At 46.3% G+C, this 71437-nt stretch overlaps 2 protein-coding genes across 2 annotated transcripts; one reads left to right on the forward strand and one right to left on the reverse strand.

The window, feature by feature from the left end:
- The first annotated feature begins 21288 nt into the window (after nucleotides 1–21288).
- On the forward strand, nucleotides 21289–45850 carry MAL (mal, T cell differentiation protein). Its single transcript, XM_053589749.1, has 4 exons — nucleotides 21289–21975; nucleotides 40431–40598; nucleotides 41517–41642; nucleotides 45297–45850. Exons 1-4 carry the CDS (start codon nucleotides 21883–21885, stop codon nucleotides 45369–45371), a joined length of 462 nt encoding a protein of 153 aa, XP_053445724.1. The 5' UTR covers nucleotides 21289–21882; the 3' UTR covers nucleotides 45372–45850.
- Nucleotides 45851–55780: 9930 nt separating this feature from the next.
- Nucleotides 55781–57335, reverse strand: LOC128583687 (26S proteasome regulatory subunit 4-like). Its single transcript, XM_053588139.1, has one exon. It carries the CDS (start codon nucleotides 57318–57320, stop codon nucleotides 55998–56000), a length of 1323 nt encoding a protein of 440 aa, XP_053444114.1. The 5' UTR covers nucleotides 57321–57335; the 3' UTR covers nucleotides 55781–55997.
- Nucleotides 57336–71437: the final 14102 nt, after the last annotated feature.

Genomic DNA, 71437 nt, shown 5'->3' on the forward strand with positions numbered 1-71437 from the left:
AAAGTTAAAAGTGCCCCTGAGAAATCACCAATGTTTTTCTCTCCTGCAATCCTTTTACCCTTTTCTTGTATCATCTCGGGTGAAGTAGAGATCCCAGTTTGATGCGGCTCCAGGATCCAGGTCTTCATCTCCTGCTCCACCTCTGGCCACTTTGGAGGTTTCCCTTGCATTGCCTTCTGTCTTGGCATCTGAAGAAGCTTTATAAGATGCCTCCACAACCTGATGACACTTTGTGTGGGAGGGGTCCACAGTGTCTGTCGGCAGCTCTGTTCTCTTTAGCATATTTAATAATTGTTCGCTTAAAGCTTGCAGTACCCGAAAACCATTTGACATTTTCCAAGGGATTGTCCAACAACTTTTGTAAAAATATCAGCTAGATTGCTAGATCCCACCTAGCAAATAGAAGAGAAATAGGTCAGTCTTTTTGTTGTTGTTGGCTATTTATTTATTTATTTTTGAAACAGAGTCTCAAGCTGTTGCCCTGGGTAGAGTGCTGTGGCATCATTGCTCACAGCAACCTCCAACTCTTGGGCACAAGTGATCCTCTCACCTCAGTTTTTCTATTTTTAGTAGAGACAAGGTCTCACTTTTTGCTCAGGCTGGTCTCAAACTCGTGAGCTCAAGCAATCTAACTGCCTCAGCCTCCCAGAGTGCTAGGATTACAAGCATGAGCCCTCTCGCCTGGCCAAAATAGGTCACTCTTCATTGACTAAAATTACATTTATTACAAGTCGGTGGTAAGTTCAGCAAAACCAGTTACCATATTCTAGGGTATTAGTTTGCATATGGATGTCACTATTGCTTTCTAGAGTTACACTTTTAATGTGCAAGCACAAATAAAAGAATTATAAACTTTTATACAGATACAGAATTAGCACTACGCATGTATAATGCACATCCTTATTTGTCCCTCAAAAATCTGGACAAAAGGTGTGTATTATACATTGCAAAACACTGTATATTTAAAGGCCAGTATATTAAAGGCTGCTGTGTTTAGAAGACTCATTGTATGAGGCCCTTTAATAACGTCTCCTCCATCTTTATGGATTTTTTATTCTTCCCCCATATGATAAAGGCTAGAGTCCTGACCAAAGTGCCATGGAGCTGAAGGGGGGCCCAGGACCTGACCAAAATCTGGGTCTTGACCAAGAAAGAAGGCAAGGTAGGCATGGATGTCTGCAAGGTCAGCCAAATGGGGCTGGCAGCTCACATCTGTCCTGGGACCCATTAGCACAGATTATCTGATGAGCCAAACAGCTGGCCATTTGGAATGGGACTTATCTGAGCCTAGATTGCAAACCACACAAAAACTTTTTCTCAATATTTGAATTATAAAGGATAGATAAATCATCCAGACTCTCCCTCTGATGCCCTCCAGGGAATTAGAATTAGTTCTCCAGGGCCATTTCCATAGACAGGTGCACTAGAAACAGATGTTACAATCTCCCCTTAGTAAATAAAACTCACATTCTGAGATAAAACCATATCCCATAATGATGAAACCAGACAACCCCTCCTTGGTCATAATGTATGCCAGACCCACAGAAGCTGCACATTAGTGATGACTATTGGTCTTGCTCCTAAGACCATCAGCCTGGAGACACCTACCGGCTGTCTCTCTTGTGTCCTGTGACAAGCTGAACACAGGACATTCATTGCTGTTCTTCCTCTGTTATTAGGGATTCTGTTATGTTTCCTAAGCTTGATGCTTGCTTAGCCCATGACCTTGTTGTATTCTGTGCTCTCTGCTGACACGCACATTTCTACACTCCTTGGGCGAAAGAGAAACCTTGTAGATGTTACCACTGTCTATGAGTCTGTGACCGTGACCACCACTACAAGCCCCATTTCCCTCGTGACAAAGATCACTAGACCTCACTAACCCATCAGGTGTTACTCTCTGACAACATCACTGTTAGACCTGTCACCTTGACCTAAGAAATATACCCAGGCATTATTGTCATAAAAACATAACTCATACTATTAAAACATTTTATGTTTCTACCCAGATACTATTAGAGACCACAAAAGTTTCAGATCTATTTTCTTGGCTAATCCCACATAAATGGGAAACTTGGTTATGGGCTAGCCCTGCAAGGACTGCTTATATTCAACTTGCTTTCTTCCTCTTTAACTCTTATAATAAAATGTTTTTGATAAAATTTTTCTCCAAAAGTCTCCTCTACTGTTCAGTTTACTCAAATGATCAAGCTCAAAACTGATATCAGGACATCTGGGGATTAATTGTAATAAAGGCTGTTTTGTTTTGCTTTATTTTAACACTGTCATGATCTAGTTTTGAGGCCCTACATAGAGCTGTAAGTTTACCTTTTTGAGCAGTTAATGAAGTCCCTACTGGGGCTCTCACACTCTGGACTACTATGCACCGGCCCTAATCACTCAGGGCCAGGTACCAGACAACTGGGGACAATCCTATGCCCCAGGCTTTATAGTGCAAAATTATTCAAGTTATCCAACCCACAGGGAGCCTGTGAAACCTCTGCTAAGCCCAGAACTTGGGGTAGAAACGCTGCTGACAGCCCCAGTGTGCTGGTATGTTGTCCTCAGGTACAACTCCCAGTGTGGCCCCGCCTGGCAGTCTGCTCCCCTTTGGAGCTGTAAGTGACAGAGTTCTGCCTTTCATCTCCATGAGTGTCTGTGTGTCCACCTTTAAATCTTATAGAAGAGCACCTTCTGACTCAGGCCGGGAAGCACTGGGCCTGGGAAGGAAGGTGCTATGGAGCTGATAGGGGCCCAGGACCTGACCAAAATCTGGGTCTTGACCAAGAAAGAAGGCAAGGTAGGCAAGGATGTCTGCAAGGTCAGCCAACGTGGCTGCCAGCTCACATCTGTCCCCTGCGTGTCCTGTGCCAGAACCACTGAATAGGCACCACAGCAGCCAGGAAAGATGGTGGTTCACTCACACCCTCCCTCGTTCACACACTCCCCTTCACTAGCCCATTCACTCCCTCACTCATTCATTCCCTGACTCATTCACACATTCCCTCACTCATTCACTCACTATTTTCTTACTCATTTATTCATTCATTCACTTATCCCTTCAACTCCTTCATTTATTCACACCATCATTCACTACTCATCCATGCATCCACTCACTCATGCACTTGCTCACTCATTCATTCTCTCACCCACACACTCATAAGGCCCACAGTGAATGAGGAGATTGGCCTAGGTATGACTGATAGAAAAACAGCTGATTTCACCAGACAAGTTTGGTACCAGAGTTTTCTGAGGCCTGAATTCAGTATTTCCCTGAGAAATGTCACAAGCAGTGTTTAGCTGTTGGGCCTGCACACCACACACGTAGATAGTTACAATTTCTGTAATTTTGAGAAAGGCCCTTTTAATACAAGTGGTATCACTGTGACTTTCAGCTGCTACTAAACTCATATGAATAAATTCAGCCTCAGAGCGGTTTACTGCTTTCTTTTGTTGATTGCTTTGTTCTCATATTTTCTCACAGAAATAGCCTGGGAAATTTTTGAGGAAAGAACAATCTTAGTCAGCTTTTTATCCTTAAGGCCTAGAGCATACATGTCTGATAAATAAGTGAATGAGTAAGTGACTGTGTGAATGAGTGAGGGAGTCAAGGAAGGAGTGAATGGATGAGTAAATGAGTGAGAGAAGAAGTGAGTGAATGAGTGAGCGAGTTCAAGAATGAGTGAATGAGTCAGTGAGTGAATGAATGAGCTATGAATGAGCTTGGTAGCAATTGCTGCTACCAAGTCCCTGTGCCCATGTCCAAAATATCTCAGACGTCTAGAAGCAGGTGCCAGGACAGCAGGGGTTAGGGAAGTGGGGGAAGGGGAGAGACTGGACAATTCTGTGACTGTTGCTAGGAAAATTGGCCAAGCATATAAAAGATAAGACTGGCTCAGCGCCCATAGCACAGTGGTTATGGTGCCAGCCACATACACCGAGGGTGGTGGGTTCGAACTCAGCCTGGGCCAACTAAACAACAGCTAAACAACTGCAACAAAAAAATAGCTGGGCGTTGTGGTGGGCGCCTGTAGTCCCAGCTACTTGGGAGGCTGAAGCAAGAGAATCACTTAAGCCCAAGAATTTGAGGTTACTGTGAGCTGTGATGCCACAGCACTCTACTGAGGGCAACATGGTAAGAGTCTGTCTCAAAAATAAATAAATAAATAAATAAATAAGACTGTACCTCTAATACCTTCTCCATATACAAGCATCAATTCTAAGGTTAAGTCCTAAGTGAGAAAAGAAAGCACATGATCTTAGGATAGGGTGAATTTCTTAAAAAGTCTGTGTTTAACACATACTATAAGGAAGAAGCCTGATAAATTCTACCATTATCCCTTGGTATCCTGGGGTTTGGTTCCAGGATCCCCCAAGGGTACCTAAATCCAAGGATGCTTGAATCCCTCAGTTGGCCCCTTGTATCCAAGGGTTCCCCATCCACAGATATGGAGAGCCAAGTGTACTTTAAAAAAGGAAAGCAAATAAACCCTAATACTTCTGTTTCTCCAAAGATAAGTCACAAAGTGAGAAAAAAATTTGCAAAGGATAAAACTATTACAGGACTAGTACATAAAAATATAAAGAACACCCATAAATACCACTTCAGATCCCTCAGATTGGCAAAAAGGTAAAGAGCTTGATGAGATCAGATATTAGAGACATAGAGAGTGGCAGCTCCCCCCCTCCAGGGAGAGTCACTCCCCACACCTCCTGGAACAGCAGACTAGACTGCAGCTGCCCCACCCTAAGGGCTACCAGGCTTCATCCTCTTCCTGCTGTTCTTGGGGCATGTCTGGAATGTAACCCTACTGTTTGGTTTTCATGGTATCTATTTTCAGAGCTCTTTTCTGTATATGACAAATGATGCTGCTTTTCTGTTTAGAATGGTGACAATGTCTCCACTTAAAAAGGGCAGCTGTCACATAATTGAGTGAGATAACCTGTAAAACAGTGAGCAGATGGAAACACTCAAACAAAAGGGAGTTGTGATTCAGGTCATTAGTAGCCAGCATTCCCACCCAAACTGGGAGAGCAGAAGACAGATGGAAGGCCATTTTGTGTACTCCAAGAGATTGGAAGAGGGAAAGAGAGTTTGTGTCGGAGCTGGTCGGGGACTAACAGCAGAGCAGGCATGTGGCAGTGAGGTGTGGGCAGGATTTGGGGAGCAAAGAGGTGAGGAGCAGTTTATCACCCCACCTCCCAGGGCCGGGGCGCAGTGGGCAAAAGCACACAGCCCCTCTGAGCTGGTGGTACCAGGGCAGGAGCTGGAGATAACCACAGATGGACCTTCCAGACCTTAAGCCAGCTGCACAGGACCCCTGAGCCAGGCCTGACCTGAGGGGCTGCTGTGTGAATGGTCAGCCTGCTCTGTCCGGTACTTCTGAGCTGGGTGGGCCCATCCACCCTCACAGGCCCAAGAGGCCACTTGGAGGGGAAACCCCAGCTCGGGGGGTAGGGGAAAATGAGGCCTGGGGAGGCAGGGGAGGATGCCTCTGGCTGCCACCCTGGGTGTGGCCTGGTCTGTGCATGCCCTGACAAGGTGACGGCAGCTGGTCAGTGGGAGCCACCAGGAGAGGCGTGGAAGCAGCGTATCCACCAAGGGCTGGTTTCCACAGGGCCTGATTCACTGGAGCATCTGTGACTTTTATGTGCTGATGAAAAATCTAGGATCCTTTTAATGTGTTTTCCTTCCTAGCACAGCAGGGCTATGACCCTCATAAGAGTTCAAAGTTAGGCAACAGGAACACTCACAGCGTCACCCTTTGGTTTCATTGCAGGCTGGGCCTCTGACTGTGGGCTGGTTGGCTCACGTGGTCTTCTTGTCTACTTTACAAGAGTTTGAGGTGTGGTGGCCCATGGGGCAACCAGAACCAGAACTTCCACTTGCTGGAAGGGGCAGGGACAAAAATAGCCTCAGGGAGGTACCACCTGGCAAGGAGGTGAGGACACAAAGGTGCCTGCCTGTCGAGAACCAGAATGTTCTCTAAGAGAAGCTGCATCCAAACAAGGAAGAAAACTTTCCTCTGAGAGTAAAGGTGCAACAAGGCTCATAGGCATGTGACAGTGAACAGCCCTGGGGACTCTGTGAGCCTCAATCCCTGCTGATACCAACTTCCACATCTCAACATTTACCTCATGTTGGCACTGCAAGGGCTACTCAACACACGCCATCTCCTTCCCTCCACAGATAGCTCTGTGTGAGAGAGAGACTACTATTGCCATTGTATAGACAAGGCAACCGAGGCACCAAGAGGTCTAGTGATTTTACTGAAGTGGAACAGCATGGAAATAACAGCAGGGAGATGTTAAATCCAGGCCCAAACTCCCTCTGTAATCTGAGGGCTCTCTGAGGGCTCATGGAATGAATAAACATCTGTTGTATATTCGATATGGGACAAGAAGGAGGGTGATGGTTGTGAGAAAACAGTGGTATAGTCTGGACCCCAGAGTTGGCCATTTCCAGGGAAGGTGACATGCAGAAGAGAAAGCCAGAGGCCAAAGTCAGAACTTCCAGGTGCCTAAGTGGTCAATTACTTCTTGTGGGAAGGAAAGCTAAGGCACAGGGTGGGAACAACTCCAAGGCCTGAGGCAGCTCAAGCAGGCAGAGAATGTGGAGTGGTCACTAACAGTGGCCTCCCGGGGAAGTAGGCATGCCTCCTGGTCCCAGCCTCAGATGTGCAGCCATCTCTATCCAGCCAAGCTTCTACCCTGCCTCTTAGAGGTTGGAGTCAGGTGAAGGTGAGGAAAAGACAAAGGATGTCCCCAGAAATGGGAAGCTCTGATGTCTAAGGTCTCCTTCCCCAGTTGCTGTTTCTGCAGCAGGCAGGACTTCCGGCCAGGCAGAGTGAAGGGACCATGCAGGGCAGAGTGAAGGGACCAAGCAGGGCAGAGTGAAGGGACAGTGCAGGGCAGAGTGAAGGGACTGTGCAGAGCAGAGGGAAGAAACAGTGCAGGGCAGAGCGAAGGGACCGTGCAGGGCAGAACGAAGGGACCGTGCAGGGTAGAGCGAAGGGACAGTGCAGGGCAGAACGAAGGGACCGTGCAGGGCAGAGTGAAGGGACAGTGCAGGGCAGAACGAAGGGACCGTGCAGGGTAGAGCGAAGGGACAGTGCAGGGCAGAACGAAGGGACCGTGCAGGGCAGAGCGAAGGGACAGTGCAGGGCAGAACGAAGGGACAGTGCAGGGCAGAGTGAAGGGACAGTGCAGGGCAGAACGAAGGGACAGTGCAGGGCAGAGCGAAGGGACAGTGCAGGGCAGAGCGAAGGGACAGTGCAGGGCAGAGCGAAGGGACCGTGCAGGGCAGAGCGAAGGGACAGTGCAGGCCAGGGTGAAGGGACCCTGCAGGGCAGTGTGAAGGGACCCTGCAGTGAAAAGGGAAGGGACAGTGCAGGACAGTGTGAAGGGACTGTGCAGGGCAGAGCAAAGGGACTTTCCAGGGCAGTGGTCGGAGCCCAGGCCTGCTTTCCCTTAATTGGTTTGCAGTTCCAAGGTCTATGTCCTATGCCCACAGTTTAAGGAAAAAGTGACATCCCTTTCCTTCCCTCAGCCACCTCTTCCCCACCCACAAATCCTACCCCCAGAGTGAGCCGCTGGGAAGAGTGCCGCTACTGTCCTTCCAGGGGCTACTTATCTCTTATCTGTGCACTCACAAACATAGATTTTCTTACAAGAAAAAACAGGTATTATGCTTTACGTATGAGTCTGTGACTTCCTTTTTTCACCTCCAGAGGATACTCTCCTGGCCATCCAGAGTCAGCAGACAGATGTCTACTGACTTACTTCCATCTCTGGGGTGGTGTCATCCAGCCCCCCTGTGGTAAGTGGACTGGACACAAGGCCTTGGTGAGAGTGTCTGTCTTTTCCTACATAAGGAGCAACCAGAAGGGATGCGAGCAAGTGGGAAGAGACTGTTGTATCTCAGAGGACCTGGTAGTGCCAAGATTCAGGGCTGTCTGATTTTTTTGTTTTGTTTTGTTTTTTGAGACAGGATCTTGCTGTCATCAGGTTGGAGTTACATCCTAACTCACTCCAACCACAGATTCCTGGGCTCAAGTGATCCTCCTGCTTCAGCCTCCTGAGTAACTGGGACTATGGGAGTGTGCCACCATACCTGGTTAACTTTTTTTTTAATGGTAGAAATGGGGTCTTGCTATGTTGCTCAATCTCCTGGCCTCAAGCAATCCCCTTTCCTTAGCCTCCCAAAGTGCTAGGATTACAAGCATGAGCCACCACACCCAGCTCATCTTTCTGATTTTTTAAGGGGTTTAGAGGAGGTAATGGATCTGAGAAGTGGATCTGGAAGATGGTAGGCCATGGAAGAGATGAGTCCAGCAGGTGATGCAGAAGTAACAGGTCTGAATCACCCCCACAATGCAATGGCGAATTCTGCACAGTTAGGACTGCTCCCCAAACAAGCCAAACTGGTCAGATGAGGGCCAGCCCTCCTCTCCACAGGCTGTGGCCAACACCTGCCCTCTTTGGATTCTCACTTCCTACACATCTCTGGGGTGCCCCTCCCTGGAAACTCCTCCTCTGTCGTTCAGGTGGGGCAGTGGTGAGTCCCTTCCCTCCCTTTCTAGACTTGCCTACTCTGAATCATAGACCTGGGGCATCCAAGAGCTTTTCCTTCCTCTCCCTTTAGGCCCTACAGCTGGAAAAAATGGTCTCTTTGTCATGATAGGAACCAATTTACCCAAAAGATACACATTGTGTCACAGGCTGCTAGTTTAGGAAACCAGTTGAACACAGGCCTGTGAGGCCAGAGGGTTCCTCAGCTTTCTAGAAGCCTGTGTGTGTTTTTGTTTTGTCTCTTTCTCCTTCCCGCCCTTTTTTCCACTCTCTCCCTGCCTTTCAATAAGCACTCACAACCTATCCCCTGGGCCAGTACTGGGCACTGAGAGGTGAATCAGCAAGTTCCTACTATGTGCTGCATAAGAACATTCCATCCTTGTAAGTTTTTTAATTCTACTTGGTTGAAGTTTTATTGTTTTGATGTAAATCTTAAGCTGTTCCTGATCCCCAAAGTCCCTAGGCCAACTCAAAGACATCTGGCCTGGTCCTCTTTGCATCCAGTCTCATCTTTGAGACTGGATGAATGGACAAGTCACTACATGGAAATAGCAGCTCAGAGTGAGTTAGCCTCTCCCTGAGTTTTCAAGGATAATACACGGAGATGAAAAGAGTTGCCTTGATTTGGAAGAATCAGGGGGCAGTAATACAATGATCTTTTTCTATATTTTCTAAGGGTGGGTGTATTTTTTCCAACAGGAAATAGAAATGCTAAGAGTCTGTAACAGGAGAGTGCCTGCTGCCATGGTGGAGAGGGGTCACAGGGCTTCCTAACACCCTCTCTGACTCAAAGGCCAAGCAGCTTCTCTAGAAGGTGGGTTCTTGGTCATCCTTGAGAGAGAATCCACTGTCATGGGGAAGACTTTGGAGGAAACCCCAAGTAGAAGTAGAAGTTTGAGAGTCAAAGGCCTGGGGCCAAGGTCATTCCGGGATGCATCTGCTAGATTTTGATATTTATTCAACAACTGCTACAGGGCCTAAGAAGACCAGCAAAGGAGCTCTAAGGGGTGTTGTAAGTGAAACCTTGAAGAAAGGCGCTTGGCACTGGAATAAGCTGGTCTGGCCTCAAACCTGCTAAGACTGCATTCCGGGAACCCACTAGCCCAACCTGCTCTGTGTGTCTGATGTCTCAGGAGACTTGGGCTAAATTTCTGGTGCAACTTGCTGGGCAGGTTGTGTGAAGGTTCAGGATCTGGTCCCCATCTAGGGTAGAGAAAATGGACTCCAAGCAAGGAGCAGCAGGGACCACTGCTCTTGGGGATGAATAGGGAGCTTTGAATGGCTAAATTCAATGTGGCTTTTATACCCTTTGGATTTTGCCTGTTTTTCCTGAGCCCAGCTCACCTGTGGCCTTTCAGCTCTGCCCAGGAGCCACCCTAGCCCCCACACAGATGGAAGGCCTTCCCGCCCCCAGGACCCATCTGCTCCATTCCCTTGGCCTGGCACCCTTCTTTTCTCTTCCCTGCACATCTGAGTTCCACTCAGCCCCACAGGACCTCATCACACCACCCTGCCAGCATCAGTCCCATCCTCCTCTACTTCCAGAACTTGCTGCCCTATGGCTGTTTATATCCGGCTCCCCACCCCCCACTGCCTGCCCCTGCCTCTTCCTGTGTGCTCCCGGCTCTTCAGTGTGTGGTGTGGTCCCCTGGGAGATAGCTAGGGCCTGTGCTGCGCCTATGTCAGAAGGATTCTCTCCCTTCATCTGGTAACCATTCTCTCCCTTCATCTGGTAACCAGAGTGTCCTTGGGCTGGGCTAGGCTGTGCTGGTGGCTGCTCTTGGGCTCTCTGCATGGACCTTTCAGACCAAACATCACGGCACGTTCATCATGCTGTGTCTGATTGAGAGCTGTCTCCTGTACCTCGTGATAAACTTCAAAAAGGCAGGGATCGCATCCCCCTGCTCCAGGGCACCCACATTGCCCAGCACTTACTGAACTTTGGCTAACGGCTGGGGGCTCTATTCAGTTTACTGTTACATCTGCAGGGCAAGCACAGAGCTGGTGCTCAGAAATGGGGCCTCACTATGGGGCCTACTGCACTCCAACCTTATAGAACAACTTGTCCATGAGCCACCTGTTATGGTCTGAATATTTGTGCCACTCCAAATTCATATGCTGAAATCCTAACCCCCAAGGCAGTGGTACCAGGATGAGAGGTCTTCAGGAGGTAATTTGGTCATAAGGGTGGAGCCTCATGAATGGTATTAGTGCCCTAGTAAAAACAGGCCAGAAAGACCCCTCACTTCTGCCATGTGAGGACACACGGACAAGGTGTCATATAGGGTCCATAACGTGGGTCCTCACCAGGTACCAAATCTTCAGGCACCTCGATCTTGGACTTCTCAGCCTCCATAACTGTGAGAAATAAATTTCTGTTGTTTGTAAGCCACACAGTCTATGGGAATTTGTTACAGCAGCTGCACAGACTAAAACCCACCCCTCAGTGTTTGGCCTGCAGTCTCAGGGAAAGTGCCCCATGCAGGCCCAGCTCACAGAAGGCCCTGGCCAGATGTCTATTAACTTGAGTGTGAAGTCCCTTTTGGATGGAACTCTCCTAGGGAGCAGGGACTGTACTTTCCTGACTCACACACCTTCCACCCTCCATCCCTGCCCTGAAGGTTTGTGCTCAGAATCTCCAAGCTTGGTGATGACTTTTTCAGATAGTGGCAGAGTGACTTATCTCTCTTGTTCTAGAAAAAACAATCCTAGAAGAGGCTGGGGAGGCAGGGGCCTTCCCAGCAGGGGCCTTCCACTCACTGTTACTGGAGGCAGTGGGTGCACAGTGCTCCCAGGCCCATCAAAGGAACACGGTCTAGCAAGCAATTCCCACTCCTGGCTTTCAAGTTTGTGGGTTTTGTGCAGTACACACAGAGGCAGTGGAAACAGAGTCTACTTTCTAGAATCAAGAGGCGTGATCACCCACCATGTGGGCCGAGCTGATTATCCCCCATTGTGAGCCTTTTGGGTGGGTTACACCTATCACAAAAACCCTGTGAGGTTAAATGAAGTCATATGAACAAATGCCTGTGGCAGTTCTGGGTACTTCATAGGTCCTCAGTGATGCTGGCTCCCCTCTGTCCTGAAGCCCAGACAGCAGTGACTGCCTTTCCTCTATCCACCAGTAGGTGCCATCGCTGCTTTATGTCACCTATGGATGTCACAGCTGGGGTGACTGGTGGACAAATAAAATCTCTAGGGGTAGGGGCAGGCCCAGGGTAGTCCTCTGACCCAAGTCTTCACTCAGCCTCCCCATCCAAAAATAGGGATGATAACCCCAATTTCCTTCTGTCCCAGTCACAGGATGAGAGACCCAGAGTCCTGTTCATCTGGCAGAGAAGCCCCAGGGAGCAAGTGCCTAGGGCCACACCTAATATGACCACAAAGACTGGGAGGCTGCAGTGGTCTGCGTGAAGCATGGCATTTCCTGGCAACTGTCCATCTTGAATGCAGTCTTTATCAAGTAATTGCAGCTGTGGAAGTGCAGCACCGCTCAGGTTCAAGGCTAAGCTCCACTACTCAGCACTGTGTGGTCTTGGATAGCTAATTAACCTCTCTGAGCCTTTGTTATCTCATCAGTAAAATGAGAGTCATCTTACCAACCAATAGTAGATGAAAATTTTTTTTTCATCTACTATTATTTGTAGGTGACCACTGCCCTAAGAATCTTTCCCCAAACACAACCCATTCCCTCATTTTCCTGCCTCCCCCTTGAATACACACAAGCTGAAGATCACCTCTTCCTCTCTTGGGCTGGCACAGCCACCATGACTTTCCAATTTCTACTTTGTAGACACCCAAGGCCACGTTATTAATTTGACAGAAGCCCCAGATCTACAGCAGAACAACCCCCTCATTGACACCCACTACACTGCTAGGAAGACTAAAGACATGGCAATGAATTATTATTGGCTGAGTTATTTTTTTATATCCTGCTGGAAACTAAAATATGCCTAGGCTTCTGATAAATATGAACCACCTAAACCATCAGCAAGTGTTCCAGAGTACCTTGGTGAAGCTCTACTGGGAAATGAAGATAGGTGCATCTCTACTCATCAATGCTCTTGATCTTCAGAGTCATTCCACTTCCTCCTCAGGGGTCAGGCACACACAAGGCTGTGGTGTTTACTGAGCACTCATGACAAACTGGTCCGCAGTTAGGTGCTGAGGCTGTGCTATGGTGGGGAAGGAGATTGGCAGATGGGGGTGGGGGAAGGGGATGCCCTACAGAGGATAGAATCTAGTCAGGGAGGTGAACACCAAGCAAAGAAACTCAAGTGAGATGAGGAGGTCACAGAGATAGGGACGAGACCTTTGGACTTGGTCAACTGCCTTCCTAATCCTCTAAAGCCTCTTTAGAGATTGTTTCCACTTACACCTTACTGCAGGAGAGCCAGAACTGTTGGGCTTCACTGAGGCACACCAGGGAGATGAGCCTTTACCCCAAATCTGAGGCCAAATGCTTGAAATAGGTAGCAAAACCCAAACCAAACCAAACCAACAAAACCCCTCAAGGCCAGGCAAATATATATGTATATATGTATAGAGAGAGAGAGAGCATTCAAATAGAATTTATTAATGGTTTAAATCCCAGCTATATTACAAACATGCTTTGTGACCTGGGGCAAGTTATTTAACCTCTGCCACTTTCAGTTGCCTTATATTGAAAATGGAAATTGTTTTTAATTTAATATTGCCATTAAATGTTTTGAAATCTCAAATTCAAAGGAGCGAGTTAATCATGTTTTTTGATTTATGATATCTCACCAACATCCATCTATGCCAGGCCTCTCTCTTATTTTATTGATTTATTTCCTTTCATTCCCATTTCCTTTAGCCTCTACCCCTAGGCAAATATTCTATGTTTAATATGTTTTTTTTTAATTTGAAAGTGTTTTTTGCAAAATGCATGCAGTTGTTTGCTGAGTTACTTAAATGGTCTTATGTCATAAATCTCATTCTATATCCTACTTTTTTCACAAAGAGCAGTGTATTTCAGATCTTTTCACGTTCCTGCTGTGTAGACCTGGCATCCTGGGCCTCTGAATGCTGCATATCATCCTCGAGTATGAACTTTTCCCAGGAAGAGACACTCAGGTTTTCTTCCACTCCTTGTCACCACATACTGCACTGGCACCTTCATACATGTCCCTTTATAGGCTTGTGTGAAAATTCTTTGAGATCTGCACCCTGGAGCAGAACAGCTAGATCATAAGGTGTATATATACTTTATTAGACCAAGCAATGCCAGACTTTTCTCCAGAATGTCTGCACAGGCTTTGCACCCCCACCCCCAGCCATTTAGAAGGTGCCCCACATCCCCTAAACTTGGAATTATCCAATTTTCTCATTTTTGCCAGCCTATCAGATATGTTATATCTCCTTGTCATTTCCATTTTAACTTTTTTAACTGGCCAGGCAAATATATTATTAAGAATTGATCGTGGGAGACAGAGCAAGATGGCAGAGGAGAAGATCATTCATCTGCCCTCTCTTAGAATGACTGGGAGAATCCAGACATACCTGGCACAGGGATCTTACACAGAGTCATAGCTCAGGGAGCAAAACAAGGAGGTGGTGAGCTGGATACAGTGTATGATCCACAGCAGTGGAAATATGATGAATTAGGCACATAATTGCAACTGGTTGGGATTGGTTGGCCCCCCACAGAGGTCCAGGATGAGGTCCAAGAGTGGGTGGACTGGAACAATATATAGCAACCAGCTTTGAATGCCAGTTGGAGTAGATTTATCATAGGTTTGGTGGCTGGCAAGGCAGCCATAATGAGAAGGCCTCACCAGCCAGGGGCCTGCCACTGTGGGAAGGTTGAGAAAAGGTCTTAGCAGGAGCCTAAAGCATGGCCATCTTAATTCTGCCTGCTGGAATCAGAACTCTACTCTTGGGAAAGTCTAAGGAACTCTTGCACCCCAGGGAACTGGAGCCAGTGGTCACTGTGAGACCTACTTCTGAAGGATTCTTGTGAGCTTTTAGATCCCAACACAGTGGGGTCTGAATGCGGAGGAAATAATCCCACAATCACCAAAGGCAACTAAGTTTGGAATAAGGACCATAGAGGTTGCTGGCTGTGCTATCTCCTAATAAAACCCACAGTGCCACCTGGTGTCATGGTGACACATTGCAACATACTGTCACTGAGAGCAGGGACTTCTGTTTGAAGCAAAGGAGGCAGTGAGAAGGAAAAATTAGGACAAGGAGGTGAATAAGAAGAAAGAACACATGAGGAGGAACAAACAGAAAAATTTGGGCAACATGAAAAACCAAAACAGAGGCACTCCCCCAAGGGACCATGAGGCAGCTACTGCAGAAGACTCCACCTATACAGAATTAATGGACTTGTCAGAAATGGAATTTAAAGTATAGATGATAAAGACAATAAAATGAATGGACAAGAAAATGGAAAGACAGAACTAAAAGTTGGAGAAGAGATATGTAGAATATAGAAAGGATATGGCAGAGCTCAAGGAAATGAAGAAGACAATCAGAGAATGTAAAGATGCAGTAAAAAGTATCAATAATAGGTTAGACTATGGAGAAGAATGAACCTCAGAGCTAACGATAAACCCAGAGCTAAACGATAAACGAAAAAAAAGAGAGAGAGAAAGCAGAACAGGCACTTAAAAAGCTACAAGACTCCATAAAATGTTCAAACACATGAATAACAGATCCCTGATAGAGGAAGAAGATTGTTCCAAAGGAAGGGAAGCCCTACTGGAGACCAACATAAATGAAAACTTCACAAGTTTTACTAAAGACCCCAACACACTTATTTCAGATGGATATCGAACCATGAGTCATCTCAACTCAAACAGAGCCCCTCCAAGACACATTATAATGAACCTGTCCAAAGTCAAGATGAAAGAAAAAATTCTGCAAGCAGCCAAGAGTAAGCACCAACTGACCTACAGAGGCAGAGCCATTGGGATGACAGCAGACTTTTCAACTGAAACCTTCCAAGCCAGAAGAGCATGGTCATCCACCTTCAACATTCTTAAACAACACAATTTTTAGCCCAGAATTCTGTATCGTGCTAAACTATGCTTTGCAATTGATAGAGAAATCAATTCTCTTGCAGATATACAAGAACTGAGGAAATTTGCCACAAGACCATCTCTACAGGAAATACTTAGACCTATTCTCAACACTGACCACCACAATGGACCACCAGCAAAGTAAACACCCAGATGCTAAAGGTCAAAAACCTAGCTCCCACAATGGCAAAAAGGATAAAACAACACATCAGATTTTCACAAAATAAGATAAATAGATCTCCACCACACTTATCAATTCTCTCAATAATGTCAATGAACTGAATTCATCACTGAAGAGGCACAGGGTGTCTGACTGGATAAAAAAGTATAAGCCATGCATATGCTGTCTCCAGGTGACACACCTAGCCTTGAAGGACTCAGGGTTAAAGGATGGAAAACAGTGTTTCAAGCAAATGGAAATGAGAAGAAAGGAAGGGTTGCAATCTTGTTTTTAGATACTAGCAGATTTAAAGCAACTAAAGTTAAGAAAGACAAAGATGTACATTTTGTACTGGTCCCCAGAACAATACAACAAGAAGACATTTCAATTTTAAATATTTAATGCACCCAACTTAAATGATCCCAGATTTATGAAACAGACCTTAATGGGACTGAGCAATATGATATCCCATAACACCATAATAGCCAGAGACTATAACACTGCTCTGACAGATTTGGACACATCCAGTAAACAGAAACTAAACAAAGATGCGAACAACTTAAATGTGATCATAGAACAAATGGCATTAATAGACATATATAGAAAGCTAAGAAACCCCAAAACTAAGGAATATACACTTTTCTCATCAGCCCATGGGACATATTCCAAAATGGACCACATTCTAGGAGACAAATCAAACCTCAGCAAAAGTAAAAGAATAGAAATTATACCTTGTATCTTCTCAGACCACGAGGCAATAAATGTGGAACTCAACTCAAACAAAAAGGTTCATCCCAACACAAAGATTTGGAAATTAAACAACCTTGTGCTGAATGATACTTGGGTTCAGAAAGAGATAAAAGAGGAAATCATTAAATTCCTCAAATATAACAACAATGAAGATATAAGTTACCAAAACCTGTGGGATACAGCAAAAGCAGTCTGAAGAGAAAAATTTATCACTTTAGATGCCTACATTCGAAAAACAGAAAGAAAGAACATCAACAAACTCATGAGCCACCTTATGGAACTGGAAAAAGAATGATTTAATCCCAAACCTAGCAGAAGAAAAGAAATAGCTAAAATTAAATCAGAGATTAATGAAATTAAAAACAAAAGAATCATTCAGAAAATTAACTAAACAAAAAGTTGGTTTTTCAAAAAAAAATAAAATTGATAAAACTTTGGCCAGATTAACTAGAAACAGAAAAGTAAAATCTCTAATAACCTCAACTAGAATCGATAAAGGGGAAATAACAACAGACACCACAGAGATACAAGAGATCATCTCTGAGCACTACAAGAAACCCTATGCCCAGAAATTTGACAATATGGAGGAAATGGTGCAATACCTGGAATCACATCCTCTCCCTAGACTTAATCAAAAAGAAATAGATCTCTTGAACAGACCAATTTCAAGAACTAAGATCGAAGAAACAATAAGAAAATCTCCCAACAAAAACAACAAAAAATGCCCCAGTCCAGATGGCTTCACACCAGAGTTCTATCAAAACTTCAAAGAGAAGCCTATACTTATACTGCAGAAATTACTTCAAAAAATAGAGAAGAACACATTCTATGAAGCAAACATGATTCTGATACCAAAACCAGGAAAAGACCCAACCAAAAAGAATTTCAGACCAATTTCACTAATGAATATAGATGCAAAAATTCTCAATAAAATCTTAGCCAATAGATTACAGCTACAAATTAAAAATATAATTCATCATGATCAAGTAGGTTTCATTCTAGGGATGCAAGGCTGGTTTAACATATACAAATCCATAAACATAATTCACCATATCAACAGAAGCAAAAACAAAGACCATATGATCCTCTCAATAGAATTAGAAAAAGCAGCTGATAAAATTCAGCATCCTGGCTCAGCACCTGTAGCTCAAGCAACTAAGGCGCCAGCCACATACGCCAGAGCTGGCGGGTTTGAATCCACCCCGGGCCTGCCAGACAACAATGACAACTACAACCAAAGAATGGCTGGAGCTTGTGGCAGGCACCTGTAGTCCTGGCTACTTGAGAAGGTGAGGCAAGAGAATTTCTTAAGCCCAGGAGTTGGAGGTTGCTGTGAGCTATGATGCCACAACACTCTACCCAGGGCAACATCTTGAGGCTCCATCTCAAAAAAAAAAAAAAAATCCAGCATCCTTTTCTAATTAGAACACTTAAGAATATAGGCATAGGTGGTGGCACATTTCTGAATCTGATCTAAGCCATCTACAACAAACCCACAGCTAACATTATACTGAATGAATAAAAACTGAAAGCTTTTCCACTTAGAACTGGAACCAGACAAGGTTGTCCTCTATTGCCACTACTACTCAACATAGTGCTGGAAGTTCTAGCCAATACAATCAGACAAGAGAAGGAAATAAAGGGCATCCAAATGGGGGCAGAGGAGGTCAAACTCTCGCTCTTTGCCAACAATATGATCTTATCCTTAGAAAACTCCAAACACTCAACCATAAGACTTCTGGAAGTGATCAAAAAATATAGCAATGTCTCAGGATATAAAATCAACGTTCACAAATCAGTAGCCTTTGTATATGACAATAACAGCCAACATGAGAAGCTAATCAAGGACACATTTCCTTTTAGTAGCTTCAAAAAAAAAAAAAAAAGAAAGAAATACCTAGGAATATACATAACAAAAGAAATGAAGGACCTCTACAGAGAAAATTATTAAACCCTAAGAAAAGAAATAGCAGAAGACATTAACAAATGGAAGAACATACCATGCTCATGGCTGGGAAGGATCAATATTGTGAAAATGTCTATGCTACCCAAACCAATCTGCAGATTCAACGCAATCCCCATTATAATAAAATCATCATACTTTCAAGATTTGGAAAAAAATAATTCTTCATTTTGTATGGAACCAGAAATAACCTCGTATAGCCAAGGCAATTCTTAATAATAGAAACAAAGCCAGAGGCATCACCCAATCAGACTTTAGGTATACTACAAAGCCATAGTGATCAAAACAGCATAGTATTGGCACAAAAATGGAGACATAGACATTTGGAACTGAATAGAAAACCATGAGATGAAACTTACTTCTTACAGCCACTTGATCTTTGATAAACCAAACAAGAACATACTCTGGGGGAAAGAATCCCTGTTCAATTAATGGTGTTGGGAGAACTGGATCACCACATGTAAATGACTGAAACTGGACACGCACCTCTCACCACTTCCAAAAGTTGATTCAAGATTGATAAAAGATTTAAATATAAGGCATGAAACAATAAAAATCCTTGAAGAAAGTAAAGTGTAGGGAAAACACTTCAAGATATCAGCCTGGGGAAAGATTTTATGAAGAAGACTTCTGTAGCAATCACAACAACAACAAAAATAAATAGGTGGGACTTAATTAAACTAAAAATCTTCTGTACAGCTAAGGAGATGACAACTAAAGCAAACAGACAACCTTCAGAATGGGAAAAGATATTTGCATACTATGAATCGGACAAAAGCTTGATAAATAGAATCTATAGAGAACTCAAATTAATCAACAAAAAAGACCCAACAATCCCATATATCACTGGTCAAGAGAGAGGCATAGAACCTTCTCTAAAGAAGACAGACAAATGGCTAACTAACATATGAAAAAATGCTCATCACCCCTAATTATCAGAGAAATGCAAATCAAAACTACCCTGAGATAATAATATACCCAGAGAAAATAGCCCACATCACAAAGTTTCAAAGCTGTAGATCATCTCAAAGCTGTATGTGGAGAGAAAGGAATACTTTTATACTGCTGGTGGGACTGCAAACTAATACAACCTTTTTGGAAGAAAGTATAGAGAATCCTCAAAGAACTCAAATTAGACCTCCCATTTGATCCTACAATCACATTTCTAAGCATTTACCCAGAAGAAAAAAAAATCCTTTTAATTATAGGACATTTGCACTAGACTGTTTATCTCAGCTCAATTTACAATTGCCAAAGTGTGGAAACAGCCTAAATGCCCACCAACCCAGGAATATACCCAAGCTGTGGTATATGTATACCATGGAATACTATTCAGCCACTAAAAAGATGGAGACTTTACATCTTTTTTATTAATCTGGATGGAAATGGAAAACATTCTTACTAGTAAAGCATCACAAGAATGGAGAAGCAAGAATCCAATGTACTCAAATCCAATGTACTCAATTCTAATGTACAATTCTAATGGCAGGTAGGGGAACGAGCAAGTGGGGAGGGGGGAGGAGCAAGACGGTGAGGGGGGGGTCATGGTGTATGCCACACCTCTTGAGGGCCATTCACAATTATAAGAAGGACATTATCTAACAAATGCAATCAGTATTATCTAATTCTTTGTACCCTCAATGAATTACAAACAAACAAACAAACAAAAAAAGATGATTTAGGAAAATACAAAAAAATTTAAAAATAAAAAGGTAAAATAAATTTTTTTAAAAAGACTTGATAGAAACTTCATGTTTTCTAACTAATATATACCACTAGAAAAATTGCCAAGCAGTTTTGGCTGGATTTGCTTGAGGCCACCTCAGCCTCTGTTAACTGTGGTTTTCTGTGGCCACCTTGCTTTCAGCACTGTTACTACCACTGTCTCCTCAAGAGGAAGAAGATGTCCTCTCAGCGGCCACTGGGTCCAGCTGTAAGATGCTCAAGGTGGATAAGGATCTAGGGGAGGGCCCCTGACAATCACACACAGCCCACTGTGTCCAAGAGGTCCTGCTCTGGGGGCCGAGGGGAAGGTGCTTACACAAAGGCATTGCAATGGCAGGCCACGAGGGCTCGCACCTCACCCAGGCCCAGTGCAATTTTCTCACTTGAAATGCCTGGTCCCTTCCCATAAGCAGTTAGAATGGGAAGCTCATGGAAGTGGATTTTTGCTTTTAAAAATTATGTCCGGGAACATACTTCTCTCCACAGTGCCTGGGAAGGAAGAGTTGCTGTGCAGAGGGAAGGGGTGAGGGCGCCACAGGAGCGAGGGGAGCCCCTTGCCCTGGTAGTAGCATCTGGGGGGTGAAGCCAGACTCCCTGGGGAGTCTGAGCTGGAGGCTGAGGGGCCATTTTCTTTCTCGGCATGACAGAATCTGAACTGGGGCAGATTTTAGGCTTTTGTAAACATAGGAGAAAACTTGGCAATAATGCTATTAATACTAAACTAAAATAAACAAGCAACTACTGGAGTGTGACATTTATTTTAAGACAAAGGCAAACAGAATAAAGAAATAATGGTATAGAAACAAACGAAGAAACAGGCAGTCAAAAGACATGGGGGGATGGGGTCGTCCCATCCACGGAAGTGTCAGAATTCTCGCTGGTACAGAAAGAGATAAGTCTCTGGTAAAGCCCCTTCCTTCCCCATGGATGCAATGCAGACCCACCCTAGCATCGCCATCACATGAGGCTGTCACTGCTGCCTAACATCAGGCACGCACGCAGCACCCGCCCCTCCCCGACCCGCACCAAACAGCGCTCTCCACTCCCACCCCAGACGCGTTGTGCCCAGATCATAGTTGGAAGAAGGTGGGGAGAAAAGTGTCGGTGGCCAGAGCTCGGCTCAGTTCAGCCTGTGGTGGCGGTCAGGACTAAAAGCCTGGACGCAGAAGTCATGCACATTAACGCACCCAGCAGAAAGTGAGGGAGACCCAACCTAAAGGTTAAAGCAATGGTGACTCGAGGGTGCCACAGTGGGAGGGTTGGGGCCAGCTACTGATGGCTATCTTTCTTAAGGGATGACGATCACCCGCGAAGCGTGCAAAGCAGAAGCACCTCGCCCAAGCCTTTGCCCTGCTTCCCGAAGAAGGTGGTACCCTGGGGTCGGACGCAGGAGTCAGCCCCTGTGAGCAGCTCTGGACGCCCCCAGTGCACCCTCAGTAGGGTTCAGTTGGCGCCAGCGGCTCTCGCTCGGTCCCCTGGGGCTGCCTGCGGCCGGGGCGGGGCGGCCTGCGGCCGGGGCTCCTCCCTCTTCTGCCCCCAGCTCCCCTGCTCTTAACCCGCGCGCGGGGGCACCCAGGCCACTGGGCTCCGCGGAGCAATCCAGGGGTCAGCGCCGATTCCGAGCCGCGTGCGTCCCGTACCCAGGCCGACGCCAGCACGCCGCCATGGCCCCGGCAGCGGCGTCGGGTGGCAGCTCCCTGCCCAGTGGCTTCTCGGTCTTCTCCACCTTCCCCGACCTGCTCTTCGTCTTTGAGTTTGTGAGTGGCTTGTGCGCCTCGCGCCCAGGCTGGGGAAGGGATGGGATGGGCTTAGCAGCGCTCGCTGTCGAGGGACTCCGCACGCTGTCCCGGCTGGATCTGCAAGCCGCGCAAGTCCCGGGAGGGTCGGGGTAGCGGGGACAGGGTGAGGGGGCTGCAACTAGAAAGTCCCCTCCTACCTCCTGGACGGTTGTCCCCTTCTAGACCAACAAAATGGGGGAACAGTCTCTAGAACTGCGATAGAAAACCAAATTCTCAACCTGGGTCAGATGATGGAAGTGGGCCAGGCAGGGTCCATTCTTTGTGCGCTGGTTCCGAAGCAGCGTGCAGGACCCGCTTCGCACCCGCGGGGCGGAGGAAGCTCGTCGCCGCGCGCTCTGCACCTGTCAGAGAGCAATGTCCTTATAGAAGTGCCTCCGCTTTTCTGCGGAGAGAACTTCGTTTTAGAAAAAAAAAAAAAAAACCCAAAAATCAGCAAGAGAAGCCTTAGTTTTTGACAGCCGAGGTTTGGAGACTGAACGGAAACCGGATTAGTCTCTTCTGGCCTTTTAATGTTTCTAAACAGTGAACCTATTTGTGACAAATTTGATCTGGAAATAAGGAAATAGAGGCCCTAGTTTGCTCCACCGCAGTAATTCTGTCCTGTATGGGGAGCGGGGCATGGCGGGGACTGACGAGAGCCGTGGGCGTCCCTTGGCTGACCTTGAGCTGTCCGGAGGCCTCTGCACCTGCAGTCGCGCCTTGCGCCCCTGCCTGTTGCTGTGGGAAAGCGCTACCTACTGTGGGTTTTTGATAAAGTGCTCACTGTGTCCTCAGGCTTCGGACCTTCCTCTGCCGCAACTCCCCAGAGGCCTGGGAGGAGTGTGCTTTATTTTATTTACTCTGTGGGTGTGGTGCGTGCAGTCCCAGGAATATCTTTTCCTGTGCTCCCACCGCAGAAACATAGAGAGTTGGTTTGGAAAGAAAATGCTGGACCTGAATGTTTAAAAACTAGACCCCAGGTTCCTATCACCTGATTGGAGGGGGAAGGGTGTGAACAAAAAAGGGAGCAGGCTCTACCATCCATGAAGGACTTGGGGGAAGGTGCAAAAAGAACCAAGGTACCTGGTAACAGGAGTGTCATTGAACTTGGGGTGAGAGTTGGGTTGAGCCCAATTCAGGGTGTATCCAGTGACTTGGTGATGGCCACAGTCCAAGAAATGACTTTTAGAAAAACCCCTATACACCGCTGAGCCCAGATCCACCATGTATAGACAGGCACCCAGGCCCAGGGTGGGAGGGGTCTTTCCCAAGGGCAGCCTGCTTTCCAGTCTCTCCAGGTTCCTTCCATGTTCCAGGTTACCAGGCAAAAAGGTGGAACTGTGACCAGCTAAGTGCATGTGACACATGTACATGGCAGATGCAGGACCCTTCCCGGGGCTGGCTCATACCCTACAGCACTCACTGGATTGTTCTTTCCGCCAAAGTTTCATCATGGTGCTTCTCTTTATCATCTATTAGCCCATGTTTGTCCAAGGCTGCATTTCCAAAAATGATTATAGAGCGTCCACTACCTGGGAATGAGTAATGGCTTGGCTCCTTCAGAGCTTTACAAAGAGGTATTTCCAAAGGCAGTTTCGTGAACACAGAGATGATGTCTTACTCAGAGATGTGATGGGGCAGAGAGGTTTTGAAGCAAAAAAAGTTCTTAGTGTCTCTTAAATTGTCCTGACTTACCCTGACTTTGTAACTGTTTGGGGAGCATTATAACAAGAGCATAACACACAAGAGAGTGTGTTAGTTGGGCTTTGTGCTTCTGCAGAAGACTCTCATACACCCTTGCTCTGGCCCTCAAGAGAGCTGGGCTCAAGTGGTGCAGGTGGGTGGGCCTGGCTTCACAGAAGGGACAGCCACTCAGGCTCTGTCTGCCTCCTGTTAGTGGTTTAGGCTAGGGGGAGGAGTCCCCTGGAGGGTAGGAACAGCCCAACCAAGCAGGGGACGGAACAGGAAGCTCCTACCTAACCCACCAACCCCATGGAGAGAGGTGGGGTGTGGGAAACCTCCGAAACACCAATTAGTGAAAACTTATTCTTTCAGTGTGGTTTTGTGACCTTCAGTATTAGAGGCTTCCTAAAGAAATAATTCTCCCTTGCACAGAACACTACCCTCTCAGCTGTCTTAGAAGTTGTTTCTCCTCCATCTCAGTTCTGTTCCTGCATCCTGTTTCCCCACTCCCTGACAGGCCCAAATGCAAACAGATTGTCTCCTCTGGATCTCTTCCTTGTCCCCCAGATAGGTGTGGGCTCACAGGGCACCTGGGAGAAAAGAGGAGAAAGCTGACCCAAGCCTTCAAGTTTTCCTCTGCCTGGATTATAAATACAAAGCTGAGATTTGATATATGGAGGGAGTAGAGAATAAAAGGGCTGGAGGAGGCCCTGGCCATCCTAGGAGGGTTTTCTTTTTTGCCTGAGAAGTTGATAGGTACATTATTTTATTTTATTTTAATTACAGATGCATATGAGGGTACCAATAATTAGGTTGCACTGTTTGCATTTGTTAGGTGAAGTCCAAGATGTAGTGGAGTCCTTCACCCAGGAGGTGTGCCATATACACCCCTTACATTGTGCTCCTTAGGTGAGAGCTTAGCAATCTCCCTCCTTCACCCCGTCTCCTCTAGGCCCCTCCCCCTCTTGAATTTAACTGTGTTTTTCCCTCGTGTGGGTGGGTAGTTGTTCAGCTACTGGTTTCATATTAGTATTGAGTACATGGGGTATTTGCTTTTTCTTGTGATATACTTTACTAAGGAGAATGTTCTTCAACTCCATTCAGGTTAATACAAAAGATGTAAAGTCTTCATCTTTTTATGGCTGAATAGTGTTCCACGGTATACAATATCACAGCTTATTAATCTATTCATGTGTTGATTCCACATCTTGCCGATTGTGAATTGACCTGCGATAAACATTCTAGTGAAAATGTCCTTATGGTAAAATGATATATTTTTCTTCTGAGTAGATACCTAGTAATGGGATTTCGGGATCAAATTGAAGGTCTACTTACAGCTCTTTGAGGAGTGTCCCCTGGGAGGATTTTTTTTAAATTAAGGAATATTATAGCTCAGTAACAAAAAGACAACCCAATTAGAAAATGGACAAAGGACTTGAACAGACCGTTCTCCGATGAAGATATACAAATGGCCAACAAGCACGTGAAAAGATGCTCAACATCAGTCATTAGAAAAAGGAAAATAAAACCAAAAAAGATACCACTTACCACCCATTAGGAAGGTTACCATTTAAAAAAGAAAAAAAAAACAGAAAATAACAGGTTTTGTTCAGGATGTGGAGAAATTGGAATGGAACCCTCATATGTTACTAGGGAGAATGGATAGTTACTCAAAGAATTACCCTATGAGCCAGCAATTCCACTCCTAGGAATATAATCAAAGGATTTAAAGCAGGGATTCAAGTACATGAACATACATGTTCAGAGCAGCAATAAGCAACCAAAGGAAATAGCCCAAAAGTCCTTCAACATTGAACTAAACAATGAAGTACTGATATATGCCACAAAGTTGATAAACCTTGAAAACACTATGTTACGTGAAAGAAGCCAGGCACAAAATTTATTTACATAAAATATCCAGAATACATAAATCTGTGGAGACAGAACACAAACTGGTGGTTTTCCAAGGTTTGGGGGTGTGGGGAAATGAGGAGTAATTGCTTAGTTGATATGGGGTTTCCTTTTGAGGTAATGAAAATGAAATTAGATAGAGGTGGTGGTCGCACAACACCGTGAATGTACTAAATGTCACTGATTTCGTTAATTTAAAAGTGGTTGGGTTTATAATTTGTAAATTTTCCCTCAATTTAAAAAAACCTAAGAAATATTGCAATTACTTTAGAAGACCATATAATACTTTAATAGGCATCCACATAATTATTGCCCAACTTTGTCCAACCTTAATATTTTACCTTATTTGCTTTTTAGTAAGGAATCAGGCCTTGTCAGTTGACAATTGAAGCCCCCTGGACATCATTCTTTTATTTTATTCTCCTCCCCACTCCATCCTCAGGCTGAGTGTGGTGTCCATCACTCCCAAGCACAATTTGGGCTTTTCAGGCACGCATCACTCTGAAATCCATATGGTGTTATTTTACATGGTTTTGCACTTTCTGAAAATAGTGTCATACTGGTCACATCCTTTTGCAACATGCTTTCCAGGCACCCCTATGTTTTGAGATTTATACATGCTGACATTGTTTATCCATTCTCTGTTAATAGACATTTTGGCTATTTCCAATTTTTTACCTTTAGATATTACAGATGGCATTTCCCAGAACATTCTCCTATTTGTCTCTGTAGTTAACATGTTGGAATTTTCTTCCAGAAATGCATAGAGAATTTGACTTGATGGGTCAGAGGGATATATACTTTCATTTTCCCAGAAGTTACCACATTGCTGTCCAATTTTCTCACCCCAGGAGTGGATTAACTAAGAAGCTGAGGAAGTTTAATTAAATTCAAGACCTCTCACTTGGTCCCATCCAGGACCCTGCCCAATTTATATTCTTTTGTAAAGAAGGTCCCCAAATTATATAAGCTTCAGGCTAACTCGGACCTTCCCTGGCTCCCATCAGCAGCTTATGAAAGTCCCCATTGTTCCTCTTCACTTGGTAGCGTCAGACTTTATAATTTTCTCCTAGTCCAGTGGGTGTGAAAAGCGTGACTATTTTTTAAATCAGTAGCCCAACAAGTTGTTGATGACTCACAGGTCAGATTCTCATGCCTGACCTCCCAATAGCCGGGGGGGTACACATGTGCTAGGCTAACAGGGTGGAACCCCCTGCACTTCTCTGGTAGAGGGACTGCTCACTGGAGCAGGTAAGGGTAGCAGCTCAGGGTGGGGCATGGTAACCTCACTTTGGGCCAGCACCCCTATCCCGGAGCTCCTGACCTCTGAAAGCTGCAGGGTCCTCACGGGAAGAGGAACACAGGCCCAAGTAAGCATGCACCTACACCTTTCCGTGAAGCTGTGCTGCACCCTTACATAGGGTGCACCCCTAGGTAAGCCTGGGCTAAAATATCCAATGCCATCCTTTCCCGCAATAACTCAACCAGGGCTTTGCTTCTGACCTGTTCCTCTGCAAAAAGTACCCACCCAGTGAGGGGCTTTCCTTTCAGATCCAGTCTCTGTCTCCTGCTCCTCCTCCTCTCTTCTAAGCCAGGGGCTTCATGACACTCGGCCACCGTGCAAGGAATAGGAGAGTCACAGTGAATGTTTTCTGTCTCAGCTGTGGCCATGGCCAGCAGGACTACTTTTCTCCCCTTATCAGAACTTGTGAAGGAAGTACCTGAAGACAAGTGATGAGATTAAGGACTCCCTCCTCCCAGCCTGTAAAGGAGGTGGCGGGGGCCCTTTGGAGATAGTCTACTCTGCTGCCCAGGCTAAAGTACAGTGGTATTAGCCTAGCTCACGGCAACCTCAAACTCCTGGGTTCAAACACTCGTCCTGTCTCAGCCATTACAGGTGGCTATCACAATGCCTGATTAATTTTTTTTCTGTTTTTAGTAGAGACAGGGTCTTATTCTTGCTCAGGCTGGTCTCAAACTCCTGAGCTCAAGGCATCTGCCCACCTCAGCCTACCAGAGGGCTAGGATTACAAGCCTGAGACACCACAGCCAGCCAAGAGATAATTTCTTAGACAAGTGTGTGCTAGGAATGCCATCCACTCTCCAGGAGCAGACTCCTCCTCTGTGCCTCAGGAGCATTGGGCGGGGGGGTTGGGGGGAGACAAAGAAGAGTAGTGTCATATTTGGGGTGAAGTGGGCTAGGGGACCCACCTGAAATTGGTTTGCATTTTTGACTCTTACAGTAAACTGGACATAGTAATCATTAAAAGGGCATCTCTTCTGTGACCCAAAGTGACTATACTTCTTATTATTTAAGAATAACCAGACAGGAAGAAGAAAGAGGGATGGAGGGAGGAGGGTGGGGCCTTAGTGTGTGTCACACTTTATGGGGGCAAGACATGATTGCAAGAGGGACTTTACCCAACAATTGCAATCAGTGTAACTGGCTTATTGTACCCTCAATGAATCCCCAACAATAAAAAAAAAAAAAAAAGAAGAATAACCAGACAAATCCTGGGACCTGCCCTAGGATTTTACCTGGCCAGGGAAGGGCTGGCCCCACAGAGCTAGGATTGAGCTGAAGGATGATAAAGCACTTTTGTGTTGAGTGGTCTACATTCTGGCTACATTGAGAAGGGAGTGTGAGAACGCCTAGGAAACAAGAGATGTGGAATCACGGAAACCTGATTTTCAGAGGTGGGAGGAAACTGAGGCTCAGAGAGGGTGTGCCTTGCCCAGTTGTCTGGGTCTCTAGGGGCCCAGGAGCACTTCTTGAGGTGATAGCAGGTCACATCTGCACTCTTGCATTCACCCAAACTCCTCACTGAACATGTGCTTGTAACAGAAGTGATCCTGAGCAGACAGTCCTGCCCACCTGGCAGCCCTGAATGAGGCTTGGGGCCTTCCCTTCCCCTCACAGAACCAAGGGGCCACTGAGAGCCACTGGGGAGCTCCCTCTCCCTGGGCCTTCTTGTCAAAAACACATCCTGCACGTTCTGAGTCACTAGGGCCAGGGAAAGGCCAAGAATCTGCATTTGATAAGCACTGTACACCCTCCGTTGATCAGTGAGAGCTGGAGTGGTCATCTGCAGGTCCGGCCATTCCCTTGACGTTTTTATAGGGGGCAGAAGAGTGGGAATAGATCTCACTAAGAGGCTGGGACAAGGAGCCAGGTGCTCTGAGATTCTCATGGGTTCAAGCTAGAGACCTCTGCTGTCCTTGGGAAAATTTCTCTGCTGCCCCAGCCAGGAGCTTCCCCAGCAGTTGCCAGAAGAGTGAGGCTGGTCCTCCTCAGCCAGCGTTGGACAGTGACTGCTGTCCCCTCTCTGTAGCTATTTAGAGCAGAGTATTGCCTGGTACTTCTGGGTTTTTCTCCTTTCCTCCTCTCCTAAGGGAGGAGAAGTGTTTCAGATAGAGGTCTTTCAGGGGATTGGTGAAGTTGAGAAGTGACTTTTCCAGTTTTTCAAGCACTAGAGGCAGCTTTGATCAGGAGGCAATGACTTGGAGCTGTCTTCTGGAAACTGCAAAGTGTGGTGATGGGGCTCAGCTCCACAGGGTCAAACATGTGTCATCACAACCAAGCAGTACTTTAAAAAAATGCCTTTTAGCTTCTCCTGAGTCACTCACCCATCTACTTGATAGGAATGGGAGAATGCCCGCATCCTTTCAGGAGCGAGGAGGTGGACCGAAATGCTACTGCCAGGGAGAACTCACACTCAGGGTGCCAGGGACAGATGCTGACTGTTTGCACCTGCACTGGCCAGGCCAGCCAGCCAGTGAGAGAGCACATTGTGCCACTGGCCCAGGCCAGTTGTGTGCAGACTTATGAGTGGCTGCCTTTGCTCTGAGGCCAGGGCACAGTCCCTGAGAGAAAAGGCTGGAGGAGGGGACTGGGCCATCTGAGGTCTGCCTTGCCCTGGGATGGGACCAGGCAGTCTGGAACTAGATGGGGCAAGGGGCTGATTCCTCAGATTCAGCATTGAGTCCCAGCTTTCTAGCACAGGGATCTGGTTCCAGGGTGGTCCAGTCTCAGTCCCTGGATATGGTGCTTTGGACTACTAGTCACCAGGGGTAGGTACTGATAGGCTATCCCAGCAAGTGTTCCCTTCTGGTGCTGATGGATGTAAGGTCAGTGGGTATCAGCCCCCTTCATCCTTGAAGTGGGAACATGGGGTGTGTGGCCAACTCCTTCTCACAGGGTTCAGATCGTTCCAGGGAGCATGGAACATGGAGCAGGTCCCTGCTGGCCTCTAATCCTGGGGGTTCCAAATTGCTTTCTACACTCTGGCAGGAAGGTTTGGCTTCCATTTGGCTCCTGGCTGGGCACCAGCAACCTAACTATTTCCTAGGGTAATGAATGTACCTGCATTCTGCCGCTTCTCTGCCACACTTCACCCCAGGCTATCTGCCACTCCGCCTCTTTCATAGCTAATGTTCTACCTGGCTGAGTCAAAACAACCCCAGTGTGGAATCATTTTAATGCCCCAAGGCCCTGGGGCCTGAGAAAAATATGTCAGAAATTTAAACGAAAGCCTTATTGATACAGGATTCTCCCCCACCTCCCATTCAAGGCTGGACAGGAGACCCTAGTTTTCCTAGGTTTGGGCAAGTTCATGATGCAAACACCCTGACCTTTTGCCCTGAGCTGGAGGGACTGCATTCAGTCCTTTGTCAATAACACTCATTAACATTGAAAAGTGTTTCTATTTGCCAACTCCTGGCCAAATGTAATTCTCAAGACCTAATACCCCTAAATAAAAGACCCCACATAGAGACTCCCCAGTTAGTTCAGTTCTTTCCCCTTTCCAGAAGCTCTGGTGCTTTTTACTTCTTCTCTATTCCTTTCTAACTTATAATAAAAATCCTGTCTTACCATAACATATCGGTGTGCATCAGTGGAAGGAGGCAGGCCCAGGGTTCCCCAGCCAGTTTCAGCTGCCTGAAATTCTAGGCCCCAGATTCCTGTGAGAATGCAGGGAGGGGAAAAGGGCCCGGGAAGAGGAGTGAAATCCTAGATCCCACTTCCAAAGGGGTGGGCACTCGAGGGGCAGGGCAAATGGGGAAGGACAGGAGATGACATCCCCCAGCCTGCTAGTGAGGGGCAGGGTCACAGTGGGGCAGAGGGGGGCAGGAACCGCAGGCCTGTGTACATGGAAGAGGGAGCGACATCCTTCCATGTCCGTTTGATCTTTGGCTTGTGTATGGGTTGTGATCACAAACACTGCCATTCTTTTCCTTGGAAGGAACAGAGCCTGTTGAGACTCTGGCCCTGTGGAGGCAGGGCAGGGAGAAGCCTCCTCCAAGTCACCTCCTTTGCAGCTGTCTTCTTGTCCAGAACCACAGGCTCCCATCTCAGCATGAAGACCCATGGGCCGTCCCCCCCTCTTCCCCATTTTAATATTCTCATGCCCGTTTCCAAAGCCCATGCTTGGCACAGGGGTGCAGGGGGGATTTCATGGTAAACTGCTGGTGGGACACCACGGGTAACTGCCACACCCATGGAAGCCCAGACCTGGCCTCTGGAGTCAAGCTGGCTTGTCAGAGCCGGCACCCAGCAGCCGAGGGAATGTGGGCAGGTGATGGTGCCTCAGTAAAATGGAAATGTAATAGCACCTACCTCAAGGATTGCTGTGAGGATTGATTAAGTGCAATACACAAAAGTTCTTAAAACGACACTGTCCACACAGGTATTGTTCAATAGCTGTTAGATGCAGTTTTTATTAATTAACCGGTTCTGAGATCAATTGGCTCGTCTGTGCCAATGGAGGGCAAACACAGGAGGGAGTTCTAAGACCCATCTGTTACCACCTTCTCCTTAGGTGCCCTATGTACCATCCTCAGGACAGGGGGTGCTACACAGGAGGTGAGCGATGTTTGAGATTGGGTGTGCTGTTGAGGGCACAGCTGGCTTGTCCCTACCACCACTGAGTCCTGCATAGACACCCCCGTCTTGGGGCCTTACCTGAGGGGCGGAAGTCAGTGTGTCCTCTGCTAGGAGCTGCCACTGGCCAGAGGGTGTGGTGGCAGCCCTGCCCTGCCTTCTATCCCGGGCGCAGGGTGGTTCTCACCCAGCCAGGATAGTGCCAGGACAGGTGGGGAAAGGTTTTTGGATTCTTAATGTGACACACATTGTTGCATCTGCCTGCAGGCATAGACACCAATTACTGTGAGTCTGGATTTAACCTTTCAAAACTGATTTGTTGTCTGTGTTGGTATATCTACTGTCTGGAAGGGCATTGGTTCAGGGTGGGGTCAGCCTCTGGCACAAAAGTGTTCCCTCACCTCCCCCAGCCTCTATCCTGCCCAGCAGTTGTGTGGTGGGCTGGGCACAGCTGGATTTAAGGGGCCTGGTAGAAAGGGAACCACCCAGCTTGCAGGGCTTAGGACTCTTTCTAAGACCAGCCACAGACCTTTTTCATTTCATTTGTAGTGATGTGCATGGGAATGCTGCTTTCCTGGAGATGTCCCCGTGGGCTGGGGTTTCCTCATCACCTCTACTTGGAAGGCCACCCTGATAGCACCCTTTCTGGCACCGAGCACACGTCTTGCAGACCCTTGCTTCTTGTTTGTGTCATGCCTACAGCCCGAGTCTACCCATGTCCCTGGCATAGACCAGGTACTCTGGAACATTTGCTCTCAGAAAAAGAGCTAGTGTCACATCTCCCACCTGGGTGACATTTATGAAACACAAGATGAATCCTTGACCTCAATGACAGACAGAGGCTGAACCTGACAATGACCACTGAGTCCCAAGAGACCCTGGGGATTCCCTAAGAGACACACCGGGCCCTGGCTGGGTGGCTTCTTCCACCTTTTGCAGGCATACACCTGTTTTGTTTGTTCACTCACATTACTAACCTACTTGGTGACTCCCATCAATACTTTTTGTCTTTCTTGCATTTCAGCCACTCCTGCCTGGTCTGGCATTTCCACATATTATGTCTTTTACAGGTGGCTTACCTGGCATTTTTCTCAGAACCTCCTGGTTTCTGTTTATCTTGCTGAGTAAGGCCAGTGGGTACAGGTGTGGTAGGTGAAACTTTCCATTCAAATGAGGACATACCTGTCAGAAAGCCCCAGATCTGTGGACCTGAGAGGAGCTTTCATTAATTTAGGAACTAGGAGCTGTCCTCTATTTAGTGAGGGGGTGTGTATTAAGTCAGCAGTCACATCATCGTGCTGGTGGCAGGTGCGGTGGGAGAGAAACCCCGAGCGGGGGACTCTTCCCACTCCATATCACCTTGTGACTATCAATAAGGTCCTGAACTCAGCTCTCATCTCTTTGAATCCCAAATCTTTACCCTCTCTTCACAGAGAGAACTCAGGCCCCCTGAGTCCTGGTTTTGCCTTCAGATTAGATCAGGGGACACTGTATAAGCCTACCTGGGGAGGATTGATGGCCTGATAGGTCCAGCTGGGAGTAAGAAGCCTGCTGAAGAAAGAGTCAGGAGGGGATCACAACTGGCATGGGTAAACTGAGTCAGGTAGTAGGTCCCACACCACTCCTGTGTTCGCCCAGGGAGTAGCCCCAAAGTTCTGACTCCCAATAAGCTACCTTTTCAGTTGGCAGAGGGGGAGACTCTCCATACAGATACTTCTCACCGCTTCCCCTGACCTCTCTCCATGGGATCAGATGGGGATCCTGTGCAAATTACTGCACACTTTCCCTGTACTGTGTGACATTTTTAGCTGGTCACCTTGCTGATACTATCTCCAGGGCCTGAATCCTCCCTTGGTGGACCCAAAACTGCTCCAGTGGGGTTTGGCTGTAGGATGGCAGATGGGAGGAGAGGCAGGGGTGGCTCTGTGCACTGGGGTATGTCTTTGAATGAGATCTGTCCAGCTCTGAGCAGTTGCCTGTTACAAGCATGAATAAATGAGTGAGCCATGGAGCCAGTGAAAGAAGCCTGCCCTCTGGCCTGCTGGAGCTGGGCTCCCAAGTACAAGAACTGGAGAAACCCCCCTTATGTCTGCTTCCTCACTTCTCAGACCCATTCTCTGAAAGGAAGAGCCAGGGGACCTTGGGGAAGATTGTTGTATTTAGGGTCTTAGGTCTTCATCTTCCCCATTCCCTCTCTGTGCATATTCATTCTACCAACACCGGGTGCTTGGCATCCTCTTGAATTCACTCTGGTGCCAAAGCCTGTTGTCCTACAGTGCTATTTCCCTTCCCTGCTGTAGCTCGCCCTTAGCCCACACAGAGGCGCACACAGAGGCACACATACACACATCCGTGCATATATACACATGCATACAGACACATGCACACACAGGAAAATGCCCCCCACCTCTATCTAACTCAGAATCGTTACTTTTTTAGTCCTTCAGCCCTTTCCTGGGAACACAGTGACTGGTCAGGTCACCTACACAGAATGTCCTTTTGGCATGAAATAACACTTAACTATTAAAATTGTAGTCCAGCAAGTGAGTATATTGCCAGCAACACAAAGGAGTTGGTGTTCTTTATGGCCTTGAGAATACCAAAGGGCTCATAGCCCCTGGCACCCCTCCCAGCACATGCCCCTCATCTGGTGAGTTCATCTTTTCCTTCCTGGAGAGGTGATTTTTGCCACTTGACCTACATGGCAGGATGTCTCAGCGTTTGGGCACAGCCTATGTTCTGTGGCCAGTTTCCTTTACTTCTCAAGAATTTAAGGCACAAGCTCCTGGGCACATATACCTTCCAGGGTGCAGCAAGCACACACTCAGAGCTGTTGGGAATTCTGACACTGACCTCCAGAGGCTACACCCACCAAATGGGTAGGTGGAAAAGTCCAAGGAGGAAGACCTCTATGGTTCATGTCTTGGTGTGTCATTGGAAGAATTCCTGCTGGTGGGTACCCTCACCGAATAGAATGGAGCTCCAGGAAAACATCCAGAGAATTTGAGCAAGCCATCTGCCTTGACCTCGGGTGCCAAAGTCCTGGAGCAGAAACACTGGGGATTGTGGATGAAGAGTTGTTCTTTCAGCCACATGCAATGGAAACTCCAGATGAATCTCAAGAATGTGCCAGAGAATTCTTTCCCTCTCTTTTATGACCAAGGCTCATTGTTGGAAGGGAGGCTTTCTCAAATCTTTATTCTTTGTGCATTTTGTGTTTCCTTCTGCAGAGGCAGACACATTTTTCTCAACTTTTGGTTTCCAGGAAACCAAGGTGTTTCTCTTTTTGATGCTTTTGAGGTTATTTTTAAATTCCGCTTCTCAACAAGTTTTGGCATGGATAATTGTGCATATTGAGATGTAGACCACTGGAATTTTCACATGATTACAGGTGAGACTTTGCTTCATCTTATGGTGGTTGTGACAGAAGACCCTCAAGTGGTGGCCATAAGACAGCACTCCGCAGATGTAACTCATTTCATGATTTCTGTTACTGTTACCATTCAAGTGAAGGGATAGAGATAGTTAAATAACTTGCCCAGGGACAGCAGGTCACCCAGCTAGTAAGTGACAGAGCTTCAAACTTGTTAATTCTGGCTTTACACCCTTAACCCACCTAGCCTGTCTTTCATGGATTAATTCAGAAAGAAAAATGAGAACCTTCTCTGAGCTCATGCAACAGCGCCTCAGAAAATTATCTCCTGTGGGATTTTTTTCTACAAAAATCATTTGAATGGATGTGAGCACTATGGAAACCTTTTGTCCAGTTTTATACAGTATCCCTGGTTCTTACAGAACCTCAGCTCTGCTCAGCACCCCAAACTGGACTGAGTGAAACATGGTGGTCTCCAACCTGGAGCACCAGAGGGGCAGGGGCCTCAGATTGCTCATTCACAAAACGAGGCTGCATCCTGGCATTTAGAGGACACTTAAGGACCAGATGAACTTGGGGAGAGGCGAGGAAAGGAAAGGAAACTTTAGAGTGACACTGCATACTAAGAGGCCAGGTGCGAGCAGGAGACCAGTGCCCAGCTAGCATTGCAGAGAAGCCGGGCATTGAAGACAGGAGCCATTTCCTCTTCTGTTTGACATGCATGCATTACCCAGAGACTGTGTACAGTCTTGTGTTATGAAAATACATTAAAAGGCCTTTGGCAAAAAGCCTGGAATGTCCATTGCTTGTCCTGTAACTCTAGCTCTCCCCAGTTGAGTCAGACTCTGGAGTGAGTCTTGGGTATTGATGTTTTCTTTAAAGGTGTCCCAGGTGACTTAACGCACATCAGGGTTGAAGACAATAGTGTTGACTCAGGCTCCACTCCCATCTCCAACTTAGGACTCTGGGACTTAGAGAGAGAGCTCGGCCTATGTGGCTCTCAGGTCACCCAACCTAGAAACCTTTGTCTGACACCACCCTGCCAGGTGCACCATCTCTGTTGTGATGGACAGTGCCAGGGTGCCAGTGGGGATGGTGGGGAGCCTGGTCTGTTGCAGAGAGGCACGGACAAGAGTAACGTTTTCAGAGTAACTGCCTCAGAGCATGTGCTGCCTGGCTGCTGGAAACCACCTTGAGTTTTCTTGATGAAGGGAAGTGCTTGAACCCTCACCTACCCCCTTGCTCTTGACAAATATTTGGCCAGTGGGGTGCTGAGGCCAGGCTGGAGTGATTGATGGCTGCCCAGGAGTGCCTTATCTCACAGGGTGCCGGGTGCTGGGCTGCTCTCTGTTTGCTCTCTGTACGCTTAGTAGGTGGAGTGGGCTGGGAACTGGCTCTGGTGCCTGTGATTCATGCTGAGTCTCGGCTCTCCAGCTCTCCACAGGGCAGGGCATGGAGACCCCCCCTCCCGCATGTCCCATCTCCTGCCACTCCTTGCCCCCACCTCATGCCTGGCTCCCTGGCCTTCCGAAGTCCTTGTGGTTGCTTCAGCATCCTCTGGGGTTGGCACAGGCCCTTTCCTCCCCCTGGGGGGCCACTCCCTGACCCTTTGGCCTGGTTACCCACTAAGCCCATGGCTCCCTTTGAGACTTAACTGATGCCATGCAGAATCCGGGCTGCTTTGCCCCTGGGGGATGCTCGTCAGCCTGCATTGGAGCAGACTACTTGTACATCTGTTTCCACTGGGCTATTGGCCTCCTGCATAAGAAAGATCCTATCCCCACGTGTTAGGTAGTGCTGGGTGCAATGCCAGATCCTTCACACTCACATCCACAGTTTCAGAGAGTTCACACCTGCCCACAACCTGAGGAGACAGCTGCACATTTACAGGTGGGGAACCAGGCCCCAGAGGCTGAGTCCCTTGCTGCAGCCAATTTGGTCCTCTGAGGACTCCCTACAGGAATCTGCTCCTGCTGAGAGGAGGGAGCCTCCACCCATCGCTGCTGTCACAGCTGCCACCGTGTCCTGTGTTAGAATTCTCACAGCAGCCCACAGGTCTTCTGCAGAGCAGACTGGAGCAAAGGGCTGTGCTCAAAGGGACATGCATGACTCTGTGGCAAAGCTGGAACAGGAAGCCGTTTCTGCTTCGCAGGCATCTGGCTGGGGATAAAATCGTTCCTTGCTCAGACTTGCCTTTTTCTCCTACTCTTCCTGGTCCTCTCAGGGTGGCTCTGCACCTCCCCACTGCCCTCCCTGATGGCCCCCCAGCTCCTTCCTGCAGCAGCTGCCACCCCGCATTCCTCCCTGGGCACCTCCTGGGCAGGGCTGTAAGGGGGAGGCCCACCGCCCCCTCCGGGGACTAACCCCCCTATGCTAACAGAATGTTACTGTCACATGACTTAGAACCAAGAATACATTTCTGGGCCGGATGAGGACCAAAGGCCTCCTTCCTGCAAGAATGTCCCTGGTACATGTGAAACTTAGTAAATGTAGAATATAAATGTCTTAACACAATAACTAAGAAAATGCCAGGAAGGCTATGTTAACCAGTTTGATGAAAATATGTGAAATGGTCTATAAAACCAGTGTATGGTGCCCCATGATTGCATTAATGTACACAGCTATGATTTAATAATAAAAATAAATAAATAAAAGAATGTCCCTGGGAGCTGAGGTTTCCTCAGCTCTTTCTGGGCTGGAGGCTCAAGAGAGATGAGACACACTCTCCAGTTATTATGCTAAAGGAAAGAAGTTAATCACAAAGCCTGGACATTACATGGTTCCATGAGCGTGAAAGTTCAAATAGGGAAATCTATAGACAGAAAGATTAGTGGCCTGGGGAGGGGCAGGGGAGCATTAGCTGATGGGACTTCCTTTTAAGGTGATGAAAATGTTCTAAAATTGACTATGGTGATGGTCCCACAGATCTGTGACTATACTAAAAACTACTCAATTGTCACCTTCGCTTGTCACCAAGTGAATTGTACAGTCTTTGAATTAGCTTTCATTCAAGCTGTTTAAAAAAAGAAAAGGAGAGAATTCCTCCCTGCCATCTCACCGTGAAACCTACTGCTGTAGAGAAACCATGAAAGAAAAAAAGTCAGCCTGTTTTTCAAAGGACCCATTTGCAAAGTGATGCCCCCAGAGGCAGGGTGGGACACCTGCAGACAGAGATTCCTAGCACAGACTGCAGGAATCTGCATGAACACATGTGTGTGTGAGAGGCGAGGGAGAAAGAACACATTTTCCAGGGAGCTGAAACACAGAAAAGCACATGCCCAAAATAGGTCAGAGTCTGGCTTAACCTTGAGGCCCTCCGCACGGCTGCCAGGAGCTCAGAGCTCAGGCAGTAGCTGTGTCCAGCAGGTAGCACACGAGACTCTATCATAGGCCTCAGAATAATAGCTGCACCTTGACTTTCCTGCTCTCAATCCCTGGCAATAGTCCCATTTCAGGCCACGAGTGAAGAATGGAGCTGAAAAAGGTTCAGTGAGCTGACTCTGCACTGAAGAGAGTGAAGGAGGGAATCATTTCCTCACTGTGGCATTCAGTGGTCCTCAATGCCATGGCTGTTGGTCACTGACAAGCACCTCTGGCCCACCAGGTCCCACTGGGATTCTATAACAGAGTTCTTTCCCCACGATGTGCTACCAGGAGAGGAAGGCCAGCCAGCTAACTCAGGCACCGATGCATGTCTGGATAGGTTCTCCCTGTGTCCCACACAGGGAGGCAGCTGTGTACAAGGCAGACCTCACTCCCACCACCATCTGCCCAGAGAAAGCAGCATTTTATCTCTAACCAAAGACACCTGTGTTGGGGCTGCATGCTGCAGAGAAGCACAGGACTCCCTGGGAGCAAATGAACAAGGGACCCTCTCAGATTGGTCCTCCTCAGAGGGTCAGAAGGGGACAAGACAAAAGATGCTTAGGAGAAGAGTGTCCCTCCTTCTGCCTGCTGGATGGACATACCCAATCTATCCTCCTATTTCTCCATGCCACACACCCAAGTCCTGCATTGCCTTAGATGTGCTCATGTCACTTTCTAAGTGCCCAAAAGGCCAAGGAATTTCTTTGATCTTAAATGCAACTGTGCATGAAATCTACACACACATCTTATTCTATGGTGTTCTAAGGATTTTTAGGTAATCAATCAATTTTGCTCCAGTTCTGATAAGGTGTACAGTGTGTCCCATGGCTCTGTTACATTCCTCAGGCAACCTGTGATCCACTAATCAGCAGAAGAAGTGCTCTGGCCAGAGATGCCCATCTCCCATTCACTTGCCATGATTTGGTTTTGATAAATCCAGATTTCTTCGTGATCTGATTTTTCTACCCAGCTGTGATTCCCTCCTGCTGCTCCTCAGTCAAGAGAACACCTGTGGAGACAGTGGTGTTTTTTTACTTAGAAAGTAGGCAGCAGCAGGCCCAAAAAACTAGGGTCAAGTAGTCACGTGAGTTCATGTGAGGGCAGCCCTGTCCTCAGCCCCAGAGGCTCAGAAGATGGTGCCAATCTCTTCAGTACCTCAGAGGCCTTTGGCTTCTGCAAAGCCACCTCCACACATGCCCAGCACACTCCAAACCCAGCCCTCATCTGAGTGGGAACAGTTGGAAGAAACTGAGCCCATTTCCCTCTGGAGTGAAGAGGAGAGGGGAAGAGAAGTACAGAAAGTCTCTAGCAGGGTTTGTGTATGTGTGTCCACAGCGAGGAACATGACTGTGCCACTGAGGGGTGTCACTGGCCCCTGCATCTGTCCTTGTGCTTATCTTTGAAACATGGGGCTCACTGACTCTGGAACAGACATCAACTGGGATGTCTTCTGGATATTGGCAGGAGGAGTGAATTTCTCTCCCACCTGCCCATGGCTGTCTGAGGAGACAGGGCTGACCTGGGCTCTCTCTACCCCAACCCCAACTCTGATAGAGCGTTTCTTGGTCTTAAAGATATAAGGAGTCAAATTTCAAATTTTTTTATGTGTGTGTGTGTGTGTGTGTGTGTGTGTGTGTGTGTGTGTGTGGAGAGAGAGAGAGACAGAGAGAACAAAGAATGAAAGAAAAGAAAGAAAATATTAGTGCTAATAACACAGTGTGAGTAATTTGTTCAGGCAAGTTGAGACCAAAAGAATCTGCTGTTTGCTGCCACTGCATAAAATAAATGGTATTTCAGTATCAAAGCAGGTAGGAAGGGTAGAATCTCAGAAGTCTTTCCGATACTGGGTGACATTAAGTCCTTTTCTGAAATGAGCTAGTTGACTTCATGTGCCTCAGTTTCCTCATCTGACAAATGGGTCAGTATTTGGTATATAGGGTTGTTCTGAGAATTAACTGAGTTAATATTAGTAAAGTGCTTAGGATAGTGCCTTGGCATATAGGTGTTTGTTAAATTAAAAAATTAAAACTGTATTTAAAATCCATATGACATCAAGGGGATCGGAGAGGATGAGATTGAAGATCCAGCCTAGGGCCTTGGTGGGGATAAAGAGTCATTTTTGATGGTGAAGATACCTCTCTTCTGCACCCGAGAGTCCAGTGTGGCCGCTGGGTCTGGGCCCCTCCAGCCTGAAACTCACCTTTGCCTTCTCCCCTGCAGGTCTTCGGGGGCCTGGTGTGGATCCTGATCGCCTCCTCCCACGTGCCCATTCCCCTGATCCAGGGCTGGGTGATGTTTGTGTCTGTGTTCTGCTTTGTGGCCTCCACCACCCTGCTCATCTTGTACATAATTGGTACCCATGGTGGAGAGACTTCCTGGATCACCCTGGTGAGGCCCAGCCCAGGGTATCTGTGGAGGGTAGGCCAGCATGACCCTTGCCCTGGGAGGCTGGGTGAAGCTGCCATGTTCCCAGGCAGAAGCTGGCTTGGAGAGGTAGAGGCAGAGGCAGAGGCAGAGGCTGAGACGTCCACTGCAGGTTCTCACTGGGCCTGCTCTGCGTGCTCCTGCTGGACTGTCTTTTCCATAGATGATCAGCTGCCCACCCCTCCCTGTACCACCTGCACCTGCCGGGTGCCTATTGGCCCATTTCATCATCTAGGAGGCTGTTTCAGCCGGGGTCAGCAGCAGGGTCCTGGCGGCTGACCAAGGTTTCCACTCCCGGTGGTCAGACCATGATTACTGGCAGGCTTCTCAGCCACTGCTGTCTGTATAAATTCTTCCATGTGAAAAGGATAAAACTTACATGTGAGACAGCTGCCCACTGCCTATGGTAGAGAGCTGGGGGCCCTTTGGCTGGGCCTCTCACTCTCACAAGGCCTCCCACTGAGACTTTTGAAGTCACTTCCAAATCTCAACTATACAAAACCCTGCTTTAGTACTTTTTTGTTTCTAAATATACCAGGAGCCTATAAAAACAAAAATCAACAAAACAAAACAAACAAGACTGGAAATGGCCTGGGCCTCTCCCACCCAGCCCTAGTCAGTGAGGGCACATATGACGCTTCCCGGGGACATAACCAGCTTCTGCCTGTGTGACATCCCTCGCTGCTGGGCTGTGCTGGGTAAAGAAGATCTGTGAGGAGAGGGGCTGGGGGAGGCATGAGATTCCAGGGGAGTGGCAGGAGACAAGGAAGGGGCATAGCCATGGAGGGGTTGGTTGTTGAGGGCCACAACTTCTCGCATCCCCACATCTGAGTCAGGGCACCTCTCTCTCCCCACCTCACTGACACCCTGTGTGACCTGCAGGACACAGCCTACCACTGCATCGCTGCCCTGTTTTACCTCAGTGCCTCAGTCCTGGAAGCCCTGGCCACCATCTACATGCAAGATGGCTTCACCTACAAATACTACCATGAAAACATCTCTGCTGTGGTGAGTCTCACTTCCCGAGGCGGCGGCTCTGGGCACAAGGCTGCCCAAGCCCTCCTCCTTTCTTCAGTACACTAACTTTTGAATGAAATCTAGCCTTCCCTTCCTTTCTGAAGCAACAAAGACCCCAAGAAGGGAAGCGATGTGCCCAAGACCCCCTGAATCTGGGCAGGGCTGTGCCACCCAGGCCAGGTGCCTGAGCACTCTGTGAACAATCCTATTTAACTCTCGTGACGACCCTGTCACATGGGGTCATTAGACCCATTCACAAAATTGAGAAGCAGGGTACAGCGAATGTGTGTAACTGGCCCACCGTCCATCATCACCAGTCATCAGAGGCATCAGATATCAATACCAGAGGATGTGCCCCCCATCCTAACACCAGTTTAGAGCCATGAGTCCGGCCTCTTGGACCCCCAAGTCCCCCTGAGTGTACTTCCACTGAGGCATCCACACAGGGGCAGGTGCCCTGAGGCTGCGGTGGATTTTCTTTTTAATGGAATGGATCAGAATGACAGGGAGTAAGAAGAGACTGTCTTATTTCAGAAAATGTTTTTTCAGAGTTGTGTGTGTGGGCCTGCCCTTGCACCAGGATCCTAACTCACAATATCAAGTGTGTTTCTAACCATTGATATCGTTTCAAAGATGTGAAAAAGTTTCATAAATTGCACCCCTCAGATTTCTAGAAATTGCCCTTTGATTTATATAAATCCTGAGGTGGGATATGGTGGTAGGTCCTCAAAGCCTTGTCTGCTGGTCCTTGTGCATCCGTCCCTGCCCTGGGAAGCCACGCACTGCTGCCTACAACCATTTCCCTAAACACAGCCCTTCAGGCTCTCTGGCACCCTCCTCAGGTGCCCCACAGTGTGGGAACATTTCCCACAGGGCGGGGCTGGTTTCTAAACAGTAACCTGGCCTTGTAGAATCTTGGGCTCCTCCCTCCCTGGGATGCTGGCAACCTAGCTCTGTGAGCATCCTTCATCCTGCGTGAGCTCCTCTCCCAAAAGTGCCTCCTATCCTTCCCACCCCAACCCAAAGCCTTCTCTCTTAAGAGAAGTCAGAAAAGCATTTGAAAACAGTTGCCATAAAATTGCTGTGGACGACAATAGTGAAATGTAGACGGGATGTGGTTAGTGGATCAGCTCTTGATAGAAAAACCCAGATGGGGTGAATCGCTGCCCCTGTCCACTGGGCAGATCTCTAGTTGAGAACCACCAGCCTCTAGATACTGCACTCAGATTTTTAATTTTTATCAAAATGCAGCATACAGCCAGAGATGTGTGCAGGTTTGGACAGCTTGCTGAATTTTCATAAAGTTAATACCATAGTGTAGCCAGCATCTGGTCTAAGAATCATGACAACAGCTCCCAGAAACCCCACACTTGTCCTGTCCTGTCAGTGCACACCCCTGCCACCACCCGACTTCTGATTTCTAGCCCCCCAGTTCAGTTTTTCCTGCCTTTGAACTTCATCTGAAGGAATCACACAGTGAGTATTCTTTTACATCTGGCTTGTTTCTCTCAACCTTATGTTTGTGAGAGTCATCCGTGAGGCTTGGTGTACATATAGGATTTTTATTCTCATTGCTGTAGAGTAATTCATTGTAGGCGAGAATATACCAACAATTTATCTATCCTGTAATTGATTATGTTCCCACATTTTTGTTCATTGAGTTGGACAGATAGGAACATGCCCAGGTCAGAAGTGCTAGAATTAAGAATTGGAGAGTTTTCAACAGGCAGATTCACCGGGCCAGAACTACCAGGATGAAATACGAACCAGGTTCAATGTAAAGTCTGCCTTTCCATTCAAAATAGCAACTTCATCAGTACGTCATTACTCAGGATTTAGCCCCTCGCCCTGCCCAACCACAACATGCCCTTCAGATAGTTTTGAAGGTAGCCAGTCCAGGGTGGGCGGGGATACAGGAAGGCACCTCAAAACCTCTCTCACATATCCTGGCCTTTGGAAGCAGCTGGCTTGTCTTAGGCCTTGTGGTTCCTAATCAGGACTGAGCTCAAAAGCTGAGCTTCTCCCCCTCTCCTTTACTGGGGGCAGAGCTTCTTGCCAAAGGGATCCCTGGGATTGGCAGAAGTTGACTGAGGAGAACTAGAGATTTCTGGAAAAATCTGGAAGTTTCTCCTTAACTATGGTGGGCAATCATGGCAGCAGTTTGGGGAGTTTTCTGAGGGGCTAATATATAATCCATTCAAGGTGAGGCACGGTGCTCACACATGTAATCCTACCTTTCTGGGCCGTTGAGGCGGGTGGATCACCAGGAGTTGGAGACCAGCCTGAGCAAGAGCAAGGCCCGATTTCTACTAACATACAAAAACTAGCTGGGCTTTGTGGCAGGTGCCTCCCAGCTACTGGGGAAGCTGAAGCAAGAGGCTGGATGGCTTGAGCCCAAGTTTGAGGTTGCTATGAGCTGTGACACCATGGCACCTGCCACAATGCCAAGACTACAGAGTGAGATTGTCTCTAGAAAAAAAAAAAAGAAAAAGAAAAAAAATATATATATATCTCCATCCATTCTCATCCCTAGCAATCAGTGTCCCCACTAGGACAATGAGCCTCTATTTCCTGCTCCTGCTAGGGAACTGCTCAGATGTTTCCTCTACCAAAGGTTCTCACTGGGCCTGGAATTCCCACCTGATGAGGAGAGGTGCTTTCTGGGGGGCTGCTCACCTGTGTATTACTGCTCCTTTCGGATGGGGTACTCAGGAGTTCCCAGATGAGTTCACTTCAGTTTGTTACTAAATAACTTGGCTTACTCATCACCCCTGGCCAATGAGGGTAAAGAGTTCACCTGTGTGTGGGTGCAGGGGGAGCAGACGCAGTGATGGCTGGTGTTTATGGGCATTTTTAAGAGTCACAGAAGCATGGCTACCCTACATGTTGTGCCTGAATAGAACTCTTGACCCCAACTCAAGTCACAAAACCAGGTGCAGATGCTGGACTTGGGGCAGGCAAGCCTTTGGGGAGGCTGGTCGGGGAATGGATGGTGCCCAGGTGAACATAGCAAGTCATAGGCAAACAAACGTTTGCTGCATTTTCCCAGAGCCCCATTGACTGACTGGGTCCTCTCAGCAGCCTCTTCTGCAAGCTCCCTCCTTTGGACAAAAGCTCAAAATACCCACTCCCCATCTCTGCCCCTTACTGCTGGTGAAGCCTGGATCCCTCAGCTATGCTGGTAAAATTAAAGGTCATAGAACAAAACCCTGAGAAGGTCTGAGGATGCCCAAGTAGCACGGAGCCAGCAAACTCAGGTACTCACAAGCTCCCAGCCCAGCCGCAGAAACCACAGCTGGCAGACACTGGTCTTATTGGTGTGGGGGAAGGAAGTTTCCCAGGGAGGGTAGTTAATGCTTGCAGAGATGCTTTCATTGGAGGGGTCTATGAGGGCCCTGTTTCAAGTCAGCTCATGTCAACATGACTTTGAGTGATGGCTGAAAATTTTACCTTGCACGCAAGTCCCAGAGGTAATTAAGTCACCCAGAGCTCTGCACTGGGAGAATCGGAGCACTCCTGGGCTGGCAGAAAAGGGTGTCTCTGTGGGTAATGGGGGTGTGCTCCTGGCCTGTCACCACCCCCACCACAGGATGCAGTGACCCCTCTCCATGCACTCCCTTTAATGATCATTTCTCTTGGTTCCAGGTGTTTTCCTACGTAGCCACTCTGCTGTACGTGGTCCATGCAGTGTTTTCTTTAATCAGATGGAAGTCTTCGTAATGCAGCAGAAGAACTTGAGCTGCAGACCCAGGCGATGTTAACTGATTGACCCACCTGCCGACATACCATTTTAGAACACAGAAATCCTCTCAATGGTGGAAAAAAGAAAACACCCCCTCCCCAAATAGCCATGTTCTGTTTCTATGGGTGTCATATTTAACTTCCAACTACTGTGCTGTCTTTCTAGTGTTACTTCCTATTTGTAAAAGGGGACCTTTGGTCTGGGGGTGGGACATGGGGACTGTGATCTGAGAGGGAAACAGAGATCCCCTGCTGAGCCCTGGACCGGATCTTGAGAACTGCCTATTGGAATGTTCCACGGGCTCTTTGAGCACCCCATCTTGTGACATGTTTCTAAGTTTTCGTGGATATTCTGGTGTCATGGGGATGAACATGTACCCAAACAGATATTTCCAGATGTCCATGGTGGAAGATGATAACCCTTGGAAGTACTTTATAAAGTGCCTTTATGTTCAGTACTTTCGTGGGGTGTTTGTTGGATGTTGGTTTTGAATCCCCAGGATCTCAGCTTTCTGAGGAATCCTTTGACTTAACCTGAATCTCAAGAGGCAGCATCCAGTGGCCATTCAGATGATGCTGTGTGTGCTGGGCCACTGCACTCTCAGAGCTCAGCCCAGCCATCCACCCAGCTACGTTCTCCTGATGGCTTTCCTGTCCCTAGGCACTGCCTAGTGCCAGCCTAGGGGCCCTCTCCACTTTCCTACCAGACACAGTGGTCTGTGCCCATTTAGAACTTCCCTAACCCAAAAGAAAACAAGGTGCAAAAGTTTCCACTCACACTTTCTTTATACAGCTGATCAGAAATGATCTGGGCAGTGTATGCTCTGGGCTCTGTTCCAATTAGTGATGTGGATTACAAATTGTTAGAATTTCCTTGGGCCACTCCACAGGAGAGGAAAGGGACCAGACCACAGAGCAAAAGGAAGTACAGTGACAAGTGGTGAATGCCACATTTCAAGTATGAACTGATGATTAGGAATCTTGGAAAGCCCAGATACCCTGTTATGAAGTGTTCCTTTAACTCATGTCAAAGAAGCTAATGACATTCCAGGGAGGAATGCCGGAGAAACACCAGCTCTGGTGCCTCAAAGACCTGTCAGTTCCCAGAGCCTTGGAGGTGTGAGGGTAGAGGCGGCTCGGCCTCCTGCCTGTGGCAGTACAGAGCAAAGATTCAAGCCTCTGGTGGAGGGTTTAACTAGGTAGCATCTTAGTGCCTTTCTTTCCAACTTGGAGATCCTGCAACTAAATTGGACTGAAGTGGCATGAGCAGGAGGTCCTTTGTTATCCCAAAGTAACTGGCAGTAGCAACCAGCTACTTTTAGGAAGTCCACTTCAAATAGCCAAAATTCCACGGTACATCGTGAGCAAAAGGTTTGATTGGGGCTTTATCCTGCAAAATTAAACTACAAATTGAGAAATGATAGGAAGTTTGTCACATATTTAACAAAATGTACGATCAAGTATTGGTTCACGGAAGTCTCATTTTTTTAACAAAACTTTCCAATCACATTATAGGAAGTCAGCAACATAAATGTGGCTTATTTTCACTCGGGGCGGGGGAGGGGAAAGAAAGAGAAAGAAATGGGAGACGTGCTTCCCAAGGATTTCCTCAATGTTTTGAAATTTTTATGGCTCTTTTTAAGGAAACTTTCATATACTCTTTATTCTCTCTTTTTCAGTTGCAAGTTGATCTAACTATAAAAATTTTAGTTCAAAGCTTATGCATATGATTCTCCAGCTTTTTCAGAAGGGAAGAAGGCTTTCTTTCCTTCTCTCTTGAGTCATTTTCTAGCTTTGCATTTGACTTGCATCCTGATCTTGTTGGATGTGAATGGAATGGACAAATTCAGCCTCGCCTCAAAAAATGTCCTGTCCTGGTCTTGCTCTTCTTCCACCCCCCTTAACCTCTCCGCTGTCCTGTTTCCTTCTGCATCTCAGAGCTCAGCTCTATCTGTATTCAGCTACTCAGAGGTTCCAGGTGCAGGAAGCATACAGCTCCTCTGGGCAACCACCATGCCTGGGGAGGATGGGGTTGGGGACAGGGACATTTAAGAAGCCTGCTCTGCAACTGCAATAGCCAGAAGGTCCTCAGACTACAGAGAATGGGCACTGTTTGGGCACCTCTGTGTGCTGGGGCCCCTGGTCCCTCAAGGACATGGCTGATATCTGGCCCCTAAACTGCCTGCTGCTGGTACACCTCACCTCTCTGCCTCTTGGTCTCACACAGGGAAGGGACTTCCTCTGGGGCCACCCCAAGGGCAGGTGGATAGTCCTTAAATGTGCTGCCCTCTTGGTGGCCAGAACTATGATAAAAATTCAGGCAGCACCAACATCCAGCACAGCTGCTCCAAAGACCCCAGCTTACCTCTGTCTAGCCATCCTACCTGCCACTTCGGGGGCTCTTGCTCTGGGCCAGGCAATGCATAAGCACCTGTCATATGCAAGACCTCCTGTCATCCTCTTGTCATCCTCCTGGTGGCCACATCACTCTGCAGGTGAGGAAACTAAGACTCAGGCAGCTGGGTTTAGGGCTGGCACATCCATCTCAGGAGGTGACAATGAGACTTAGTGGTGGACCTACTGCCAACAGAGGGGTCTCCAAAGGGGGATTAGGCTGGACATTTGGGACAGTTCCTGACTGCCATCAGGCCCTGGACCTGGTTGTCATTCAGAGGAGCTGGCTGCTCAGAGCTGCAGCTGCAACAAAGCCAGTTCAAGTTGCAGCTGGGCTCCACTTTGCAGCCCCCACAGAGCCAAAGGGCTGCCTAGTCCAGCTGATACTTTGCAAAGAAGGTGAGGAACTGTTTTTAAGTTCATAAAATAAAGAGCTAGAACTTTCCATGGCCCTGAAAAAGGTTTAAGAAGAAGCCCATGACTATGATGTGACCAAGAGCCAAGTCTTGCAGAACAGGCCAAACCATAGTTGGCCACCTCACGGTGCACACGTAGGAACAGTCAGTGCCTGGCCAGGTGCCAGGAGGCCACAAGGCTGGTGCTCAGGGAACATGGCCACACGAGTGAGTGGGCCTGCTCACTAGGGCTGCTCTGGCTGACCTGTACTCATGCAGGGCTATCCTCTGGCCTCTTGAAAAATGACAGGGAAATGAGACAAGACCTTGTAGTAGTCAAATGCCAGCTCAGGGGGATTTGGGGGATGGGTACAGCCAGGCATGTGGAAGAACAGTTGGGAGTGACCTGGCGGGGCTTTGACTGGACAGTGATTTAGCAGGTCAGTACATGCCCTCAGGCCTTCCTCAGCCCCAGGGCAGCTCCACAGGGCTCACGGTTATGCATGGGCATATGTGTAGGGAGAGGGTATAGGCTGTGGGCCTGTCACTTCGTGGGGTCTCTAGGACACCTCCTGAGAGCATCTTCCTGGTTGCCTTCCTTGTACAGGGCAGGATGGCCTGGGAGGTCCCCCATGGGAGCCAAACTCCTGCCACGCCATCCTGCACATATGGGATCGTCCTTCTGAAGAAGATGAACTGTATAGGAACTGGACTTCATCAGCATCGCAGGGCCAAATTCTAAAAAGCATCTCTTACCAGAACCCTGCAGGTTGTAGGATTGTTTTTGCAAAGCAGCCCAAACCGAGGATTTGAGACCTCCTTGCGCTGACCTTAAAAGAGATAGCAAAGGGTTTGCACTGCCAGCCATGAGCTGGAGCAAGGCTCCCTTCAGGCCCGCACAAGGGCCTGTTGTTCCCTGAATCAATTGGGGCCGATGTGGGGTCACAATGGGGCCTTTCAAAGAGACAAAATGCCTCTGGCCAGGCAGAATGTCCCTGCACATGTGGGCATCCGCCCAGGGCATTTAAAATAGTGTGATTTGGAAAAACAGATTTAAAGTGATTGCCCCCACTCTCTGCATGATTCAATGGCCTTTGTTTTGTCTCATTATATTCGGTCTTGGAAGCTTCTAAGGGTTGGGGCACTGGAGGCAGACACTGGGGTTCCTAGCTGTGACTTCTCTCTTCTTTCATAGGTAACTGGGGATAATCACAGTGCCAGGCTGTCTAGAAGGTACCAGAGACGTTTGATCAATGCAAGGTGCTTAGGTGCCAGGACACGCTTGCCAAGAGCCCGCTAGTAGGCAGGACCCCAGGGACATGGAGGGTGAGCTGATTGCCAGTGCCACTGGATGCCAGGTGCTGCTCCAAGCACTTAATCCCGTGGCAACCGTATGTGGTAGGTACCATTTAGAGAGGTTAAATGGTTTACCCAAAGTCACACGGCAAGTAGGTGAGGATTCTAGTTCCAACAGAGCAACTCCAGGGCCCCGAGGTTAACTGTCATGCCCCATATGTCACTGTGAAAGGATCCCTGTCCCTCTGGGAGCAGGGGCCACAGACATACCAAGAAGCCCTTCATACCCACTGATATCACTTCACCCATGCTGAAGACTCTAGTTGGCACTGCACAGGTGCTGGGGAAACCCAGCCAGGGGTCCAGCCTGGGGAGGGTGTCTGAGACAAGGAAGACTTTGCCAGGGAAAGAAGTCAGCAAGGGCTTCACTGGGCAGGGCAAGGGTGATCCGGGCCAGATGTATGTCAGGGAGGGGGAGGGTCTCAGGAGGTTAGAGTACCCAGGGCGCTCCTGAGACAGAGCAGCAGCTTGGCTTTACCTGAGGGGAAGCCCTATAGGCCTGCCCATCTGTCCAGCTGAGAGATACTGTGGGGATGGTGGCGGGGGTGGGCAGGAGGGAAGAGGGACATACTTGGCTAGATTTTGGTGAACTAAGGGCTGCTGGAAGGGAGTGGCCAAGGGCATGGATCCCTGAGCCAGCCTGCCTGCGGCCCCACTCAGCCCCAGTTCCCTTGTCTGCCGAATTACGTCAATCCAGCCTCCACAGATCATTGGCGGGATTTGATGACTTGGTTCAGGTAAACTCCTGGGACCAGGGAAGGCTCAGAAAGTATCAGCTGCAGATATCATTAGGAAACAAGAAAGTTTCTAGAATGATCCTGAAGTTTCTAGCCTGGGGAGGTGACAGTTATTCACGGTGTACTTATTCATTAACCCATGTTCCTGGCATTGCGTTATCAACTTGGATTGAGACTTTGGTTCATTTCCCACAGAAATGAACATTTAATCAGCCATGACATAGTTTAAAATAGTCCCACCTAGCAAATCAAACTTTAGTCCTTGTGGAAAGAGGTCATTCATTCCTGCCACAGCCCTCTGACCACTAAGTGAAGTGCTCAGATTAAGGTCACCAGGGCAGCCCTCTTGCTCCCTCAGTCCCATGGGCACAGCCGCTAGTAGTCAGGTCTGAGCAGCCTTATCTACCAGGGGACAGCAGTGGCGGGAGGACTCAGGGAATTTACAGAAGAGAAACTCGAGCCCTGAGATGGCAAGAGCCTCATCCAGGGCAGGGACATGTGAGCTCCAGGCTGAGGGCACCTTTCCCTACCATCCCCCCCTGGTCTTCTTGCTCTGCTGCCCGCCTCTCGTAAAACACCCCACATTCCCCTGCAAAGAGGCAGAGTCAGGCAGGGGCTGATTAGGGAACTGATGCCCACCCCAGAGACAGGCTGCAGGTGTGAATGGAGCCCAGGGAGGCTCATTGGCTGCAACTTCATTGTCTACAGCCCATGAGGAGTCTGGCCTTCAGGGCCTCTAACTTCTGTGGTTAGAGCTAGTGACAATGTTGTGGAGCACACAGGATGTGCGTTCACCAGCAGCTGGAATGAGGGGCATGGCTGTCCCCAAGCATCAGGCATGGTCACCAGCACTCTCTAGGTACACTGTGCTCCGAATGTCAGCATGACGATGATGACAATGATGATGATGGCTTAAATCCTGCCCAGCTCACATGACACCTCCTCCATGGAGCTATCCCTGTGCCACTCCTGCTCCTGGGTCTCCTGGTTCCCCACACCCTAATCCTCTGTCCTAAAGCCTGCAAGCCTCAACCCCAGGACCCCCTGGCCTCCCAGGCAGATACCCTGCCTGGCTCCTTGCAGGCGCTCACCCGTGCCCACTCTCAGCAGGACAGAATGGGGCTCTGCACAGCCCCAGGACCAGTTTTGGCAGAGGGAAAAGAAAGTGAACTAGCCCTAAGGGCTCCTCCTGTGACTCATTCCTGTCACCAAAGCCAGGAAGGGATGGTCAGCAGGAGAAGTGCAGGTGGACAGACAGCATGTTTTCATGGAGTTCTCACTTCTACAGTCAGGGTTGAGGCCCCCAGTCTGGGCCCCTGCCCCACTTGAAGCAAACAATGGCAGGAATGCATGTGGAGGCCGTGTGCCGGCCAAGCCTCTGGCGAGATGCTGAGATAGGACCTGCCCTGCCCTTCACCCCACTTACTCAAGTTGGGCAGCTTCCTGGCTTCTGGTACTAAAGGTAAAGGATATCCAACCCTCTCTGTGGGTATCCCCACAGGGTGCTATCTTGTCCCCTGACACAGCCCTGCTATAATGGAAGAGGCCTCACTCAGCGGGAAGTTTGGAGAGGCTATGGGACAGAGGTAGCCAGCCATGTGTTCGGTGCCCAGCCCCATCCCACCCCACTACATCTGCTAAACACTGTTTCCCTCCTGCATCAAACACGGAGTCCCCAAACAATCAGGATGCATTCTCTGTACGACTGGGGCTAAGAGCTCCATACCTAATGTCACCTTAAGACAATCCTATTAGGAAGATGCTATTATCATTTCCTCTGCTAAGTGGCTGATCCAGGCCTCGTACCAGGGAGGGCCCACCTGGAGCCTGCACACAGATGGAGCCAGGCAGGAGTGTCACAGAGATTCGCGTGTCCTCCATGTTCCCTGCCTCTCTGTGAGTCTTTCTTCTCTTGAGCATCTTCTTCTCCTCTCCCTCCAGTCCCCAGGCCGAACTCCTCTTTGAGTTTTAAAAGCACTATTGCTCCCAAAGATGCTTGAGAGGCCCTTGAAAATCTGCACAGAAGGCTTTCACAGAAGCGTGCAGAGTTCAGAATAGAAGGTTTTTGGAGATTTGGAAGGCAGAAAACTAACTTCTTCCAAGTGCTTCCTATAACCCCCAACAGGAACAGTGCTAAACTTTTGACCTAGGGGAGCAGATGAGATGTGTTGTGAAGAAGACAACTGCCTGGCGCTATTCTGTGCTCTGTGCTGTTGGGGGGATGGAATTCATTTCACACTCTGGCATGTGGTGATGTGGTGAGCAGAGAATCCAGGTCTCAGAAGAGGCCAACTGGTTCAGGTCTGCCCACCGTTTCCTGCCCTGAATCTTCTGTTTTGATGAGACTATCCTGCTGTGGGGGTGGGGAACAAACACACAGGGAATAGACCCCTTCACCCAATCTGTGAGGCGCAGCGAGAAAGCACTCAGCCAAATTAAGTAAGCTCCAGGAAGGTTATTACCCAAACAGCTGTGAGAAGGAACAGTTGTGGCCACAGAAGCTGGTAGAGGTTTGTGGTGAGTGTCAGGGAGGGAGGGTGGTGGACGGCAGTGCAAGGGACAATGGTGGGTAAAGAGTCTCTTCCTTTCTCAGGCACCACCACCCTGGCAGCCGTAGGCTTAGTGTCCTGATTTCCGTGTGACCTTGGTTCCTTGGAACCAAGTACAGGGATGTTCTCTTGTCATCTGGCCAGAGAGTGGATACCGGGGACCCTCCCTCCCACACTCTTCTGGGTTCCTACCTGGGGTGCTGAGACATAATTTGAAACTCACTCTCTCCTCAAGTCCCCACTGGTCACCCCCTTTGGCACACTACATAAATTTATCTCCTACTTCTAAAAATAAAATTTTTCAGATTTACAAAAGAAAGAGAAGTTGGGCATGTAAAATGGTACAATCATTTTGGGAACCCTTTTGATGGTTTCCTATAAACCTAAATATTCACTGATCATATGACCCAATCATTCAATAACTAGGCATTTAGCCAAGAAAAAAGAAAACACATGCTCACACAAAGACATCTAAGTGAATGTTCTTAGCAGTTTTCATCACAATAGCCAAAACTGAAGCAACCCAAATGTCTATCGACAGATGGATGGGTGAACAAAGATGTATTCACACAATAGGACAGTAGAGAAAAAGAAAAAACAGCAATAGAAAGAAATGAACTGCTGAAACAGTCAACAACGTAGATGAGTTTCATGCACATCACGCAGAGCAAAAGAATGCAGACACAAAAGAGTAGATTCTGTGAGATTTTATTGATATAAAAATCTAGAAATGACAAATATAATCTGTAGAAAGATGTACAGGAGATTAGGGGTGGCCTGGGACTGAGGGTGAAGGTGGTGGAGACTAACTGGAGACAACACAGGGAACTTTGTAATGTGACTGTAAATGTTGTCTATTTTGATTGTGGTCATCGTTACCTGGGTGCATGTATCTGCCAAATGTACCAAAATGTAGGTGCAAAATGAGTGCATATTATTCAATGCAAATTATGTCTCAGTAAAGCTGATGTTAAAATACAGTCAAATTTCCACAGTCGACCATCTCCCTGCATTGACCAACTCCTTAAGTTGACCTAAGACTGGAGGTCAAAGACTGGACATGCACTACATGTATGTACCAGCACAGTAGGCCTAGTTCCTTACATTGACCACCTGTGTGTGTTGATACAGTTTGTTACAGCCCGTTGGTTGGTCAACTTACAGAGGTTCTGTTGTATAAGCTATTTATGGAAGACTACCAGACAGCTCAAGAATGCCTGGAGTATAGAATAGAGTGCTTGAAACAAACAGAAAAAGCAAATATAAAGGGAAAAGAAGCCGTCCATAAAATTCTTACTAACTCAAGAGGAAAGAGATCCATGAAGCCAGGAAGGATTCTCTCAAAAGGAAAAAATTTGACCCTACACACATGTCTATTTTTAGATTCTGTTTTTGTACCACTGAAGCCTGTGTCCATCGTTTTGCAAACACCACACTGTTCTGATTATTGAACCTTTGCAATCATTCTTGAAGTCAGGTACTGCAAGCTTTCCATTTTCTTCTTTTTCAAAATGGTTTTGGCTCTCCTAGGTCCTTTTCTCTTAACCAATTCAGCAAACAAGCCTGGTGAGTTTGGGATTAGGATTGCATTGAATCAATGGGTTGATTTGGGGGAGAATTGTCATCTTAACAATATTATGTCTTCCAGTCTTTAAATGGCTATGTCTCTCCATTTATTTAGTCTTTAATTTCTCTCAGCAATATCTTATTATTTTCTAGGTACAGATCCTATACGTATTTTTGTTAAAGGTATCCCTATTTTTATGATATTGTAAATAATATTATTTTTCATTTTAATTCTTAAATATTTGGTGGTATATAGAGAAATATACTTGATTTTCTCATGTATTGGTCATGTATTACCTTGCTCAATTCACTTATTGGTTGTAGTTACTTAATAGTTTTTATGGATTCCTTAGGATTTTTATATACCTAATACCATATCATCTTTGAATAAAGACAGTATCACTTTTTCCTTTTTAATCTAGATTCCTTTGATTCCTTTTCCTTGACTTACTGTACTGGCTAGAGCCACCAATAAAATGTTGAGTAGATATAGTGAGAATGGGCATTTCTAGAGAGAAAGCATTGTCTCTCACCATCAAATTTGATATTTGTTGCAGGTTTTTCACAGCTGGTCTTTATCTGATCAAAGACCTTTCCTTCTATTTCTAATTTTCTGAGAGTTTTTATCTTGAGCAATTGTTAAATTTTGTCAAATGCTTTTTCTGCATCTGCTAGGATGGTCATAGAAGTTTTCTTTTCTTTTTAAGAGTCTCACTCTGTCACCCAGAGTAGAGTGCTGTAGCATTATCCTCAACCTCAAACTCTTGGGTTCAGGCTATCCTCTTGCCTCAGCTTCCTGAGTAGCTTGGAGTACAGATGGCCACCATGACACCCAGCTAGTTTTTCTATTTTTAACAGAGATGGGGTTTCCCACTTGCTCAGGCTGATCTTGAACTCTGAGCTCAAGCAATTCCTCCTCGGCCTCCCAGAGTGCTAGGATTACAGGCATGAGCCACCCCCTGACCCATATAAGTTTTCCTTATTCTGTTAATGTGGCAAATTACTTCACTTAATGTTCTAATGTTAAATCAACTTTGTACTCCTTGGATAAACTTCACTTGGTCGTGTATTTATTTTACTAAGGATTTTCACATCTGTGTTAATAAGGGTTATTGGTCTTTAATTTTCTTGCCTTGTAATGTTATTTGCCTAGTTTTGGTCGTAGAGTAGTAAGGTATTTTCTGAATGTTTGGGCAGGGTTAGTATTATTTTATTCTTTAGACATTCGGTTGAATTACTCTGGACGTGGAGTTTTCTTTTTGTGTAAGCTGATGTTGAAAGCGAGACCTAAAGGCTGCTTGGAAATTCTGAATGTGCAAGGGTGAGCTGGAGCATCACTGCCAAGCAGTCTAGGTGGACTGTTTATTTTTTTTATTTTTTTATTTTTTTTCTGTGACAAGAGCCCGCTTTATTGGGAAGCAGAGTGCTGCACACTGACCAGCAGATGAAGGCCACCCAAGGGGCAGCTTATACATCATATTCCAAAAGATACAAAGGATGTTTGCTAATATCAGTCAAGTGGAAAACGTACAACTCTAGGCAGCTTCTCCAACCTCATCCCTCTGGGGTCAGGTAAACTCCCATTTTCCTGATAGCAGCTGTGGTTCACTAGAGATAAAGCCCCTCAGGGGTGCCTTCTTGTTTTTTATACATAACATTTTCTTTAGATTTTTTGAAGTCTTCATTTGTTACTTTCATTCTACGTTCTCTTAAAGCCATCAAACCAGCTTCTGTACAAATTGCCTTAATGTCAGCACCAGAGAGGTCATCTTTAGCCATGATCAAGTCATCCAGAGTTACATCATCAGCCAGGGTCATCCTGCTTGTGTGAATCTGAAAGATGCGCTTCTTAGTCTTTTCATCAGGCAGGGGAAACTCGATCTTCCTGTCAATACGGCCTGGTCTGATAAGGGCTGGATCCAAAGTTTCTATTCGGTTTGTAGCCATAATAACTTTCACATCTCCCCTTGAATCAAATCCATCCAACTGGTTCAACAGTTCCAACATTGTTCGCTGAATTTCTCTCTCACCACCAGAATTTGAGTCATATCTTTTTGTCCCAATGGCATCAATTTCATCAATAAACACGATGGAAGGTGCATGTTCTTCAGCAACTCGAAACAATTCCCGAACAAGTTTGGGCCCATCACCTAGGTACTTCTGAATGAGTTCAGAGCCAACCACTCTCAAGAAAGTGGCCGAGGTTTGGTTTGCTACTGCTTTGGCTAACAAGGTTTTACCTGTGCCAGGTGGACCATAGAGAATTACCCCTTTAGGGGGCTTTATACCCATCTCTTCATAATATTCAGGATGGGTGAGAGGAAGCTCCACAGATTCCTTAATTTCCTGGATTTGGTTGTCCAAGCCCCCAATATCAGCATAGGTCTCTTGGGGTGCCTTTTCCACCTTCATCACTGTGACCAGGGGATCTGTGTCATCCATCAGCACCCCTATCACAGCATGCACCTTGTGGTTGAGCAGGACTGAACAGCCTGGTTCCAGCAGATCCTTGTCAACAAATGAAAGGATGCTGACATAGTGTTCTGAGCCCACAGATGTAGACACAATGGCATGATTGTCATCAATGATCTCTTCCAAGTTTCCTACTGACATTGGGGTCCCCCTCAGATCATCCACTTTTGATCTTTCCTCCTCTTGCTTTTCTTCCAATGGTTTCATTTGTTCCTGATTTCTAATGAATTCCTCCTCCATGAGAAGATAGTCTTTAATTCTCTCTAACTTCAACAATTTTAATCGGCACTGAGTGTGAGGTGTCACCAGTGGTAGTTTACTGGCTACATCTGGTCCCTTTGTTTTCTTCTTCTTTTTCCCCACTCTGGTTGGTACAGGAGGTTCGTATTTCTTTTTCTTATCCTTGTCATCCTTCTTGCCACCTCCAGGACCATGGCCACCACTCTGACTTTGACCCATCTTGCCTCGGCCGCTCGATCTCTAGGTGGACTGTTTAATAAGGACATTTCAAATATCACTACTTGAAGTCTGTCCTCTTGTCTGGTCAGACTCCTGAGCAAAGAGAAAGACTGGCCATTTGACTGTGGGAGCCCAGAGTGAGTGCATCCATCAGACTCTCCTGGATGCCACTGTGCTCCATAGCAGGTGTCCCCTAGTTCACAGGGAGGTGGGGTTGGAGCTGGATAGTGGGGGCTTGATTTCACTCTCTCCAGATGAAATTTGGGGTTCTGACTCTTTCTTAAGCAGATCTTCCCACAGGTCTCATTTTACACTTCCCTTGAGCCCCACTTCCAGAGCTGCCCCATGGCATTGACAGTTCCCAGCCCTAGGTGGCCGCTGGGCTGCAGCTGGATTGCCTAGCCCGTCCCTCCTGCCTCCCCAGGATTCAGGGCTTCTTCTAGTCTGAAAACCAGTTCCATTTGTCCATCTGATTTCAGCTTCCACAATTGTATTGCTTTTGTCTCCCAGTATTCCTGTCCTTGTGGATTTGTGCCTTTTGGAACCAACCTTCCCTGTCATTGGAGCGTAGTTCCGAGATGACACTAGTGTAGAAGTGTGTATTTGATCTGCTCTATTTACTCCTCCCTGAAGACTTCCTGATTTTTAATACACGGAAATCTGGCTTCACATCTCACTGTTACAAAAACTGCTTCTCCAGGTCACTAATTAACTTCTTCTTGCCAAGTCCACCCTTATCTTCCTCAAGCCCTCAGTGCTACCCCGTGTCTTCCCCGACTCACGTTCCTCCCTGGGTTAGAGCACTCTCACATTGCCCTGGCCTCCCTCCTGCTTCCCTGGCTGCACCTGCCCCAGTTCCTTTGCTCATTTAAATCTTGTCGACCCCCAGTACTCCATCTGGGACTGTCTTTCTATTCCCTGTCGCCTCCACATTCTCCTGTGGAGGAATCAGGCCAAAGAGCCCAGGCACCTGCCTCCCTCCCAAGCTCCAGAAGCACAGAGCGACTGGCCACCCTCAGGTTGTTGATCTGGCAGGTAGTCGGGAGGGCTTCCTTGAGGAAGTGTTGCTGAATCTGAGCAGGTCAAGGGAGAAGGAACGGATATTCCCTGCATGGGTAATGGAGCCACAGTGCAGAGGCTGGGGGACAGAAGGGAACACATAAACTGTAAGGGAATACCAGAGGCTAGAATGCTTCGGGAGGCTGGGGTGAGGAGGGCGTCCCCCGTCTCATCAGTAGAGCTGCCTGGGTCCTTGCTAACGCTTCCTTCCTCTCCATGCCCACTGTCATTGCCCTGGCTCCTCAAGATTCTCCACCCTTTGCTGCCTTCATTTCCATGCCAGCACCCTTGCGATGGTAAGCCTTTTAAAGGTCTTGCTGTTGAATCTGGATCCCCTTCCATCTGGCCAAATTATAAACATCAGCATTCCCTGCTCACAGTCTAGTAGGGCTCCTGGCCCCAGTTCTGCTAGCTGTTAGACTCAGGATCATTTTCAAGGAAACTCAAGGGGCTCAAAACTTCAAGGCCCTCACACACCATCCAGGCACTCCTGTGATCACAGCATTCCTCTGTACTTTCCTCCTTGCTTCTTCCTTCCTTCTTTCCTTTTTTCTTTCTTGAGATGGGGTCTTGCTCTGTTGCCCAGGCTGGAGTTAGTGGCACCACCGTAGCTCGCTGCAGCCTGCATCCAACTTCTAGGCTCAACTTCCTCTCACTTTAGCCTCCCAAGTAGCTGGGATTACAGATGCACACTGGCTAGTTATTCTATTTTTTTGTAGAGATGGGGTCTCAATATGCCTAGTGGCCACAAAGTTTGTATGCAATTTAAAATAGTTGTCAAAATAGGCAACAACTATTTTGTCTATTTTGACAACTATTTTAAATTGCACACGAACTTTGTAGCCACCCTATATTGCTTCGGCTGGTTTTGAACTCCTGGCCTCAAGTGATCCTCCCGCGTCTGCCTCCCAAAGTGCTAGGATTACAAGTGTGAGTCACTGAGCCCGAACTTTTTTGTCTTTCTTCCTTTGAGCATCATCTATTTACAGCATTTGACTATTTTTCTTTTTTTTTATTGTTGGGGATTCAATGAGGGTACAATAAGCCAGGTTACACTGATTGCAATTCATTTGACTATTTTTCTACTGAGTTGCCCTTTCCTCCTAAGCTTTCCCTCATAATTTATTTGGCAGTTTAATTTATTGTAGAAAAGTTTTTAATTTAGATGTTGTCAAATGATCAATTTCTTTCTTCATGGCTTTGACTTTTTGATTTTAAGCAGACTTTCCCTATTTCCAGATCACAAGAGTATTTTTCTAAATTTTCTACTAATACTACAATAAATTCTTTATGTGCATCTTACTTTGTTGGTCAGATAGTCTGGGTAAATCCTAGGATCATCCACTTTCTAGGTAGCAGCACTAGACAGATGGCTAGACCTGTTCCTGAGTCTTCTCATCTGTGTGGCCACTTCCCGGTAGCCTGGTAAAGATCAAGTGAGATGACAGGTGAAGTGCTGGCAGGGAGCCTAGCCCACACATTATTCATAAAATGATTGCTATTAATTTTTGTACTAATTAGTGTCATACACATGAATAATTATAATTACAATATTAGCAGTACTAATAATAGAATTTGATTATCATTGCTTTTATTTTTTCATGAAGTTTATTAGTCATTATAATTGCTGTTAATATTGTGGGATAGGAGTCTAACTTTACTTATTTCCAAATTGGATAAAGGATTGCTCCAAAGATCTTCTAAATTCCCATACATGTCTGGTTAATTTTTGGACTCTGTCCCGTTCCATTAATTTATTTGTCTAGTCTGGAATTAATGCCACCATCTTAGGAATGCCAACTTCTTAGAGGTGTTGTAGGAAAAACATTTCTGACACAGAGCAGACTCATACATGCTCAATGAATTATTTAATTGACAAATAAAATTTGTATATACAGGGTGTCCGAAAAGTTACCATATATAGGGAAAATGAGATATTAGAGCTAAGTGCACTTTTATTTACAAAATATTCATTACCAATTTTTTGAAAATATTTACAGAACATTCTCCATGAGTTGGTCACCTCTTACTACACAGACATGAAGTCTTTTCTCCCACCATGGCAAACACCTTTCAAGATATCTGTTGCTATGCAAGTCTCCTATGCATGCCCACGCAGGGAGACTGGGGAACACCCCATATTTATGGAATACAACATGATGTTTTGGAAGATGTATACACTGTGGAATTATTAAGTCAAGCTAGTTAACATACCTTTTATCTCACATACTTAACGGTTTTGTTGGGATTAGAACATTTAAAATCTACTCTTTAAGCAATTTTCACGTATACAATACATTGTTAATAACTATTGTCACCATGTTGCACAAGAGATCTTCTGAACTCTTTTCTCCTACCTGAGATTTTACATCCTTTGACCAGTGTCTCCTCAATCTCCATCTGTACCCTCCAGACCCTAGTAAGCACCATTCTACCCTCTGCTTTTCTGAGTTTTACTTGTTTAGATTCCACATACAAGTGAGATCATATTGTATTCACTTGATTTATCTCACTTAGTATAAAGTTCTCCAGTTTCCTTGTGTTCCTTAGAATTTGTGCTCCCTGCCTGGTCTTTTATGTTACTTTTTCTTTTTTTATATTTTTTTATTATTAAATCATAGCTGTGTACATTAATGCAATCATGGGGCACCATACACTGGTTTTATATACCATATGACACATTTTCATCACACTGGTTAACATAGCCTTCCTGGCATTTTCTTAGTTATTGTGTTAAGACATTTATATTCTACATTTACTAAGTTTCACATGTACCCTTGTAAGATGCACCGCAGGTGTAATCCCACCAATCACCCTCCCTCCACCCATCCTCCCCCCTCCCCTCCCCCCTCTCTCCCCCTTCCCCATATTCTTAGGTTATAACTGGGTTATAGCTTTCATACAAAAGCCATAAATTAGTTTCATAGTAGGGCTGAGTACATTGGATACTTTTTCTTCCATTCTTGAGATATTTTACTAAGAAGAATATGTTCCAGCTCCATCCATGTAAACATGAAAGAAGTAAAGTTTCCAAGTTTTTTAAGGCTGCATAATATTCCATGGTCTACATATGCCACAATTTATTAATCCATTCGTGGATCGAGGGGCACTTGGGATTTTTCCATAACTTAGCAATTATGAATTGGGCTGCAATAAACATTCTAGTACAAATATCTTTGTTATAATGTGATTTTTGGTCTTCTGGGTATATGCCAAGTAGAGGAATTATAGGATTGAATGGAAGGTCTATTTTTAGATCTCTAAGTGTTCTCCAAACATCTTTCCAAAAAGAATGTATTAATTTGCATTCCCATCAGCAATGTAGAAGTGTTCCCTTTTCTCAACATCCACACCAACATCTCTGGTCTTGGGATTTTGTGATATGGGCTAATCTTGCTGAGTTAGATGATATCTCAAACTAGTTTTGATTTGCATTTCTCTGATGATTAAGGATGATGAGCATTTTTTCATATGTCTGTAGGCCATGTACCTGTCTTCAGAGAAGTTTCTCTTCAAGCCCTTGCCCAGCCTGAGATGGGATCACTTGTTCTTTTCTTACTAATACATTTGAGTTCTCTGTGGATTCTGGTTATTAAACCTTTGTCGGAGACATAACCTGCAAATATTTTCTCCCATTATGAGGGCTGTCTGCTTACTTTACTTACTGTGTTCTTGGCTGTGCAGAAGTTTTTAGTTTGATAAGGTCCCAGTAGTATATTTTTGAAACTGCTTCAATTGCCCAGGGGGTCCTTCTCATAAAATATTTGTCCAGACCGATTTCTTCAAGAGTTTTCCCTGCACTTTCTTCAAGTGTTTTTATAGTTTCATGTCTTAAGTTTAAATCTTTAATCCAGTGAGAATCTATCTTAGTTAATGGTGAAAGATGTGGGTCCAGATTCAGTCTTCTACAGGTTGCCAGCCAGTTTACCCAGCACCATTTGTTAAATAGGGACTCTTTTCCCCACTGAATGTTTTTAATTGGCCTGTCAAAGATCAAATAACGTTAAGTAGCTGGATTCATCTCTTGGTTCTCTATTCTGTTCCAGACATCTACCTCTCCGTTTTTGTGCCAGTACCATGCTGTTTTGATCACTATCGATTTGTAGTATAATCTGAGGTCTGGTAGCGTGATTCCTCCTGCTTTGTTTTTATTTCTGCGTAATGTCTTGGCTATTCGAGGTTTTTTTCTGATTCCATATAAAACAAAGTATTATTTTTTCAAGATCTTTAAAGTATGACAGTGGAGCTTTAATAGGGAGTGCGTTGAAATTATATATTGCTTTGGGTAGTATGGACATTTTAACAATGTTGATTCTACCCAGCCATGAGCATGGTATGTTTTTCCATTTGTTAACATTTTCAGCTATTTCGTTTCTTAGAGTTTCATCATTCTCTTTATAGAGATCTTTCATGTCCTTTGTTAGATAAATTCCAAAATATTTCATCTTCTTTGGCACTACTATGAATAGAATAGAGTCATGACCGTTTTTTCAGCTTGACTATTGTTGGTATCTATAAAGACTACTGATTTACGGATGTTCATTTTGTAACCTGAGATGCTGCTGTATTCCTTGATCACTTCTAAGAGTTTTGTCATAGAATCCCTGGTGTTTTCCAGATATACAATCATATCATCTGTGAAGAGTGAAAGTTTGATCTCTTCTGACCCTATATGGATACCCTTGATCACCTTTCTTCCCTAATTGCAATGGCTAAAACTTCCATTACAATGTTAAAAAGCAGTGCAGACAATGAGCAACCTTGCCTGGTTCCTGATCTGAGTGGAAATGATTTCAATTTCACTCCATTCAATATGATATTGGCTGTGGGTTCGCTGTAGATGGCCTCTATTAGTTTAAGAAATGTCTCTTCTATACCAATTTTCTTAAGTGTTCTGATCATGAAGGGATGCTGGATATTATCAAAAGCTTTTTATGCATCAACTGAGAGAATCATATGGTCTTTGGTTTTTAATTTGTTTATGTGCTGAATTATATTTATAGATTTACGTATATTGAACCACCCTTGAGACCCTGGGATAAAACCGACTTGGTCATGATGTATAATTTGTTTGATGTGTTGCTGGATTCTGTTTGTTAGGATCTTGTTGAATATTTTTGCATCTATATTCATTAGTGATATTGGTCTATAATTTTCTTTTCTTGTTGGGTCTTTTCCTGGTTTGGGGATCAGGGTGATGTTTGCTTCATAGAACGTGTTGGGTAGTCTTCCTTCTTTTTCTACCTTTTGGAACAGGTTGAGTTATATAGGTACTAGTTCCTCTTTAAAGGTTTGGTAGAATTCTGATGTGAAGCCATCTGGTCCCGGGATTTTCTTTTTAGGGAGATTTTGTATGGTTGATGCTATTTCAGAACTTGATATAGGCCTGTTCAACATTTTCACTTGATTCTGGCTAAGTCTTGAAAGGTGACGTGCTTCCAAGTATTGGTCAGTTTTATTCAGATTTTCATATTTCTGAGAATAAAGTTTCTTGTAATATTCATTAAGGATTTTTTTTAATTTCTGAGGAGTCTGTTGTTATTTCGTATTTGTCATTTATGATTGATGAGATTAGAGATTTTACTCTTTTTTTTTCCTGGTTAGGTTAGCCAAAGGTGTATCTATTTTATTGACCTTTAAAAAAACCAACTTTTTTATTTATTGATCTGTTGTATAATTCTTTTGCTTTCAATTTCATTTAATTCTGCTCTAATTTTGGTTATTTCTTTTCTTCTACTGGATTTGGGGTTGGAATGTTCTTCCTTTTCCAGTTGCTTTAGATGTCCCAGTAAGTTGTTAACTTCCTCTCTTTCTGTTCTCTTGAGGGAGGCTTGCAGTGCTATAAATTTCCCTCTTAGAACTGCCTTTGTGGTATCCCAGAGGTTCTCACAATTCATGTCTTCATTGTCATTTTTTTCCAAAAGTTTGATAATTTACTTCTTAATCTCATCTCTGACCCAGCTATCATTCAGCATAAGGTTATTTAACTTCCTTGTTTTTGTATGAGTATGCAGATTCCTGTTGTTACTGAGTTCAACTTTTATTCCATGGTGGTCTGAGAAGATGCAAGGAATAATTTCTCTTCCTTTAAATTTACTGAGGTTAGACTTGTGACCTAAGATGTGATTGATTTTGGAGTATGTTTCATGGGCCGATGAGAAGTATGTGTATTCAGTTTTGTTGGGATGAAATGTTCTGTAGATGTCTGCTAAATCCAAATGTTGGATGGTTAGGTTTAAATCTAAAATTTCTTTACTCAGCTACTTATTGGAGGATCTATCTGACACTGCCAAAGGAGTGTTGAAATCTCCGACGATTATGGAGCTGGAAGAAATCAAGTTGCTCATGTCCGTTAGAGTTTCTCTTATAATTGAGGCTCATTCTGGTTGGGTGCATAAATATTAATAATTGAAATCTCATAATATTGAGTATTACCCTTAACAAATATGAAGTGACCATTCTTATCCTTCCTTACTTTTGTTGGTTTAAAGCCTATTGTGTCTGCAAATAGAATTGCAACACCTGCTTTTTTCTGATTACCATTTGCCTGAAATATGGATGACCATCCTTTCACCTTGAGTCTATATTTATCTTTTAAGGTAAGATGTGACTCTTGTATGCAGCAAATATCTGGCCTGAGTTTTTGTATCCAGTCAGCCAACCTGTGCCTTTTTAGAGGATAGTTTAAGCCATTCACATTAATGGAAAATATTGATAAGCCTGATGAAATTTTGGGTATCGAGTTTTTCGAAAGTCCAGTGGACATTTTTAATCCTTTCGCCACTGTGGAAGTTTGAGTTTGATCAAAAGTTTCTGAGTGAGTTTACTTTTGTGGTAGAAAATTGTGCTGGTCATTATGGAAGATAGGTATGAGAATATCCTGAAGAGCTGGTTTGGTTATGGCAAATTTCTTCAACATGTGGATGTCATTAAAGTATTTAATTTCTCCATCATAAATGAAACTCAGTTTAGGTGGATACAGGATCTGGGGTTGAAAGTTATTTTGTTTTAGGAGATTGAAAGTCGATGACCACCCTCTTCTGGCTTAAAAGGTTTCAGCAGAGAGATCTGCAGTCATTCTAATATTCTTCCCTTTGTAGGTTATGGTTTTCTTACATCTGGCTGCTTTCAGAATTTTCTCCTTCATATTAAGTTTAGTGAAGTTAATTATGATGTGCCTGGGGGATGTCTTATTCAAGTTGAATCGTGCTGGGATTCTGAAACTGTCTGCTATCTGAATTTCAGAATCTCTGGAAAATTCTCTTTCATAATTTCATGGAGAAGAGCCTCTGTGCCTTGCGAAGCCACTTCATAGCTTTTAGGGATTCCAATGAGGTGGATATTAGCCTTCTTTGAATTATCCCAGAGCTCTCTGAGAGAATGATCCGTTTTTGCTCTCCATTTATCTTCCTCTTTGAGAATTTCGGAGCATTCAAAAGCTTTGTCTTCAATGTCAGAAATCCTTTCTTCTGCTTGTTCCACTCTGTTATTGAGGGATTCTACTGTATTTTTCAGATCTTTGAGGGCTGCAAATTCTTGCTCTTGCTTCAATGTGTCAAAATCTTTGGTGATCTTGTCTTTAAATTTGTTGAATTCTTGAGACAATTTTTGAATTGTTCCTTGAATTTCCAATTCCCACTTTTCTTCCATTCTATTAATCTTGTTTGCAATCCAAACTCTGAACTCGATTTCTGACATCTCAGCCATCTGTTTATGAATGGGATCTTCAGTTACATCTGCCATATCTTTCCTTGGGGAGGTTGATCTACTCTTGTTATTCATGTTACCAGCATTTTTCTGCTGATTTCGCCCCATGATTATTTTACACCATTTGACTAGATGAGTGGATAAAGAAAAAGTGGGTTCAGGGCTCCAGGAGTAGTGATTAACCAGCCCTTTGCCCAAAAGCTGGGTCTGGTGTCTGTATCCTTTTCCCTGGAGCTTTGCCAAGGATCTGTACAGTGCTACAGCATGAGAAACTGGGGACCTTCTTCATGTGGTGGGGCTAAGTTGCTCTGTCTTGTTTTAAGCTGGTCTCTGTCCGACCCTAGTGAATCAGTTACTCTGGGTTGAAGTCTCAGCTATAGAGAAATAGTAGCAATTAAGTTACCCCACCCCCCATAGGCAACAATTGAAAAAGGAAAATAAAACCTTCCTACAAGCACACCCCCAGGGTACCACTTGGATAGTCCTTGGGTGATTGGCCCAGTTCAAGAGGTCCAAATCAATTGTCTCAGTCAGCACCTGTCTCAGGCGGGAGAGTTTAAAAGGTCTCTGGCAACTAGATCGCAGGGGTCTGCTGACAACTCAACTCAAATATGACTTGCTCCAGTGCTCCGTGAGGTTAGAAGGACCCACTCAGCAAATAGATTAGTCTGGGAAGGTTGTTGTACCTCTGCCACACCCCACCTTGCACCTCTGTCACACCCAGTCACTGATAACACTGCAGGGCTGTGACCCAGTTGCCTCCAATGAGCAGATACTCCAAGGGGTTGCACCTGCCTGAATCACAGGGAGATCTGGGTCACCTCAGCCAGGCTGCTGCTCTCTGCCACTATCCAGCAGGGGGAAGTTAGACCTGATAATCTCGGGCGCTTGATGGAGACTGGGGCTGTTCACTCAGTTCCAGCCCCGCCCCAATTGATGTTACTGACAGAACAAAAAACTTTGCAGAATTTGTTTCTGTCCTGGCTAAATTCCCCTGTGGAAGAGAAGCTGTTTTAAGTTCACAGAACCTGTGCCTCGGGCCCTGTCTTTGCTGCTGCCCAGTAGTTTGTATTTTCAGCACAGTTAGCTATCAGTTCTAGCCTCCTGCCCTCCTTTGTCTAGGCTGATGATCCCCTGAGGGCCGGGTGCATCTTAGGCTCAGTAAAGTGGTCCTCTGGGTCAGCCCCACTCTGGGAATCTGCCAGCTCTGCACGTGCATTTTCTAGTCCCTGCGTTCCACCAAGGCCGGTACCGCCTTAGGCAAACCCTTTACTCATGCAGCCTGTGTTTCTGTCTCAGATCTTTTCTACCAGTGGCTGCCACCAGAGAAGATGTTCTCTGGTTGCCCAGAGAGACAGGAGGTGTGACTCCTGAATATCTAGGGGTGAGCCCTATTGTTGCCAAAAAATGGCTGCTGCTTTGTGCCTCAGGGCACCGCTGCTCTGGTGTGGTTCCTTCTCAGCTGACCATCCTCTCCTCACTCCTGTGCTACAGAATCAGCACTGGCCAGCAGCAGTCCATGCCCTGTCCACACCTCTCAAGATAATATCCAAGAATCTTGACTCCTGGGGGACAGGCTTCCAGACCTCAGAGTGAGAGTGGAGAGGAGTGCTGGGAGCTCAGAATTGCAGATAGAGAATATATACAGTTTTATACAGTTTTATGCCTGGCAGGAGAGAGCCATGGCACCCTAGCAGGGGAAGTAGGTCCAGTTTTTAGAGGGTCTCTCCTGTGGGATATAATGGGAGAACTTTTGAACTCTGCTCATTTGTTTATGGGGTACTCAGAGCCATTCTCATGGGGGAGGGAACTCCCATCCACTTGGTGATGGATTTTGTATCTTTTATGTGTATCCTTGGGGTTGCAGCTCGCCTCAGCAGGGTTGATGTGCGTTCTTCAACCTTCTCTCTTGGTGCAGCTCTAATCCACCAGGTTCCTTGCTAAATTTCTGTCCTTTAACTCTCCTTCTGAAAGGGAGCCTCTGTGGAAATCTGGCTTCAGTCAGCCATCTTGTCTCTGCCTCCCTATGTTACTTTTTCTAATTGGTCATTGTGAAGGCATTGGCCACCTTATGATTTTCTGTGGGGTCATCCATATCTGGCTATCTTGAGCCTTGCTTGCATTTGTTCTGAAAGTCTGCCATTGATCCTCTTTGATTATCTGGGTGCACAACTGAGCCCCCTGGAATGAAGGCTGCTTTGTTCCTTCCTGTCTTTCCCTGGCTTGTTGTGCTGAGTCAGCCCCTAAGATAGAGTTTCAAAATGGGCAAGCAGGCATGCATAGACTGTTCCTTCCTGCAATGGAAAAAATGTTTCTAAGGTTTCACCTTGAGCTCTAGGTTCACTCTGGTAAGTAGTATTTATCACTAAGGAAGGAACATTAAGGAAGTTCCCTCCTACTCCTAGTTTTGCCCAGAGAGTTTATCAATAATGGCTGCAATTTTTATCAGTTTTTGGTGGCCTCTCTTGGGAGCTATCCCCACATTTTCTTCTTTTAAATTGCTACTCTAGAAATGACATTGATAGACTGTTATTATTTTATTTTTGTTTATTTTTTATATTGTTATTGTTTGGGATTTATTAGGGGTACAAATAATTAGGTTATACTGATTGCATTTGTTAGATAAAGTCCCTCTTATAATTGTGTCATGCTCTCAAGAGGTGTACCATACACCATGACCCCCCATCACCCTCCCTCCTCCCCTCTCCCCACTTGCTCATTCCCCTACCAGCCTTTGTATTAGCTCTACTACCTTTATATTAGAATTGAAGTACATTGGATTCATGCTTCTCCATTCTTGTGATGCTTTACTAAGAAGAATGTGTTCCACCTCCATCCAGGTTAATACAAAAGATATAAAGTCTCCATCTTTTTTAGTGGCTGAATAGTATTCCATGGTATACATGTACCACAGCTTGTTAAACCATTCATGGGTTGGTGGGCTTTTAGGCCGTTTCCACATTTTGGTGATTGTAAATTGAGATGCAATAAACAGTCTAGTGCAAATGTCTTTATAATAAAAGGATTTATTTTCTTCTGGGTAGATGCTTAATTAGGATTGTAGGGTCAAATTTGAGTTCTTTGAGGAGTCTCCGTACTTCCTTCCAAAAAGGTTATATTAGTTTGCAGTCCCACTGGCAGAATAAAAAGTGTTCTCTTCTCTCCACATCATGCCAGCATCTGCAGTTTTGAAACTTTGTGATGTGGGCCATTTTCTCTGGGGTTAGTTGATATCTTAGGGTAGTTTTGATTTACATTTCTCTGATGATTAGGGACAATGTGCATTGTTTCATGTGTTTGTTAGCCATTTGTCTTTTTTAGAGAAAGTTCTATGCATCTCTCTTGCCAGGGATATATGGGATTATTGGGTCTTTTTTGTTGATTAATTTGAGTTTTCTATAGATCCTAGTTATCAAGCTTTTGTACAATTCATAATATGCAAATACCTTTTCCCATTCTGAAGGTTGTCTGTTCGCTTTGGTGGTTGTTTCCTTAGCTATACAGAAGCTTCTCCATTTATCTAAGTCCCATTTGTTTATTTTTGTTGTTGAAGATGCCATGGAAGTCTTCTTCATAAAATCTTTCCCCAGACTGATATCTTCAGGTGTTTTCCCCACACTTTCTTCGAGGATTTTTATTGTTTCATGCCTTAGATTTAAATCTTTTATCCATCTTGAATCAATTTTTTGTAAGTGGTGAAAGATGTTGGTCCAATGTTAGTCTTTTACATGTGATTATCCAGTTCTCCCAACACCATTTATTGAATACGGATTTTTTTTCCCCAGTGTATGTTCTTGTTTGGTTTATCAAAGATCAGGTGGCTGTAAGAGGTTAGTTCCATCTCATGATTTTCTATTCAGTTCTAAATGTCAGTGTCTCTATTTTTGTGCCAATACCATGCTGTTTTCATCACTACGACCTTGTAGTATAGCTGAAAGTCTGATAGAGTGATACCCCCAGCTTTGTTTTTATTACTAAGAATTGCCTTGAGGGAGACAAGATGGCGGACTGAAGCCAGCTTTCAACAGAGGCTCCCGTCCAGAAGGAGAGTTAAGGGACAGGAATTTAGTAAGTATCCTGGTGGACTTGAGCCACACCAAGAGAGAAGGTTGAAGAACGCACATCAACACCGCTGAGGCAAGCTGTGATCACAAGGATGCAAACAAAAGGTACAAAATCCACCACCAAGCGGACGGGAGTCCTCCTCCCCCATGAGACTGGCTCAAGAGCCCCACAATTAAACAAACGGGCAGAAATTAAAGGTCCTCCCACTACACTCCACAGGAGAGACCTTCTAAAAACTGGACCTACCTCCCCTACTGGGGTTCCGTGGCATTCTCCTGCCGGGCATAAAACTGAATAAAACTTTAAAAATCCTTTGCCAGCAACCCTGAATCCCCAACACTCCCCTTCCACCCAATGAGGTCTGGAGGCCAGTCCCCCAGGAGTTCGGATTCTTGAGTGATTTCTCAAGGGGAGTGGACAGTCCCCGAGTTGCGACTGGTCAGCATTGACTCTGAGGCATGCGAGTGAGGAGAGGGCACCGGGCTGAGGGGGAGTCATGCTTCGGCGGCACTTCCGTGTGGTGCGGTGCAGCAGCCCTCCCCGTGCATCAATACAGCCAGGCATAAAACTGAATGAAACTTTAGCTTCCCCCCCACTCTCACTCGGGGTCTGGGGGCCTGTCCCCTAGGAGTTCGGATCCTTGGGTGATTTCTCGAGGGGAGTGCACAGTGCCCAAGCCGCGACTGGTCAGCGCTGACTCTCAGACACGTGAGCGAGGACAGGGCACTGGGCTGAGGGGGAGTCACGCCTCGGCGGCACTTCCCTGCGGTGCGGTGCAGCAGCCCTCCCCGGGCAACATTACGGCCGGGCACAAAACTGAATAAAACTCTAGCTTCCCCGCTGAGTGCCCCTACTCTCACTCGGGGTCTGGAGGCCTATCCCCCAGGAGTTCGGATCCTTGGGTGATTTCTCGAGGGGAGTGCACAGTGCCCGAGCTGCGTCAGGTCAGCGCTGGAGGAGAGGGCACTCTGCTGAGGGGAAATCAAGCCTTGGTGGCACTTCCCTGTGGTGCGGTGCAGCAGCCCTCCCCGGGCAGGCAACAGTACGGCCGGGCATAAAACTGAATGAAACTCTAGCTTCCTCCCCACTCCCACTCGGGGTCTGGGGGCCTGTCCCCCAAGAGTTCAGATTCTTGGGGGATCTCTTGAGGGGTGTGGACCCAGCATAAACTGCGGCTGCTCAGTGCTGACTCTGGGGCGCGAGACAGAGGAGAAAAGGGTCGGCTGAGTGCCCACACCAGAGCGGCAGTTCCCTGGAGGCAGAGCAACAGCTGTTTTTTTCTTTAA

This window comes from Nycticebus coucang, chromosome 4 (genome assembly GCF_027406575.1).
Source record: "Nycticebus coucang isolate mNycCou1 chromosome 4, mNycCou1.pri, whole genome shotgun sequence".
Taxonomy (NCBI): domain Eukaryota; kingdom Metazoa; phylum Chordata; class Mammalia; order Primates; family Lorisidae; genus Nycticebus; species Nycticebus coucang.

What these genes read in the sequence shown, in the direction of transcription:
- MAL (XM_053589749.1), top strand. Translation starts at nt 21,883, where the DNA reads ATGGCCCCGGCAGCGGCGTCGGGTGGCAGCTCCCTGCCCAGTGGCTTC. An exon ending in TGCTCTTCGTCTTTGAGTTT is followed by an intron (nt 21,976 to 40,430) that starts GTGAGTGGCTTG and finishes TCTCCCCTGCAG; the next exon opens with GTCTTCGGGGGCCTGGTGTG. An exon ending in ATGAAAACATCTCTGCTGTG is followed by an intron (nt 41,643 to 45,296) that starts GTGAGTCTCACT and finishes TCTTGGTTCCAG; the next exon opens with GTGTTTTCCTACGTAGCCAC.
- LOC128583687 (XM_053588139.1), bottom strand. Translation starts at nt 57,320, where the DNA reads ATGGGTCAAAGTCAGAGTGGTGGCCATGGTCCTGGAGGTGGCAAGAAG.